The sequence below is a fragment of the Hirsutella rhossiliensis genome (assembly GCF_020360975.1).
Source record: "Hirsutella rhossiliensis strain HR02 chromosome Unknown scaffold00011, whole genome shotgun sequence".
Taxonomy (NCBI): Eukaryota; Fungi; Ascomycota; class Sordariomycetes; order Hypocreales; family Ophiocordycipitaceae; genus Hirsutella; species Hirsutella rhossiliensis.
This window is the reverse complement of record NW_025408677.1, coordinates 938,521-1,010,609: the sequence shown is the minus strand read 5'-3', so window position 1 is coordinate 1,010,609 and position 72,089 is coordinate 938,521. Positions and strand designations below refer to the sequence as shown.

General features: G+C 36.6%; 2 protein-coding genes across 2 annotated transcripts; both read left to right on the top strand.

Annotated features, from left to right (window-relative positions):
• Positions 1 to 7,396: 7,396 nt before the first annotated feature.
• Positions 7,397 to 9,613, top strand: HRG_08905 (uncharacterized protein; the record flags this gene model as incomplete). Its single annotated transcript, XM_044867376.1, has 1 exon — positions 7,397 to 9,613. The coding sequence occupies one exon, from the start codon at positions 7,397 to 7,399 to the stop codon at positions 9,611 to 9,613; it is 2,217 nt and encodes a 738-aa protein (XP_044717397.1).
• A 17,169-nt stretch (positions 9,614 to 26,782) lies between these two features.
• On the top strand, positions 26,783 to 27,076 carry HRG_08904 (uncharacterized protein; the record flags this gene model as incomplete). Its single annotated transcript, XM_044867375.1, has 1 exon — positions 26,783 to 27,076. One exon carries the CDS (start codon positions 26,783 to 26,785, stop codon positions 27,074 to 27,076), a length of 294 nt encoding a protein of 97 aa, XP_044717396.1.
• Positions 27,077 to 72,089: the final 45,013 nt, after the last annotated feature.

Here is a 72,089-nt window from a genome sequence, read left to right as displayed (position 1 = left end):
TAGTTATAGGTTACGGTATATTTATAGTACTACTTATAGCGTATTAAGGAAACCCCTAAGAAAATATAGCTAATTAAGAGTACCTTAATAAGCTTAGGCTTAGTCGTACTATACTTCTTAACGACCGTCCTAAAATAATATATATATTAAAGCTTATAAGAAATAACCCTATAGGCCCTAACTAAGCGGGCTTTAGCCTTAAATTAAGTATACTTCTTTATAAGAGCGCGACTGCCTTATACCGCTACTTAGGTACCTTTATTTCTAGCGCTACTATTCTTAGGTTTATTAATAGGAGGAGTTAGGTCGCGGCTATCTCTATTATTACTATTATTATTATCTTAGCCCTTATTTAGCTAGGTATCGAGATAGTCTTAGCCCTTATTTAGCTAGGCCTTATCGTTAATATTAGCTTACTTATTTTAAGGAGCGGCTTAGGTAATAATCTCCTATTAGCTACAGCCGCCCTATTAAGATAAAGTAGCTAGGTTATTAGTACTTACCTAAGAGCGCTTAAGTATAATCTCCTTACTAGTATTAATATCGCTAATAAGGGTAATAAACTTATAAGTTTCCTAGCTTATAAAGGTAAGCTTATTAGTAGTTAGAGTTAAGGTATTTAATAAGGTAATAAGGGCATAACCCTTATTAACGTTAGGTCCTAGACTAAAAGTCTCTTAAGACTAGGATTCCCTTATACCTTTCTTAGCTTTCTTCGCTAAAAGGGAACTAGCGTTACTATAAGACTTTTAAGCCGATCGCTTATACTTTAAAGGTAAACCCGCCGCTACCTACTCTTATATATAGTATAGGAAATCGGCGTTATAGTTCTTTATCTTCTTTAGTATAAAAGGTATTATCGTTAATAAATCGTCGATAAAAAGTAATATAAAAAGGTATAAGGGATTAATAAAAAAAGGGCATAAAACTCTATAATAATTATAAGTAAAAGAGTTAAAGAAGAAAAGAAAATAAAAGAAGTAAGAGATATATATATACGCTCTTTATATTATAGTTATATAGCTAATATATAAGCGATACTATAATAGTTACTTAGCGGTAACCGCTAGTATAATAACTATTAACGTTATAAAGCATAGACTAATATATACTTTTATAGGTATATACGCGCAATATATAACTAAAACTACCTCTCTTCTTAACTAAATATATATAGTATAGCGAAAGTAATATATATTAAAGATATAGCTAAGACGTTTATATAGGAGGGGAGATAATTATAAGAGCGCTACTAAGAGGTATAGGCTAATAAAGCACTTAGGTATATAGTACTAATATATTAATAGGGTATTAGTAGGGAATTATACCTACCCCGCTTATATATTATAGACTACTTATTACTTTAATAAAAGAGAAGAAAACCCTCTTTTTATAAGCTTTAGTCTTACGACGAGGAGAATATAATATATATAGCGTAGTACCTCTAGCTATATCTACTACTTAACTAATCGTACTATAATATATATTCCCTTATAAGGCGCGGCCCTTATTAATAATATAGTTTATTTAAAAGGCTCGCTTAAGAGGGTATTATATATTATTTACTAACGTTTTTTCTATAACTAAGCGTATATAGTCTATATAAAGGTTCTATCCCCTTAAGCGAGGTATTAAGTATTATTTAAAAGCGCGCCTCTTTAAAAGCTAGGTAAGGGTATAATATAAGGGCTTTTACCTTATATAGACCTAGATTAAGGTCTAGGCTAAGTCTATATATAAGCTACCTCCGCGCTTATATAAGCTAGGCCTATACTTTTCTTCTTTTTTCTTTTTATAGATTATTAACCTTCTCTTAATAGACCGTACCTAAGCCTATACCTTTACTTACTTTATAATACTAGCTTCTTAAATTAAAAGAAGGATTAATAGCCCTTCTTACTCTTATAATATTAGCTAATTTAAAAGATTTAAATCCCCCTTTCTTAATAGTCTTAAGAAGAGGTCTTAGAAAAGGAAATAGAAAAAGAAACTAATATTAAAGTAGTTAAAGATAACGCTAACTTTAAAGAAGAGGAAGCTATTAAATTAAATAATCTAAATAAAGATAGAGACTATAAGAAAGCGGTAAAGCTAGAATACGCCTACCTACCTATACTTCCTCTTATAAAATAAAAAGAAGATATAGAAGTAGCTTTTTTTATTAGTCTTTCTATCTTAACCCTTAAATAGGTAATAAAGGCACCTCTCTTAAAGGATTACCTAGCTGCCTTTTTATCTATACTTTAAAAAGTAAAGGAAGGTATAGGGCCTAATATAGTTATTAAAAAAGACTAACCTCTCCCTTATTTCGATCGTTTTTCTAACTTCTATCTAACGCTTATAAAAGATAGTTCCTACGGAGTATTTATAGTAGGCCGGCTTTTTAAGCCTTTATTAATAAGGAAGGTATATAAAAGAGACCTCTTAGACCTACTAGTAAACTAAAAGTAGCTAGAAAGATACCCTTATAAAAACTAGTTTTTCTAGGCCTAGAAAGACTATCTAGCTTTATATAAAGAAATAGGGTCTTTTAAAGAGGTCCTTAAGGAAAAGGTAAGAGGAAAATAAGTCCTTAGCTATAAGTAGGTCTTTATCTATAAGACTAATAGATATAGCTTCCTTTAAAAGTATAAGGCCTAGCTAGTTATCTATAGGAATTAATAGGAAAAGGGGGATCTACTTACTAAGGCGACTACCTTAGTAAGGATATCTTTTTAAACCCTTATAGCCATAGTAATAGAATTCGACCTTAAACTTAATTAAATAAATATAGTTAACGCTTTTATTAACTACTTACTTAAGGAAGAAGAAGTTATTTATATATACCTTCTACTTGGTTTCTAATAACTAAGAAAGGTTTTATAGCTTAGGAAAGCTCTATATAGACTATAAAGATTACCCTTTTTTTAGTAATAGTATTAATAGGTTCCCTTAAAGCCCTAGGCTTTAAGAAAGTCCTTTAGGAACTATATATAATATAAAAGGGTAAAATTATAGTCTTTTTTTATATCGATAATATTATCTAGGCCTACTTAAAAGAGGAAGAAGTAACTACTAAGAAGGCTATATAAGGCTTATAATAAAGGTATAAGATAACTAAGCTAAGGGAGCTAAAGTAGTTCCTAGGGATATAAATCCTTTAAAATAGATCCGAATAAACTATCTAGCTTACTTAGGACGCTTCTATTAATAAGGTCGCTTATAAATTCCTTCTTAATTCCCTTAATAATAAGCTTCCCTTTATGCCTATATTAAATAAAGAGCTTTTACTTAATCCGTCCTTTTAAGCTAGGGAGTAAGAGAAACACTAATATTAATAAAAGGTAGGCTCCTTATACTTTTTAGCTATTTTAACTAGACTAGATATCTCTTTTACGGTCTCCTAGCTAGCTAGGAATAACTAAAATCCTAGCCCTAGGCACTAAGAAGTAGTAGACCAAGCTATCCTTTATCTTTATTTAACGAGATTATATAGTCTACGCTTAGAAGGGTAGGGAAGGAAACTAGCTACTAAAATCTTCCTCTATTTAAGCGATTCGTCCTTTATAAATAATTCCTTAGATAGAAAGAGCTTATAAAGGTATATTATATCCCTTTAAAGAGGAACTATTACCTAAAAAGCTTTATAGTAAGCTACTATTATAACCTTTAGTATAAAGGTAGAGCTACTAACTCTTTTAAAAGCGTTAAAAGAAGCGATTTTCCCTAGCTAGCTACTAATATATCTATAACTATAAATTCCGACCCTATTATCTATAGAATACGATAATATATAAACTATATAAATTCTTATAGAAAATAGTAAGCTATTAACCTAGCTATAGTATATCGATATCTATTAGTATTAGTTACGCTAAGAAGCCTAAAAGGGACTTATTTCCGTTTATTAGGTTCTAATAGTAACGATAAAAGCTAACGGTCTTATAAAGCCCCTACTAAAGTAGAAGCTAGCTATCTTTTTATAGTAAATTAAGCTAGAAGACGTCCGTAAGAAGCTATCCTTAGAGGCCCGCCTTAAGAGTCTACGAGAGGAGCTAATAGCATATACGAGAAAGTAAAGTCTATAGCTAAAGAGAAGAACTAAGACTTATCTTAAAGGAGGGCCCCTAACTTAATTAGGACTTATTCTTCTTAAAGGCCCCCTTTTTAAGGACTTATCCTTAGAGAAGCCCCCCTTTCTTATAGGACTTAATTTCCTCCTTAGGCCCCTTTTCCTAAAGTAGGTCTAAAAGAGCCCGGGGCTAAAACCCGGATTTCTCGAGTAGGGGATAAGTATAGACTAAGACCTCCTCTATACGCTCACCGACCTAGTTATTTAGCTTTACCCTCTCTATAAGGGCAGGCTATAGCTAAGGGGGTGTATCGCGAAGCGTAGCCTGATTTCGTAGTTCTCGGAGATATCCCTTAGTAAGAGGGACCTAGGAAGCTAAAAAACCGGTTTAGAAGAAGGAGCTAAAAGGAGGTGTAGAGAGGAGGGTAGGGGCAAGAGGGGAAGCAAAAGTAGCGATAGCTTCCTATAGAGGTAGCGAGAGATAAGACAGATATGCCGGCAACGGCTAGAAAGGAGGGGAAAACCGGCAAAAAGCTCGGTAGTTAAGAGGACATTAGTGGCTTCTTTAAGCAGGATTTTTTATGTAAATTGAGATGCTAGACGGGTATAAAGAGGGGCGTTGGATAGAGGAAAGAAGGACAATTAAGGCAATACAACAATCACTCCCCTGCCGCAATTGCTGCCCCCGCAAGAATCAAACATCTCTGCTCTGCCTGTCCGACCCCTTACTTCTAATTTCACCTTCGTGCATTTTACATGCACTTCTCGCATCTCTCTTCGCGAGAACATCAGCCTGGTTGGCACTCTCGATAAGAAGTGTTGATGGCAGCTGATATAAGCTACTTGCAACTGAAAGTGCATGCGCGTGTACCTGAAAGTAACGTTGCTGAAGGGCGTTCCGAAGGACGCGGTTTGGCTATGCAAGTTTCGGCTCCTGGTCTTTCTCACAGACGACTCCGAGACCTCACGTCTCCCACTTCCTTTCGCCCTCTTCCTTTGTCTAGTATAGCTACGAATACTTCGACACTATCGTAACCACAACGCGCCCCGCACCCTCTGCCTAGCCATCCCCTAGGTATCCCAACCCGTTACACCTACCTTCGGCTCCTTTGTTTTTACCTACATTAAACACGACGATGACGCCCTGTATTCACCAACGTCAAACGCACCGAGGCCTCCGAGTTTTAAAATGCTACAAGCGGACGATGACCTAATTTACCTGGGTACGAGAAACTGCTCGCATAGGTTGATGACGCCTGTATCTATCCCCGCTACGATTACAGGCAAGAATGTTGGCCTAAGTGGGAATCGAGATTCGCTTCCTCGACGAATCGATGATTCTCTGCGCTAGGGAACAACGGCTTCGGGAACCCTGAGTGACGCAGACATCTACCGTTGCCGTCGACGACCGAAAACGAAAACGAATATAAAGCCACCCCATAGCTCGACGGTCCTATATAAGCTTAGAAAAAAAAATCGAATTGGGCTGGGCAAAGATCTCGGATGAAAGGGGGCGCTATTTAGCAGCTTTCGGGTTCTTTAATAGAGCAGGCCGGTTCCGTCGCCGGCTGGACCGCAGATACCTGACCCTTTAATGAACTCGCCGTCCTCTAACTATGCCAATTGCCCATAAAGAGGTTGTATACCGCCCGCTCTTTGAAGGATCGTCGCACAAATAAGCTCGGACAGAGGTGCTGCAACGCTTGATTAGAAAATTATAGATCTAATCTAGGGGCCGGCGAAATATGAAGAATGTCACTATCCCGATAGCGAACAGTTCTTTGCCCTGATAGCGGATTCTTGGACCCTTGATTGTCGTTTCTCTTGGCGTACTAGAGGTGCGCATCCCATCAACGCGCGCGACATCATCCTTCAGCGACACGCTATACCTGCTGCACCATCGACACGCCACAAGTTAAAGACCGGAACAGAGGCAGAGAACAGGTAAGAGAGAGAGACACGGCAAGCAGTTGAGGGCGAGATAAGGGCAAATGTAGGTCGTGAAGCGTGGAGGTGCGCGGCAGTCGTGAGAGAGGCACGGAACGCAGAGCTTGCCGAGATCATATACAGGGACGAAAACGAACTACAGAGGGGTCAAAGAAGCCGCGCAAGGAGCCGGGGCCGTGCTATAACTGTCAAGACTTGGCCACCAGGCGTTCTTATGCAAGAAGCCGGAGACCTGCGATAGATGCGCGAACCCAGGGCATCACCGTAGATAGGGGTGCAATGTGGTCGAGCCGAGCAAAAGGCCGCTCAGCCAGAACTAGCGAGTGCGCAGCCCACAGCCCAATGCATAGAAAGCTAGGTGTGTTCTAGCTTAACGTACGCAAGCGAGACACGGTCCAACTTAGAATAACGAGGACTTGAAGGGCTTTATGGCCCTAGCAATAGCTGAGCCCTACGATCGTACGAACCGGATGCTCGCGACGGCCTAGACTGCAAGCCAAATGCGGTTCACGTGGCAGGCCGCACGAGTCGTTCCGCTGGAAATGCAGGGTACTGATGGAGGCTGTCGCGGTACTGGTTCTCTACCGATCTCCATTGAGCTTGGTCAATTGAAGGACGCGATTCTTATTGCGACGCGCACCTAGCAAGGGGCAATTGACGGTTATCCTATTTGGGCTGTAGTCGAGGCGCGATGGCCTTTAACCCATGCTTAGCGCGATAATCTCTGTAATCTGTCTGTCCGAACCTGTCTGTCCGGAGCCATCCCGGGGCTTCTGCTAAGCAAGCAAATTTTGGCTAATATCACATTCCTTTTTAGCTAATATCACATTCCTTAATCCATGTCACCTTAGGTTAGGCTCCGCCTTTACCATTTTAGATAGCCCGCTAATTAAGATTCTTACTTCTATAGACGTTGTCCCTCCGTTACCTAGCAGCCTCCTCGCCTCGGCATTCCAAACTGTGCTAATCTTTTCTTTATTCGCTAACTAGTATGTTCGATATAGATAGACTACTCTTAAAACCCTCTAGCGTTATTACTAGCCTTTATTCTAGGTATTCTCCCTACTACTAACGCTGTTGCAAAAATTGTCGGAACTAGACGTCCGTTCTATGCCAAGTAAGACGCCTGCTTAAGCTAAGAGAGCGCATAGTTCTCCGAGTATAAAGAATGATCAACAGCAGGCTTCGGATGTATTTTGCCTGTCATCTACTTTCAATTAAGACAGCTTAAGTATTGGATTCGGACTTTAAGAAACCGCTTATCTAAAATTCTTTGAAATATAGGACCTTAAGCTCCTTAAATGGCACAAATATCACCTAGTTTTACCTCTTTTTCATAGGTTAGTAATTAAGGTGAACGCCTAAAGATTTACGGAAAAGCGACCAAGAAGCGACGAGATGACAATCGAGTCCTACCCGCGATCTGGTGAGAGGGTCGGCCAAGGGCCTACCTGTCGAGTGAAAACCCAGCACCGCGGTGGGGGGATTCCGGGGAGTGGGAACGATGTAGCGGTGCCACCCGGCGCTATACGAACTGGGGCGCGGTCTCCCGTGCAAGCCTGTAGGGGCGGTACCCCGGAAGCGAATGGGACTCCAGTTCGGTCTGGCGCCGACCGAACCCCGCCGGGTATCGCTTCGAGGGAGTTCGTTGTACACGGCGGTCCCGGGGCCACCTTCGGTGCGGCGACGGGTGACTGGAAGCGGCGTATCACGGGCGTAGTTGCCATGCTGGCGCTCGTGGGCTTGGCCAGGGGTGTTGCGCCCCCCGCCACTCCGGTGTACTCGTGGTGGAACGACGCAAAGGTGTGGGAGCACACGTGCAGTGCCGCGGGAGTCGCCTATGCCGTGTTGACATGTGCCATCCCCGGTGGCTGGGGGTACTTTTCGATCTGCACCGTGAATGGCTCAGTCATTATGGGTACTCCGAATGGGGCAATCTCGGACGGCCACGGAATTGGATACGGGTGCGGGATAGTGGACGTACTGGGACCTAACAGGGGCTACACGCCCGGAATTGTTGGGAAAGGAGTCGCGGGACCGGTCCGCCGTTGGTTGGTGCAACCGGAGACTCGAGCAACGCCTTACGGGTGGCCATCGGGCGACCGGGGCATGCACGGCCCGAAGGCTCACGTTCCATCCAAGGCCGATCGGGCCAGGCTGGCCGCGGAAGCTCTGGCGGGCGGCCATGAAGGTGTGCAGGAGCACGGGGGGCAGTCGTACTGTGATATGCGGGGGTTGCCTTCGATGGTATACTTGTGCAATCTGGACGGAGCGCCGAGTCTCGCGCACTATTGCAGAGATGCCGAACGGGGCTGGTGGTATGACTTGTTCGGCAACCAGCTGGCCGACTTCGGGGCCGCCGGATACTGTCACATGCTGGGGGTGCGCGTCCCAAGCGCCAGTTATGCTAAGGTCGGGTCCAGTGGCCGAGGACTGCCCGTGCTAGGAACAAGCGTCGGAGTGGACTACTCACACAAACATCAGGAGCCCCTTAACCTGACCTTCACGGTTGGGCGCCGCAACCTCTGGGCTCCATTTCCCTACGACACGCCCGAACCCCTCGAGTGTGTGGGGGGCAAGGTTGTGCTCGAGGCAGACACGGTGCCGGTGGGCCGCCGCAGCAGGGGAAGACCGGCACGGAAGCTGGAGGAGTGTGCCGACGGGCCGACATCAAGCGCAGACCGGATCCCCGACAGGGATATATCCGGATGGGAGACTACCTGCATGCCGGGCGGGAAGCCTTACGTAGTCCTGGCGTGTTGGACTGGCGGACACCTCACTTATGCCTCCTTCTGCGGTGGGACCTCAGGGGAACCGGGCATATCATGGCGTGAGGGGCTTGGGCTCTTCCACGACTGCCGCCCCACCAGCGTCAGGGCGCCGGGTCGCGGGTGGGGGAAAGGGAAAGGCGGACCCAAGCGTCACGATTGGGGGTGGTTCAGCTATACAGGCTCCAGGTGGCACGTGTACGGTCACCCTCGACCCGACCTGGCCGTCCAAGACGTCGGTGTAGGAGTGGGGAACTCCACCGCCGACCTAACGCTCACGGCTGCTCCGTGGGGCGTAGGGGCCGGCTCGAAGGGCGACCGCTGGGACGGGAGGTCGTACTGCGACCGGCAGGGGCTCCCATCCCTCGTGTACATGTGCCACGGGGACGGTGGGTTTGAGTTGTTGCACTTCTGTCGGGATGCGGAACGAGGCTGGTGGTACGATCTACACCACAACCAGATGTCCGACGACGGCGCGGCCAGGTTATGCCACCCGGTTGGGATACGCGTCCCCCCGGCCCCGTTCCAGCCGCGTTCGGGATCTGGGCGCCGACTGCCGAGCCGACGAATGGCTTATGGAGGGGACATGACACCTTGGGCGGCCGAGCACAGGGACTACTGGACGAACGCGAGCCCTGGAAATCCGTGGGTCGGGAAGGATACGCACCGACGCGCATGGGTTTGCGACGCCGATGGATCTGTAACCGACCCCGCCGGTGGTGGGCCGCCAAAGCGTGCCCCCGGTGTCTCCAACGAGAGCGTTGGGCCGAGGGGTGCAGGGCGCCGTTCTTGGGCGGACGGCCGTTCGCAGTGCGTAGTTACCACCTCGCGGGTGAGGTGGGGTTGAGTTCGCTGATGGGTCCCACGGTTCTGGGCGGCGATCGACGGAGGCAGACTTATAAATAGACAGTGCTAGAGTCTTTGACTATTATAGACTATAGGCTTGGGCTGCGGCCCAAGTCGTGTAGTCACGTGCGGAGGGCCGGATCCCGCATGTATATATACGGGCCAGCTATTACTAGTTACTAGGTCTTTATATTAAGGAAAGAGGGTAATTTTTTTTATATTATTACTTAGATCTAGGCTCCTATTAGTAGTCCTGGTATTACGACCACGGCCACTAGGCCGCTAACGGTCGACCGCGTTAAGCACGTGACACGGTCTAACGGATAAATAGTCGGCACGACCATCTAATAGGTACGGGATCGAGGGGATCGCAGAGATCTAAGCGATCTAGGATTAACGAGATCACTGCGCTCTATGCGATCTAACGTTAGGGATTATAGCTAGGCCTATAATCTAAGGATAATCTCCATAGGTATATATAGCCACCTACTTTTAATTTAAATGCAAGAAGCGCTGCTAGAGCCTCCCAATCCGGAGGTTTATGCCGCCATTTTAAGCAGCTCTAGCCACGAGGCACACCAGCTAGAAGCGGGGCCTTGCCAGGTACTGTGTACTTCTAAGCGCTGTGTGCCACGCCGGCCCACAATCCCCTCGCTAAGGAGCCACTAATCCTAGCTTAGTCCCTCGGCCTGCCTCGTTCGAGAAGTCTAACTATAGCCGCCTAGGCAGAATGCCGCGTTGCTAGCCAGCCAGTATGGCCGTTATCTACTATAAATAGCGGATACGCCCCTATTCGAACGCTTAATACTGGTAGTTGCACCTTCTCGCTAAACCTACTTATAATTATATCGACCGCCATCGCCCGACACCCCCTCGCGCACGCTCCCCTAGAGCATCACCTTGACTTCCTTTAGCGTTTTACCGCTAGAGAGCGCGAGAGAGTCGTAAAGCTAGCGCCGTTATTAGTAGAGGAGTATGCTAGAAACCGAAAGTAGCTATACGTCGTTCGTTTCGTTAAGCCGAAGTACTTAGATAAAATAAAGATTAATATTACTAGTATCTTTAGAAAATAGACGCGGTATATCGTGCTATCCCTATTAGGTATTTAGACTAAGGGCTAAACTTAACGATATAGGTACTATATTAATAATTAGATTAATAAATAGAAGGCGATAATTTAAAACCTAGCTTATAAAAGTATAATAGACTTCTTTTTTTTTATTTATAGAAATTATAAGGTTAAGTTATAAGGTATATTAAAAGAGTATATATATTAATTCTAGTAGCTTTATATAATTATTACTAAACGATATATAGACTAGAATAATAGTAAAGAGGTCTATAAGGTACCCTTAACGTGCTACCTTATATTATATTTAATTCCTAAGTTTACTAACGCGCTATTAGTATTACTATAATATCTTAGTTCCTTAGTTTAGCCTCTAAGCGCTTAATGTTAATAGTAAGCTAGTTATAAATATATATAGCTTCTAGGCTATCTTAACCTTTAATATAGCGTATAACGCTAGTACCTTTACCCTTAAGCGCTATTATATCTAGCTAGCGGGCTACTACTAAATTCTATACTATACTAGGGCACGGCCTACTAAGTTAATAGATAGTTAGAGGAAGAATCTAAAGGATAGTTCTATTAAGGCGCTTTTTAGCTTAAAAGTTATTTAGTTAACTAACGGCGAAAAAAAGTTAAATAAGGCGATAGATAAAGTATCTTATTAGCTAGCTAAGCTACTTATATAAGAGACGACTAAGTATAGTCGTCCTAAAGCTCTCTATTATAAGGATATCTTTATAATAATCGTCCGTTACCTTACTACTAGGAATTCTATCCTAGTTATAGCTATTAAGTTTATTAATTATAAGGGAGTAGATAATAAGCTTAAACTATATACCTTAAGCCGCTTAAGTCGATTAGTCTTATAGTATATATTAATTATTATAAGTTAGAACTATCTTTTTCTTTACCTTTACTAAGAAGCTAATATTTTACCTTATTATAGTTCTTATCGCATTAGCGCTATATAATTATACGTTTAATATATAAAGCTTAACGAATATATCCTATATATTTAAGGTAAAGGTCTAGGGCCTAACGTAATCTACGCTACTTTAGTAACAGGAGTTAATACTTAAGGTACCGGTTTTCTAGTAAGTTTATAATACTACCCTTTCCGCTAATAAAGCTATACTATACTCTAAGCTAAACTATAATATAGGTCGGTAGAGCCTTAATTTAGGATATAAGAAGCTCTAAACGCTAAGATTCGCTTAGAGAGGTGCTATAAACGCTATTAATAGTATATTAAGCCCTGCCTTATAGACTAGCTAATAAAGAGGGTATTTTAAGATAAGCGGTAATACTAACTAGTTTAGCTCTCTAAGCGACGTACTAAATATAGTCTATAACTAAATAATACGCTATAACCCTAGGTTTACTACTTTCTATAGTATATATTTAAATAAGATTGCTTAGTTTAGTATCTAAAATACTTTCTTAAAAGAGGAGAAGTAGAATAAACTACTTTAGATATTTATATATATTAGCCTTACTTATAACCCTTAAGCCGTTAAGGATATAGTGCCTAATAAGGTATAGGCTAATACGCCGCTAGACCTAGAGATAGTAGTATTAAAAGAGAAGCGAGCGACTCTTAAGTAGGGACGGTATCGAATCGACGGCTATAAGGATAAGGAGGATATCCGAAAACTTATAAATAAGATTAAGACTAAGCGGGTAGAGCGTAAGAAGAGGATCGTAAAAGGATATCGTAAGTATTACTTTTACTACCGTTTAACCTAGGATATCGAGATATAAGCTTAAGAAGAGGTAGAAGAGGAATATAAGGAGCTAGCTATTAATCTTATTATACCTAAGCGCGCTAGACTAGCCGAGATTTTCTACTATTAGCCTAGGAACTAAACTAAGGAGGAGATCTCTTAGTATAAAATCGAGGCTATTAACCTTATAGTAGCTCTATATAATAAGAAAGAGATAGGAAAGAGTAGCTAGACCCGGCTAAGAGCCTAAGTCAGATAGTTTATTAAGTAAGAGTTACCTAAGCTATACGCTAGTTCTAAGCTAAAGCCTAGACCCGATCCCTTCCCGCTTCTTATAGAAGCGACCTAGTATCTAGACTATATTAGCGATAAGTAATTACCTCTTAGAGAGCGGACGTTTTAATAGTATCGTTTAATAATAAGGAATAACTACTTTAATAACTAGCACTTAATAGAACGGGAATATACTAAGAAGCGCGATAATATAATTAGATATAACTATCTTAAATATAAGAAAGAGACCTTTAAGTATTTAGATTATTTTCGGAACTATATTTAGTTAGTTTATAGGGTCCCGCTTAGATTATTAAAGTAAGTTAAGTATAAATAATAATAAAAAGTTAAGCGCCGTTAAATAATATATAGGAGAAAGTAATAGATAGAATAGTTATAGCTTAATTCTTACCTTAATTTAAAAGGACTTTTAAGAAAGTTAGTTTAGGTTACTACTAAATTAATAAGGGAGGCTATTAACTATTATACTTTCGATAATATATAATCTTATCTTATATTTTATCTTTATTCCGCCTTAAGCGCTATATATTAATACTATATACTAGGTCTACTTTATATATACCCTATTTTTAATTCTTTAAGCTTCTTATTTAAAGCGTATTAGCTATAGTAAGGGATTTATTATATATCTTAGTTATTATAATAAGGTCGCGGCTAAGGGGAGTTAGTCCCTTTTATTAAAAGGAAATAAGAAATACTATATATATAATAGTTATAAAGAGTTTATTAGCCTTAACTACTACTAAAGTTAAGGGGACGAAGGTCTTAGTTATATATATAAGAATAGTACTTATATAGGTCGGGATACCTTCTTAACTAAGGCGGAATATTATTTAATACCCTTAACTAAGATTCGGTCTTAACCGATATATTTATCGCGATAAGTAAAGCGACGCGAATATTATTAATAATTCCTAGATAATAGTAGAACCTTAATAATATAAGCCTATACCGTCGTTATCTCCTTAAAGACCTAGCTCCCTACTAGGTCCCGCTCTTATACCTCCGACGTCGTCGAGCGTCGGGCACCGCGATAGCTATATATATAGGCTATATAGGTTATACGGCGACGGCACGGCCCTCCCCTCTACTATAGTCCCTCCCCGGCCCTTAAAACTCTAGCGCTACGCCCTCTAGTACTACGCCCTCTAGCTTCTAGCCCTATACCTTATAGTCGGTATAGGCAAAGGCCGCGGCGCACGGTAAGCCCTCGCGGCTAACGTCGTTGCGCTGCTATAGCCGCTTCCGCTACGCCTAGATCTTAACGTTAATCGGCGTTAGTAGGGTCGTCCTAGCCGGCATCCGATAAAGTAAAAGAAGTCCTTAGTTATCTCTAAGACTAGCACGATGCCCGCCGGCGGCCCGAAGTATATCGTAAGCTCCGCCGAGATTAGGTAGCTAGGGAATGCCCGGTTAAGGATAACGTTTATAAGATAAAAACGGCCGGGACCGGGGTCGCGCTATCGTTGCTATAGCCTAGTATTATATTCCCTTCCTTGTCTCTTACCCTATAATCTCTAGCTACTTTAGCTACGTTCTTACCTTTTTTCCCCTTAATTCCCTTTATAAGTCTACGATAAAAAAGAATAAGTAAATAGCTACTTTCTTTACTTACCTTTTAATATACTTTTAGTTTCTAACGCTACTACCTACCTACTATTTATTATTTTAACTTTTAGCTTTATCCCTTAGGGCTCTTTACGTAACCTATAAGCGGCTGCCTTACCTATAATTCCTACTACTATATACCGCTTTAATTCTACTAGTAGAAAATATTTAAACGTATATAAGAGTACTAAGTAATTCTACTAGTAGTAATTTCTACTATAATATACTGCTTTTAATCTATTAGTAGAAACGATATAAGCGTATATAGGAGTAATAGGTAAGGTAACCCCTTATAGGTTACGTAAAGAGCCTTAAGGAATAAAAGCTAAAGATTAAAGAAATAAATAAGATAAAGATAGGGCGAGAGAATAAATATAAGTAGGCGGTAGCGCTAGGAACTAAAATATATAAAAAGGTAGGTAAAGAAAGCGGCTATTTAAGTACTATCTTATAGTAAGGAAGAGGTAGAAAAAGTAATAAGAAAAGAAAAGCAGTAATAATAATTATAGGGTAAGTAAGAGGAAGGGAGTATAAAAGGAGTACTAAGGTAGGAATAAGAGAATAAAAGTAAAAGCGTTTACTATAGCTACCGATTAAGTAGTTAGGAAAATAACTATAATATAGCTACTTATAACGTTTTTATAAAGTTCTAGTATAAATTTAGGGCTATAAAGCTTAAGTGTAAGTATAGTATCTTAAAGACGCTTTTAACGTAGGTAGGCTAAGTAAGGCCGGACTATATAGCTAATATACTATTCCTATACTAGATAAGGCCGACCTTATAAGAGCTTAAGGTAGGAAATATAAGATATAATAGTAAAGGAAGGGTAGGTAAGAGGAAATAAAGGCGCGATATAAATATAAGGGTAGGATGCCTTAAGTATAAAAGGGAAGGTTTACTAGGTTTATAAAGAGATTAAGGGGGCGAGGAGGTATAGCTAATACTAGCCGTCGTATACTATAGTAAGTAATACTAAAAGGAGGACTAAAAGGTATATAAGAAGGGATATAAGCTAAAGGTAAGCTAGGGAGCTAGCGAGAAGAAGTAAGTAACGCTATAAAAGCGGGATTATAGCTAACCTTAAATACTATAATAGCCGTTATAGAACCTATTAAATTTAACGACCGTTATCTTTATAGCTTATATAACTAAGGAACGGTATATAATATTTAATAGTAGAAAACTATATTCTATTATAGAGGAGGTAAAGGTATAGGCTTAGGTATAGTCTATTAAAAGAAGGTTAATAATTTATAAAGGGGAAAAAGAAGAAAAGTATAGGCCTAGCTTATATAAGCGTAGAGGCCGCTTATATATAGACTTAGCCTAGACCTTAGTCTAGGCCTATATAGGGTAAAAGCCTTTATATTATACCCCTACCTAGCTTTTAGAGAGGCGCGCCTTTAAATAATACCTAATACCGCGCTTAGGGGGATAGAACCCTTACGCGGACTATATATACTTAGTCGCGGAAAAAACGTTAGTAAATAACGTATAATACCCTCCTAAGCGAGCTTCTTAGATAGACTATATTATTAATAAGGGCCGCGCCTTAAGAGTTAGGCTTTAGTACTTATAGCTAGGGAGTAAAGGCACGTAAAACGGCGTATAGCTAGCTTTAGTAAGCTTATAGTATCCCGCCCCCCTTATATTAGTATATAGTAGTAGCTCTTAGTACTATAATATAGGGGATAGTACTCTAGTATATAAGGCTCCGCTCCCTCCTATATAGGGCTATATAGGCACTCCCTTTTACTATAGTTATATTATATTAATAGCCTTCCTACCTCTTAACTACCCTTTTAGTCGCTATAGGTTTACGTTCCGTCTATATAGTAGCTGCTACTATATACGAGGGAACGCCGATAAAGCCTATAAAGGCGTTATTAAGATTACTCGTTACTAGAGTCGCTATCGTCGAACCTAACCTCCTTTCTATCCTAGCGTATACGCCCCTCTATTACTTAGAGTACGTTTACCTATGCCTCCCGGCGCGGGCACTTTAAAAACTAATAGGATTTACTATTATAGCCTATATAGCGACCCTCCTATCGCTACCTCTTTCTATCCTTGGTCCTTAAGGTAGAGATAAAGATATTTATAGTATTACTAGCGTTATCCTCTTCTTATACTATAAAAGAAGACGAAAAAAGAAACTTATTACTACTAAGCTTATAAAAAAGGTAGATAAGATCGGTATATATATTTAGTAGTATAGACCTTTCGCTTAAATAGGTACGCTAATCTATATTTAAGCTTATAATAAGGTAATTATACTTTACTACGTTAAGCTAGCTATATATATTTACTTAATAAAGTACCTCTTTAAACTATATAAAGTAAGCCGGAATAGCTTTACTTTACTTTTAATAGAGCGTTATAAGCTTTTAGCCTACTAACTTAGCTATATTAAGTTTACTATAATTAGTATAGAGCTTCGTAAGAAGGTTAGCTAGTTTATTTATACTAGTATACGTAAATAGTAAGAGATACCTTTATAGGTATAGGGATAGGCTCGCGTAAAGATAGTTAAATTAAGCGCGGATATCCCTTATTATAGCGCTATTAGTACGGAGCTTTACTTTTATATAAAGTTACTATAGCTCGAGCTCTATAAAGGAGCCGTCGAACTTACTAAGGTATAGTAGTACCGCTCTTAGTCGTACGGAGCCCTACTATTATAAGAGGCTCTTAATTACCTAGGCGAACTAAGTATTACGTTCGCTTTAATTTTATAACTATAGGAGTATAGATATTTCGCGTGCGTATATACTAGCGCGGGCGGTTTAACTAGACTAGGTAATTAAACGTTAGCTTTAAAGGCAGCTAAAAAAATAGCTATTCTATATATAGGGATATAGAGAGGGTAAAATAAAGGGTAGATTATACTATTATAAAGGAGGTAAAGGCATAAGCTTAGGTATAGTCCGTTAAAAGAAGGTTAATAATCTATAAGAGGGAAAAGGAAGAGAAGTATAGGCCTAGCCTATATAGGCGTAGAGGCCGCTTATATATAGACTTAGCCTAGACCTTAGTCTAGGCCTATATAGGGTAAAAGCCCTTATATATTCTTTATATAAAGTAATAACTAATAAGTAAGAAGCGGAGTTAGCTTTTATAATAAGACGCCTTTTACTAAGGTATAACTATAGGCCCCTTATCGCTACTAAATATAGCTAAAAGGTATAGTAGTAAGCTAGTAAAGAAAAAGGAAGGGGTAAAGTATAATATATAGGATATAAATAAGGTTATAAGAAACGTTTAAAGATAAGTACTTTTATAATAAATAGGTTTAAAAGCTAAAGCTATCCTTAAAAGGGATAAACGCTATAATATATAGAATACTAGTAATTCTATAATAATAATTTATATTAAGAGTAGTACCTTAAGAGGGAGAATAGTTCTTTTTAGTAAAGGTAAGAAGTATAAGAAAGTAATAAGTCTAGTACTTAAGGGGCGTTATAAGGGGGGAAGCTAAGGTAGCGGCGGCCGCTAAGGGCCTATCGATAAAGGTCTAGCTATCTAAGACGATAATAAAAATATAATTACGCTCTAAGCTTAAGGGATAAAGTATAACGTAGTAGTTAAGAAGGCTAATAACCTTTCTAGTATAAGTAAAGGGGACGCTAAGTAGGAAGAAAGAGTTAAGCTTTTTAGCGATTTTCTTATATAGTATAGCTTAAGGGTTAATAAAGATAGTAAAGATAATAAAGACCTTAAAAGGGTAATAGCCCTTAAAAGGAATCTTATTTAATAGGCTAAGGGCAATATAGGTTATAAGCTAAATAAAGCTATAGTAGTAAAGCTAGTTAGGCCTAAGACTAAGTAGGAAGTTTAAACGTAAGAGGTAGAGGCTAGGCCTAGCTACTATATTATAAAAGGAGATAATAAGAGGTATAGATAAGAACTAGCTATTAAAGGCTAAGAAGCGCGATAGGACGCTAAGGGGTAAGGTTAGTAGGGCGGTAAGTAAGGAAGTATATTAAAATAAAAAGAAAGGGGGGGCATAGCTAGTAACCTTAGTTAGGGATAATAAGGGTAAGCATAGTATAGATAATAGTATTATCTAGGCTAGCCTTAAGGCCGTCGCGGCGCTCTACCTCCTAAGAAGGGTATAAAGTAAACGCGGCTACTTATAAGAAACTACTATTATAAAGTAGGTAGAGGCGTATATATAAGTACTATTTATAGGATAATATTAATAAGCTATATAAAGCTCTTTTATATATAGCTAGCCTATATATATATATATATATAATCCGGCCCTTTATACGTAACTATATAGCTTAGGCTATAGCCTAAGCCTATAACTTATAATAGTTAAAGACTCTTATATAAGACCCTTCCTTAAGCGTAGCGCGGCGCTGCCTTATTAATAGCTTCTATACTATTAAGCCTATACCGCTAGCTTTACCCTACCCTTTCCTATTAATTATACTAGCCCTACTAGCCCTATTATCCCTATACCTATTAGCCTAGGTAGCCGAAACCTAGCTCTATACTTATTAGCTAGCTAGCCGTTTAAATAAAGGTATAACCTATTATATACGCCCCTAGGTAGCTAGCGGCCGGCCTAGACCTACGTAAGCCTTAGGTTGCTTATCCCCTTAGCCTTAAGTAGCCTCCTTTACTAAGGGGTATATAAAGCGGTATCCCCCTCTTCCTTCTTTCCTTCCTTCTCTTTCTTTTTTAACTATAGTAGTAGTAGTAATAGGTAAGTTCTACTTTACTTAAGGTATTAGTTTATTCCTAGCTATATAGGCCGCTCTATTAATATATACTTATAGTAATAGCTATTGTAGTAATAATAGCCTTAATAATAGTAGTAATAATAATAACTTTAACTAGTAAGTTCCTTACTTTATAGAGTAGGAGGCTATAATCTATAATACTAACTTTTATAATAGATATATCTACCTCCCCCTCCCTTACCTCCTCCTTCTTAGAGCGTACGGAGTCGTTTATCGACGCTATACTAGGCACGGCCGACGATAGCTCCGCCGCTACTACTACTCTTACCCGCGCCCCTACTACCGCGCTTACCGCCGCCGCTACTACCTCCGCTACGCTAGCTACCCTTACGTTGCCTTTTAAGGTAACGACGCCGTCCCTACCGCTACTTATAACGCCTAGCCCCTTAGCCCCTACCTCTATCTCCGCTACCCTTATAAGTCTATAGTTAAGCAAGTATAATAAACGTCTTCCGCTAACTTTTTAAAGTATAAGCGCTAGGTCTAAGCTAGAGCCGCTCGCGCGGCCCCCTATATATAGTATACGTTATAGGAGCTCCCTTACGCCGATTAGGTTAAGCGCCGCTATAGCGGTAGTTATTACTAGTATACGCGTGCTAGCCGCGCTTATAAGGCGGCGCCTCTTATCCTACTTACTATAGTATTAGCTTAGAAGGCTAGCGCGTATAGGTAGGCCTAGGGGGCTACTAAGAAGCGCCTTACCGCCGCTATAGCCGCTTACTATAACCTCCGCGCCCTAGAGCGCTAAAGGCTTATCCCTAAGTAGGTTCTTTCCCCTCCGCTCTCTTACCTTTACTATTAACTTTCTTAGTACTAAGGATACCGCCCCTATTGCTTTATCGGCGATCCTTATAGCTATGCCCGCCGCCGCCGCTACTATTACCCTTACCGCCGCCGCCGGAGCTAGCCGCCGCCCCTTTACCCTTAGAGCCGCTGCTGCCGCCGACTAGCTTATAGGCCTAGAGGGCCGACTTAGCGCGCTAGAGAGCGCCGCCGCCGCCGCTAAGGAGGAGGAGGAGGCTAATAAGGACAATAATAATAATAATAGTAAGGGTAAGGGTAATAATAAGGAATAAGCTTAGGAAGTCTAAGAGCTCCGCTTTAAAATAAACGCTATTTTTATCTCTACCTATACTATTATACCTATATTATTATAACTACCTACTTTACTTTACCTATTTTATAGTCTTAGCCTAGGCTACTACTAGTAGTCTACTAGTCTATTATTCTCGTTTACTAGCCTATATAAGGTCTCGAACTTATTAAGGGCTATAGCTCCTATAAACTTATATATAGGTTCCTATATAAGGTTAAGGTACCCGCGCTACTTAACGAGAACTTCTTAGTATATCCCTTAGCCTACCTTCCTTTAACGTATAGCCTATATCTCTTTAACCTTAAATTCGTCGTCCCTTTTTACCTTAATTATAAGCGGTTAAGTATCTACTATTTCTTATCTAAGTAATAGGTTAAAGGAGGCTTAGTAAAGGAAGTTAACGTTAATCTTATTATAGACCCTTATTAAGAGACTATCGAGCTTAACTACCTATAGGCTAACGACCCTCTATACTATAAACTTTATATATAGCTAGTTTAGTTTCTTCTTTAGTTATACTAACCTATAGTTATAAAGGTCGAGCTATACTTTATCTCTTACTATAAACCTATCCGCTAGCGCCTTAGTCTTATTAGCGTACTACTTTTAATCCTACGCCGCCGCGGCTATTATAGATTAGTAGTATTTTATAGTTTCTTATAGCTTCTATATAAACGTAGAAGCGCGGCTCTTTAGTAATATACTACTATACTACTCTACTACTATATTAGTAGTAAATAGGATTAAGGAAAGCGGCTTAAAGCTATATATTATAAAGAAAGGGGCTATCTAAATAAAAGATTACGGTCTACTATTTAGCGTAAGCTAGGTATCGGGGAGCTAGCGGTCTTAGTCTACTTAGTTATAGGCTATAACTACTTATAGGTATACCTACGCTTCCTAGTTAACCCTCTTAGGTCCCTTATCGGTCTATAAGTAATAAGCTATATTAAGTAGCTATATAATCTAAAGTAGCTAGTATAAGTATTACTAAAAGCGGCTAGTTTAGTTTAACCCTCTATTACTTATAATAAAGGCTAGCTAGCTATATAAGTAGGCCTAGTATTAAAGGAAGCGCTCCGCGTAAGCTTTTATATTTATAAATAGTATTAGCTTTAGTACTATTAATTTACTAAGTCGGTCCTTAATTACCTATATATAGCGGTTACCGCCTTTTATAAGTAAGAGGTCTATTATAAAGTCTATCTATATATATATATAAAACCGGTCTAGTACTAAAAGCTACTTAAGTAGCCCCTTAAGCTATACCCTTTAAATCTTTATATAGCTATAAATATTATAGTTATAAAAGAAGCAATAAATATAGTACTATAAGAGGGGCTAGTAAAAGTCCCTTATAAGGCCTACCGCTATACCCTACTTACCTAAGTAACCTATAACGCTAGAGTTATAGATAAGCTAGACTAGCCTCCCCTAAAGCTCGTTTTATTTATTTAGCTCCGGCGGTCTATCCTTCTCCTTAGCTTCTATAGTATACGGTGCGCCCGGTACCTATAGTCTCCCCCGCTAGCGTAGATACTCTTATAGGTCGATATAGTAGTTAGCTACCTATACTTTTAGCTTTAGCTTTAGATCTAAGCGTCGAGCGCTAGACTCTATAGCGCGGCGCACGCTCTTATAAGTATAGTCTAAAGCCGCTATCCTATCCTATAAGCGTTAAAGGGCTTTATCTTAGAATACTCTCGCCGCGCGCGCCCCTAGGCCGGTTTATCCCTCCTTACCGGACTAAGGTAAAGGCGCTAAGGGAAGCTCGTTCGGTAGTAAAGGTATCGGGGGAAGCTCGTCTACTAGCACCGCGCCTTCCTCTACTAAGGAAGCTCCTATATAAGTCTATAGCGCTTCCTATAAGATAAGCTATAGATCCTAGGCCTTAATATCCACTCTTATTAGCTGGTCTTAATCCCTTTAAGAAAGCGCGTCTAGGACTATAAAGTCCTACTTAGGGCGGTACTTAATTAAGAAGTTAAAGTATAAGAGATACTCCGCTTAGCGGGCTTACTACTCTAAGAGGTACTAGCGGGTTATAAAGTACTTAAGGTTCCTATAGTCCGTAAGAACCTTAAAGCTTTTATAGCTTTAGAGCTCCGCTTACTATCGCTTAAGGTAGCTAATAATCGCTAATATCTCCTTATCGTAAATAGCGTAATTCCGCTCTACTAAGGTTAGCTTATAGGAGTAGAACGCTACTAGTTACTTCTGCCTATCTACTTCTTAAGAAAGTATTCCTTTAAGTACCTAGCCGCTATAGTCTACTTTAACTAACGTAAACTAGTTAAAGTCCTATTAAAGTAGTACTAAGGCTTATAAGAATAGGTCCTTAAGTATATAGAACGCTCCTTCTTATATAGGCCCTTAATAAAAAGCGGTCCGCTTTCTAGTAATCTTATTTAAGGGCATTATAATATAGGAGAAGCCCTTAATAAATATCTTATAATAGTTCGCGAACCTAAGGAAGCTCTATACGCCTATCTATATAGTTAGGGCCGCTTAGTCCTAGATTACTTAGATCTTTATAGGATCTACCTATATACCTACGCTTATATAAATAATAAAGCCTAAGTACTTAACCCTCTTAACCCTAAATTTATACTTATTTAGGTTAAGGTAGAGCTTATAAAGTTAAAGGCGCTTTAAGACCCTTTTTACTTTCTATATATAGTCCTTCTAAGAGCTACTTATATAGATAAGGATATTATCTATATATATAAAGGCGAACCTATTAAGAAAGTCGCGAAGTATATTATTAATATAACGCTAAAAGGTAGCGGGCGCTCTTAAGAAGCTAAAAGGCGTTATAAGCTACTTAAATAAGCTATAGCGTATATAAAACGCTATCTTTTACTTATTACCTTTTAAGATCTATACCTTATAGAACGCTTATTTTATATCTAGCTTTATAAACTACTTTGCCTTTAAGAGGTTATAGAGTATATCTAAGATTAAGGGTAAGGGGTAGTAGTCCGGCCTCGTAATTACGTTTAGAGCTATATAGTCGTAATAAAACTATATCCCGCCCCTTAGTTTATATATAAATAGGACCGGCGCTCTTACTTAAGAGCTACTTACTTAAATAAAACCCTTATCTAAGAGGTCCCTTAGCGACTTCTTTAGTATTAGTAGCTCCGTATATAATATATTATATAGCGGTCTAAATAGTATAGGTAGTTCCTACCCTTTCTTATTAATATAGAGTATAATCCTATAGTCTACCCTAGGCTTATATAGGTTAAGCTTATTTACTTCCTAGGACTTAAATAGTAGTAGGAGGTTATAAAAGCGCTTTAGTATCTACTACTATAGCTTAGAGGGCGACTTTAGCTTCTTTATTTAGAGGGCCTTATCGATATCCGCTAAGCTAACTATATAGACCGCTATATTAGCCGCTACCTAGCCTTCCTCCTACTCTACCTATTATATAGTTCCTACGAAGATAGAGGCAAGGACTTCTTAGGCTAAGTATAAAGCTTATACGCTTAGTCCTATACTTATAGAACTATTATCGTAGCGGACCTACCGTTATATAGGCCTAAACTATAGCTTCTTTTAGTATAAAACCGAGTATAACTCTATATATAATAACTAGGGTTTCCCGAGGATTAAGGGAAACTCTAGTTAAGGGATTATATAGGCTACGATAAGCTTATAGTAACCGTCGACCTTTATAGCTAGCTATATAATGCCCTTAATTACTATACCCTCTATCGCGCTTAAGGCGCCCTTTACTTACCTTAAGGCGATCTTTTCTACTAGTACTTATATCTCTTACGTAAGCGCCTTATTAACTATAGTATAGTACTAGTAGCCCTTATTTATAAGGGCGGCGACGGGTAAGGAGTTATTAATTATAACCTATATTAAAGTAGGCTCCTCTTTTATATAGGCGGATAATTCCTCCTTCTCCTTTACTAGTACTAGTAATTAAGGCTCCGGAGCCTATCTTTACTTTAGAGCTACTCTTTTTCCTCTAAGCTTAAGGGCGCGGAGTCCTCTTTATTATTTAAGGTAAGGAGTAGTTCTATTTTCGCTACTTAAACTACTATAGGCCGCTTAGCTAAAAGGAAGGGGCATTTTAATATAAAGTATATAGACGCGCTATAATATAAGTAGCGGCCGTTAGCCTTCCTTTTCCTAATTTCCTCGCTCGTTACCTACTTCGCCCGCTACTTAAAGGGCGAAATAGTATAAGGGATATTCAATAACGACTTCCTACTACGTTTAGCTCGGTCTATATAGGTAGCCGATATTAAGGTATCCCCGTTAGTATCGATAGTTAGCTATTCCTCTTATAAAGGGGCGGTAATCCTATTACCGCTATATAGCGTACGCTTATAAAGCTTTTAAAAACGCGGCGTCTACTTATAGCCCTATACTACCTTTATTAACCGGCTTATATACTTACTATAGCTAGTAAGTATAATTATAAGGATAAGTAGCTCCTATAAGGCCGGCGTAATTAAGTTCTATAACTATATAAGCTTCGCGCTATCTTCCTATACCGTGGTTCCCGCTGCCTATAAGAGCGTCTCTTTAAAGTTAGGGAGGAATTCGCTAAAGGTCTACCTATCCCTTTACCTAAGGGTCTATAGCCTATCTTATGCCTTCTCCCGCTCCTATACGTTACTAAACGTATATATAAGGTATTAGAAGAAGTCCTATAGGTCGCGTTTACCCTTAAGGCCGCCCTTATCTTAGAATCTAGAGATCCTCTATATCTAGGGCTCTAGTAGCGTATAGAGGAGTAAATACTATACTATATTATAATAGCCGTTTAGGCCCTATTTCTTATCTATTATAAACTTTATCTATAGCTAGCTAAGGAAGAAGTAAAAGGACTTAGGCTTACTATCCTAAGTTAGCTAAAGAAGCGGCTTCTATATTAGTAGTACCGCTACTATAACCGGTATTATAGAGGTCGTAGGGGTTAACGCTAGTCTTATAGACGGCTCCTTTAGTATAGCGAGAACCTTATTCTTCTCGCTAGCTATCGCGCTTTTAATCGCTTTTAAGATAGCTACGATACTTCCTATCCGCTTAAGGGGTAGCGCGGTGCTCCCTTAAGGAAGTAGTACCCTTTCTAGGAAGATATCTATTAGATCTATTAGTTAATAGCTTATACTATTATAGAGTAAGTAGAGGTATATATATAGGTACCGTTTATAAGATAATATTAATAAGCTATATAGAGCTCTTTTATATATAGCTAGCCTATATATATATATATAGGATCCGGCCTTTTATATATAACTATATAGCTTAGGCTATAGCTTAAGCCTATAACCTATAATAGTTAAAGACTCTTATAACTACTACTTAAACTAGTCTATATTAACGACTAGCTAGCTATAGATAAAGAGGTTTAGGCTAAAAAGGATAAAGGGCCCTAGGTTATTATCCTTAGCCTAAAGGGGTATATACTCTAACTTTAATAGCTACGAGGGTATTAATAAGAGGGCGCGGGCGATAGCCTTAGCGTTAAGGCCCTTAATATAGTGCTTATCTTAATAGGTATAAGGAACGGTGTTCCTACTATAAATAAAGTAGCTATAGTATACTCTCCCGATTAAATAAGCTAATAAGTAGTATATTAATTATAAATAAAATCCTATATTATAAAGTAAGAATCGCTTATTATTTTATATATTATTATATATTAAATAGGTTGCTAGTTATTATATAATCGGGAATTAATAAAATAAAGGTAGCTTAGATAACTAGCTAAGACCTTTTAAGAATACTAGTATAACTAACCTCCTTTAAATATAAATATTAGTAGAACTAAGATACTTCTTAATATACTTAAAGTATTATTAAATTCCTTAGTTTTATAGCTATATAGTAGCTTAAATCTAGTCCTAAAAGGTTCTTTTATTTAGCTATAATTATCTATATAAGATAGTATATCTACTAGTAAATAAAGATATAATTATTAACTTTAATACCTCTTTTATATACTAATATTGTAGGAATGTATCTATCTAGTGGTGTGACCAACCATGGTTGGCACGTGACCCGTACGGTCACGTGTGCGGCTGAGGGCAGCGTGCCCCCTTTCTCCACGCTGGCCTCTGCCTCCTTAGATAGAGAATCAAGACGAATACAACATCAGGTTAACCCTAGTACCGTCTCATTGCAGCAGCTGCCGCAGGTGCCTACCCACACTGATCAGTGACCGGCCCACGCCCGTCACAGACAGCTAAGTAGAAGAGACAAATTCCTCAACCTTCGAAGGTGCTATAGTCCGCGTCACTTTACTGTGGCCCTGAGTAGCGCTCAGAAGAAGGTTATTTGTGCTAAGAACAAGGAATCTCCCGCTGGTTTGCCCAGCCGCGCGAGAGTCCTTCCAACTGTTGATTACGATCGCCCGCTAGTTTGCCTAGCCGTGAGCACCGGAATCGACAGGCGACCACATCGCAAACAACTAGTAAGAACGTTCGACCCTTGACGTTAAGTAGCAAGATCCCCGTCAGTTCAGTCTGGCCGCGAACGACCTACTTAGTACGCGACGCTCGACCTCCTATTAGCGACAACTCGTATACGAAGAGACCAATACGAACCCCACATCGTCTCATTCATTTGATCACGATAGCCCCGACCGCCCGAGCTATGTCCCCAGAAGCCCAGCTCGAAGAAATATGCGACCAGATGCAGGCACTAGACATCCAAGCATCCGCATTCCGACAAATTAATATCGACCTTTGGGACAACGATATCACACACGACGAAAAGGACAAGATCGCAGTAACGACATATGTGGCAAAGTTCATATTCATCGTTCAATCTGGCAGTGATCAAGGATACGACCTCCTTGGTTACTTCCAACAGCATTTTGAAGAATGGACCGAAGACACATGGGACCGCGCCCGAATGAATACAAGAGAGCCCTCAGGAAACTACTAAGGAAAAGAGGTATCTACACAGGTTCACAAGGGGAAATTCGCAACACAATTTCTCATATTACAAACTATCGAGAACCCACAAACCTGGCCAGAGCAGGAGTTTACGGAGATGGTGTTTGATGAGAGGACTGCTGCCTTCAGGAGGCAGACAGCATTACTAGGATCAAATGCTTCCACTAATCCCCATCCGTCTCAACCTCCTTCACCATCAGTTACGCCCTTAGCAGCACCTCATCAAGGTCTTAACGAACCACAACCTATTAAGACCCTAACGAGCCCTCCTAACGCACCTACTCCTGCTCCGACTATCCAAGATAAACCTGCTCCGACCTCTCTTACTATTCATCCGACTTCCTACCGCTTCCAGAACCCCGATCTCGTCCAACCCGTCACCAACCCCATCCCCGAACACTTATCCGGCCCTGCAACCTTTGGAGAATACATGAAACTCCCCCCGGATAACATCCCGAACGCTATCGTCGATAGCGACATCCAGCAGAAGTTTATGAAGACCTGGAACAAAGATCGGAACTACACAGGAGAGCCGTACGATCTCTTGATGATAAGCTCCGCCTCTTCTTAAGCAACTGCTCTCATATCCAAGTGAAACCGTCACAATTTCACGCACTCTTTCCCGGATCCTTGATGGAAGAGCCCAAAGATTCTATCTTGATAAGATCACATGGGCTACGACGTTCCGACAAGCGTATGATATCTTCAAACAACACTTTGACACGGAAGTCAACCATGTCCACTACCATACTGACTGGACAACAATAACCTTTAACTCCATCCGTGCCCAAGATGCTTCGAAGACCCCCCACGAAGTGCTTCAAACCGTCTTTGATAAGCTTCAGCTCTGCCAACGAGCCCTTGGCAGGGCATCAGTACTACCTCGACCGTCGATACAATAACAACCGCTCTCGAGGTAGATACGGATATTCAGGTCAACGACCCAGCCGCGGATACAGACAAAGCTACAACCGTGGAAACTACCGGCCTCAAAGCCGTAGTAACTACAATCATAGCTACAGTAACCGAAACTGGACGAAGAAGTGTTTTGTTTGTGGACAAGAAGGCTGTTGGTCAACTAAACACTCTACGGATGAACGGCAAAAGGCCAAGGACCAACATATCACTCAATGTCACTTCATAGGTGTACAACTCACGGACATCGGAGGCTATATTCTAGACTACGAAGGTCATGAGATGAGCAGCTTTGATGACACTGAAGATACATGGGAAGAACATGACAATAGCACCAACGATCACCCGGAACAATGGCAAGCAAGCCAAATGCTCTGTCAACAGGCATTCAATCATTTGATCACAGGAGAAGACGTCTATCAGACGGATCAAACCGTTGTTCCAGCCTCGCAATTTATTATTGAAGATCGCTATTCAAGGGATAGATTCCAAGGTATCATGATCGACACAGGTGCAGCAACATTTTCCACAGCAGGATACTCTCAGTACATCGCCCTACAACGAGAAGACCCTTCTGTAGCTCTCGACAGCTCCACATCCGGCCAGGCCTCCATCAAATTCGGCAACAGCGACGCCATCCACTCCTCGGCACAGTCGCCCTTAACACACCCTCGGAAGGATCACGTTCCACGTCCTTCAAACCCCAACTCCCTTTTGCTCTGCCTTGCTGATATGGACCGGCTTGGTATCTATTTCAACAACATCACAGATACCATCAATTGTACTAATCATTGTACTAATCGCCCTACAAGCATTCCAGTCGTACGCAAATGGGGACATCCCTGGTTCTTCCTTACGAAAGATGAAGAGTCCATCTCGTTTCTTACGGAAACAGAGATTCGTACACTTCACCGACGCTTTGGACACCCAGCAGTCCCTAGGCTCCATCACCTCTTGAAGCAAGCCGGGCACAGTGACGTCTCGATAGACACATTAGAGACTATCTCTAAGTTCTGTCACCACTGTCAAATGCACTCACAAGCCCCACGCCGCTTCAAGTTCACCCTTAACGATGATCAAGAGTTCAACTACGAAATCATCGTTGATGTGATGCACCTAGGAACACCACAACGCCCTGTTCTACACGTTGTGGACTCAGCTACTGCTTTCCAAGGAGCCAGATTTTTACCGTCAATGTCAGCTAAAGATACATGGAGACCCTCCGGACCCTCTGGATCGACACGTATCTTGGACCTCCTGATACCCTCCGTCATGATGCAGGAACTAACTTTGCTTCTCTCGAATTCCGGAACGAAGCAAAGATTATGGGAATCAAATGCTCTCAAGTACCTGTTGAGACGCATTGGTCCATTGGAAAGATTGAACGCTATCACGCACCCTCCGACGCGCCTTTAACATCCTCCATGCTGAGATTGGCCACACCACTTCCGCCGAAACAGTCCTTCAAATGGCTGTTAAAGCAATCAATGATACGGCAGGACCTGACGGTCTTGTGCCTACGTTGCTTGTTTTCGGCGCATACCCTCGCGTATCTACAGACTCGCCCCTTCCGCTTCTACCCTCAAAAGATCGGAAGCTATGCAGAAAGCGATGAAAATGCTCCGCCAACTCTCGGCAGAAAGACGAGTTAAGGATGCCCTCCATGCACGCAACGGCCCGAGCACGACAGAAGTGCTATCCTCCCGCTGCAAAGTGAAGTTCGCGTTTGGAGAGAAAGACGGTTGGCAAGGACCCTTCAAGATTGCATCGATTGATAGCCATAACATCACCATTGACACAGTCAACGGCCCCAAGTCTTTCGATCGACCCTTGTACAACCGTATCTGCGTGATGATACCACTCTTTCCGACCCTACACACGACACAGACCCTCAGGCATTCGTTCAGATCTTAATGAACAACCGGCTCAAGACCCCGTTAAGACCCTAACGGACCTGCCTGCCCGACCCGAACCCCCGCCCCCGCAAGAGGACGCCCACCAGGATCAAAGAACAAGCCAAAGGATTTGATCATGATGGCCCGCCGTAGACCAGAGCTTCTTGACCCAAAAGGAGGAAGATGCACAAGCTCTTTCCTCAAGCTACGGTCTGATGGCATAATCACCTCTCCTGGTGACCCTTCGAAGAATCCGATAACAAAGAGATTACTGACCTCGTTGGCCGCGGTGTATTCCAATTTGAACGATACGATCAAATGACTCATGGAAACTATAGAATCTTTCGCTCTCGAATGGTTCGTGAAGTCAAAGGAATCAACACTAAGCCCTACGAAAAGTCTCGACTTGTTATTCAAGGACATAACGACTTTGAGAAGACCACCCTCCTGACGCAATCTCCGACAATTCAACGCGTTAGCCAGAGACTCATCCTCGCTATTGCCCCCGGACTTCTTCAAAACTACGGCATAACCCTCTCCCTCCGTGATATCACTCAGGCATACCCGCAATCCCAGACCAAGCTTTCCCGGACCATTCTTACGTATTTGCCCACGGAACTACAAGGCAAATACCCTAACGGAACAATTATTCGTGTTATTAAGCCCTGTACGGTATCGCAGAAGCCGGAGTCCATTGGTTCCGCACATATCAGCAGCATCACCTCGAAAAGCTGGATATGTCTACCTCCACCTATGACTCCTGCCTACTGATTTCGAATACTGGCCCTGACACGCTCGGTATTGTTGGAATGCAAACTGATGACACCCTCATCCTTGGAACGAACAACTTTTCTACCCGTGAAGAAGAAGAGCTACAAAGGCAGAATTTCGTTCCAAGCCCAAGACTGACATCACATACGGAACAACGGTTGACTTTAATGGTGCAAGACTGACGTTGCTGAATAATAACCCCTTAAGAAAGGATCCCTTTACTTCAACAGAAGGGACAAGCAGCAAAAATGACCACCATTGACCCTAAAGCAATTGATCGTCACCAGCGCTACGTTGAGGAACGAGCGCGAGCCTCATACATTGCTTCAATTGCTCAACCGGAAGCTTCTTTCGATGTTTCAGTCGCCGCCCAAGTACAGACCCTCAGGATAAAGATTACGCAATTTTGAACAAGCGACTGCAATGGCAAATGGATCACCAACTACGTGGCCTCACGTACAAACCAATTGATCTAGCTACTGCAAAGCTGATGGTTTTCACCGATGGTTCTTTCGCAAACAACAAGGACTTATCCTCCCAACTAGGATTCGTCATTACCCTCGTTAACGAGACAAACCACAAAGAAAAACAGTTCGAGATTAGTGGTAACATCGTACACTGGAGTTCAACAAAGTGCAAACGTGTTACCCGTAGCGTCCTAGCATCAGAGATCTACGGTATGGCCAACGGATTCGACATAGGCATCTCCTTGCGATGACTATGAAGATAATTACGGAACGACTCAACCTTCCTCCTATCCCTCTCATCGTCTGTACGGATTCGTACTCTCTACGAATGCCTAGTCAAGCTCGGTACGACGAAGGAAAAACGATTGATGATTGATATCATGGCCCTTCGCCAGTCATACGAGAAGAGAGAGATAACAGATATTCGTTGGATCAACGGCGCAGACAACCCAGCAGATGCAATGACGAAAGCATCACCAAACCGAGCCCTGGAACGCTTCATCGATACCAATAGTCTGACAATTCGAGTCGAAGGATACGTACAACGTTCCTAACCGCTCCTTATACCTATGATCAAATGATTGCTCCTATCAGGAAGACCCTTCACTTCTTCCCAGATATCTACAGCTAAGAACAAGACGTCGGACCCACTTTTGGCAATAATGACACACGCCCTCACGGCACATTCCTTCACGGCCTTAACGCTACTATCCTTTAGACCCGTTCAAGGTGTTGCTGTGCTTCTCACAGCAAAAGAAGAGTTGCCTGTGTAGGAATGTATCTATCTAGTGGTGTGACCAACCATGGTTGGCACGTGACCCGTACGGTCACGTGTGCGGCTGAGGGCAGCGTGCCCCCTTTCTCCACGCTGGCCTCTGCCTCCTTAGATAGAGAATCAAGACGAATACAACATCACAGGTTAACCCTAGTACCGTCTCATTGCAGCAGCTGCCGCAGGTGCCTACCCACAAATATACTACTAATAAATTCCGTTGAAAATCTCTTAAGGTATATAAGTAAAAGCGGAGTTTTAGGAAATTAAGGAATTATATAAGACTACGTAATAGAGGGGAAGAAGGAGTATAAGGTAGGAATTTTAATAGAATTTATTAGTAGCATATTAGTATATAAAAGAGGTATTAAAGTTAATAATCCTTACTCTATATACTAGTAGACATACTATCTTATATAGATAATTATAGCTAAATAGAAAATCCTTTTAGGACTAAATTTAGGCTACTATATAGCCTTAAGGCTAAGGAATTTAGTAATACCTCGAGTATATTAAGAAGTATTTTAGTTCTACTAATATTTATATTTAAAGGAGGTTAGTCGTACCGGTATTCTGAAGAGGTCTTAGCTAGTATTCTAAGCTAGCTCTATTTCTTCGATTCCCGATTATATAATAACCGGTAACTAGTTTAATGCATAATAATATATAGAATAACGAGCGATTCTTACTCTATAATATAGGATTTTATTTATAATTAATATACTACTTATTAGCTTATATAATTAGGAGAGTATATAAGGAACGGTATTCTTACTATAAATAAAGTAGTTATAATATACTCTTTTAATTATATAAACTAATAAGTAGTATATTAATTATAGATAAAATCTTATATTAAAGAGTAGGAATCGCTCGTTATTTTATATATTATTATATATTAAACTAGTTACCGGTTATTATATAATTAGGAATCGAAGAAATAGAGCTAGCTTAGAATACTAGCTAAGACCTCTTTAGAATACTAGCAGGACTAACCTCCTTTAAATATAAATATTAATAGAACTAAGATACTTCTTAATATACTTAAGGTATTACTAAATTCCTTAGTCTTAGGGCTATACGGCAGCCTAAATCTAGTCCTAAAAGGTTCTTCCGTTTAACTATAATTATCTATATAAGATAGTATATCCGCTAGTAGATAGAGATAAGATTATTATCTTTAACACCTCTTTTATATACTAATATACTACTAATAAATTCTATTAAAAATCCTACCTTATACTCCTTCTTTCCCTTTATTACGTAGTTTTATATAATTCCTTAATTTCCTAAAATTCCGCTATTACTTATATACCTTAAGAGGTTATAAGCCTAGCTTACTCCTTTTAAGCTAGGAAATTAACTACTTATACCTTTAAAATTCCTCGTCGAAATATTCAACTAAAATTCCTCTCGAAAATCCCCCTAACGACTTCTTCTACCTTCCTATACTCTTAAACTCCCGTCTAGACTTCTTAATCCCTACGAACGAAATAATATAAATTTATATAAAATAAGTAGATAAAAAGAATATAAATTCTCTAGACTTAAGGGGAATTTAAATTATACTCTTTAGACTACGAGGATAAGAGCTATCCTTACTAAGGAAAAGCTTATTACTACCTTAGAGTAAGAAAATTATATAAAGACTATAGAAGCTTTATCCTAGATTTTTCTTTAAGTTAAAGATAGCCCTTTAATATAAATTAAGCATTTAATAAATACTAAAGCTACTTAGGATAAGCTTATAAAGCTATATAATCCGTCGAATTTCTCGTTAAATTATTTACTTATAAAGCAGCTCTTTAATCTTAGTCCCTTAAGCTCTAATTTAGAGAAATACCTTTATAAGGTAGAGGAAATCTATAAGGATTTAAAATTCCGTAATATAGAAATTTTAGAAGTAATCCTTATAGTATAGATTCTTAATTGCCTTAATAAGGAATTTAGAAGCTATATTATAAATATTACGTAGAGCCTTAGGTATAATTCTACGGCGTTTACCCTTAAATCCCTTATAGCTAGTCTTTTAGACGAAGCTAGAAGAATAAAGGATATAGATAAATCTTCGGAGAAAGCCTTCTTAATATAAAGGAAGCCTTAGAAATCCTATAGAAATTCTATAGATACTCCGTATTATAAGGAATATAAAAAACCAGGGCATTTTATAGTAAATTACTATAAATTATACCTAAATAAGGCTCCCGCTTATTAGGTATTAAATAAAGGAAAAAAGGACGATAGGACTTAAATTTCTAAGAAAAGAAAATCTTCTTCTTCTTCTTCTTCTAGGAAGAAATCCCCTTTTAATAGTATTTCTACTACTAATAAAAGAAGGAAGGCTCGAATTACTAAGCTAGAGTCCGATTCGGAAGATAGTAATAAGGTCTTAAATATAGCTTTATAAGAAGAAAATATAGACCTAGATATCGACCTTATAGACCTCTTTAGGGCTCCGACCCCTATATATATATCTAAGGATTTAGAGGTAATTTTAACCTCTATAATTACCCCTATAGTAGAAGCTAATAAAGACTCTCCTTTAAGACCTCTAAAAGCCTCGATTCCTAAAATAAAGGAATTAGTCTTAAAGGTAAGAGAAAGAGGATTTCCTAGTTATAAGAATAAAAGGATCTTTAATTTTATATATAATACTAAAGCTACTAGGTATATAGTATCTAATAAGAATTTCCTTATTAACTATAAAGAAATTAAGTCTAAAGTTTACTAGGGAAAAGCTTCCTTTATATTAGTAAAAGGAAAGGGGGACTTAGTATTTAAGTTCCTATATAATAGAAAAGGTATATCCTTCGAGACTGCTTTTATATACCTAAATTAGGGGTAAATATACTATCCTAATCTTATTTTAATAATACCTATGCCTTAATAGGAGGAAATAAAGTCCTTTTATTAGATAATAAGGCTAAGGTCCTTACGAAAGGATTTCTTAGAAATAAATTATATTATATTCCTATAGAACCTTTATTAGAAAGCTAATCGATCCTTATTACGTCTTTAAAAGTAAACGATATAGATTTTTATACTTAGCACTTACGCTTAGGGTATATAAATAGTAGGGCTATTTAAGAAATATTAAAAAGATATAATAAGGATATAAAAATGCTTTTAGAAGAGGAAAGTAAAATAAGGCAGTGCGAAATATATATTAGAGCTAAAGTAACGAATAAGGTTAATAAATAACCCTTGTATAAGTCTTATTCCTATTTAGAAAAAATAGTATTAGATATTTAGGGGCTAATTAAAATGCCTACTTATAATAAATATTACTATTATTTTTCTTTCCTAGACGTAGGAACCTAATATCTAGAAATATACCTTCTTCGAAGAAAAGGGGAAGCTTTAGATAGGTTCCTAGAATTTAAAAATAAGGTAGAAAATAACCCTAAAAATACTAGGATTAGAGAAGTATTTTCTAATAATACTAAAGAATTTATATATAAAATAAAGCATTACTACGAAAAAGAAGGAATTACCTTTAATTCTAGTCCTCCTAGGACGCCTAAATCTAATAGTAGAATAAAAAGAATAAATCGTATAATATTAGAAAAAGTATATGCTCTTTTATTTACTACTAAGCTTCTTAAATACCTATAGGGAGAAGCTATTTTAATAGCTACCTATTTATATAATAGATTACTATATTCTACGATAGGATTTAAAAGTCTTATAGAAAAGAGGGATAATATAATACTACCCTTCGAGACCTTAAATAAAATTAAGACCTTTAGAAGCCTTATATATTATAAAAATAAAGACCCTAAAGATAAGCTAGATAATAGAGCTTTTAAGGGTATAATAGTAGGCTATTTAGAAAATATTTATAAAATCTAGGATCTTTCTAAGAGAAAGATTACTATCTTTAAAGATATTACTATACTAGAAAATAAATTTATAAAAAGTTTAGAAACCTCTAGTAGTAATAATACCTTTGATTTTAATTCTATTTTAAATAAAGATAAGCTAGAAAGCTATATCCTTATAAAGGAAGCTATTAAAGAACCTAGAGATAAAAGTCCCTCGCCCTTTATAAAAGAAGAGTCTTTAAATAACGATCCTATTCTTACTACTAGTAAAATAGTAGTAGAATTACCTAAGAAGCTAGAAGGGTTCGATTTTAACTATATCGAATACCCTAACGTTAATTTATTTCTAAACTACGATTTTATATAGTTAGTTTTAGCTAGTATAGAAAATTAGGATCTAAAAATTCTAAAGACCTATAAATAGGCAATAAATAGCCCTAAAATAGCTTTTTAGAAAGAAGCTATAATTAAGGAAATTATCTAGCTAATTAAATATAAAACCTAGGAATTTTCCTGCCTCCCTAGGGATAGGGAGGCTATAGGAGGTCGCTAGGTCTATACTATTAAGAAGGATAGTTAAAATAATATAATAAAATATAAAGCCCGTTTCGTAATATAGGGATTTAAGTAGATCTATAGCTTAGATTTCCTAGATACCTTCTTAACTATAGCTAGACCTAAATCTATTAGAATTCTACTTATTTTAGCTATTATCTATAAATTCGAAGCTTTATAAATAGATATAGTAAATGCCTTCGTATATACCGATATAGATACCGAAGTATATATTGATCTTCCTATAAGCTACGAAGAATACGCTCTTAAAGAATATTATTTAAAATATAGATTAGCTTATAGAGCTAAAGGAATTAAATTAACTAAATTCCTAGACCTATATAAAACCGGTTAAATTAAAGCAAAGCTAAAGAAAGCATTATATAGCCTAAAATAAAGTCCTAAGCTTTAGTATAATTATTTAAAAATATACTAAATAAACTCGGATTTCTTCCTCTTTTAATAGACGAAGGAGTATTTATAAATAAGGACTATAGTATAGCCTTAGCAATTTACGTCGACGACTTTCTTATAGTAGGGCCCTCTAAATCTATAATAAAAGAAAGATTATTTAAAGAATTATCTAAATTCCTAGATTTTACTATCTTAGGAGATATAAAAGACTTCTTAGGTCTAAATATTATATTAAACCGAGAAAGTAAAGAGCTATATATATCCTGAGAAAATTATACCTTAAATAAATTAAAGGAATTTAATAAAGAAGGTTTAGGAACTTTAAATTTACCCGCTATAGTAGGCTTTAAGCTTATAAAAGTAAAGGAATTACCTTCTAAGGAAGATATATTGCAATTTTAGAAAGAAATAGGATCTCTATTATACTTAGCCTTATTTACTAGGCTAGATATCTTATATTCTATAATTTCCTACGCTAGATTCGCGGCTAAGCCCGATTAAACGTATTTTAAGGCTTTAAATATAATTTAGAAATATTTAAATAAATTTCCTAGCCTAAAGATTAAATATAATTATAATATCCCTTTTACCTATCTATATATAAAGGGTTTTACCGACTCTAGCTAAGCGTCGGATTTAACGGACGGAAAATCCTTTTCCGGTTACTGTTTTTATATATATAATAATATAATAAGCTAGGCTTACTCTAAGTAGAAAGCCGTTGCCCTTTCTACCTACGAAGCAAAGTATATTAGCCTTAGGGAGGCAAATAAAAAAGCTATTTATTTAAATATGCTTTTTAAATATATTACTAGGGATCTATCTATTAAGATTCCTAATACTATACCTTATATTTTAACGGATAATACTACTACTATTAAATTAGTAGAAAATCTAGAATTTTATAAAAGGTCTAAATATATAAGATTAGCCTATTACTATACTAAAACTAGTATAAGAGAAGGGAAAATTAGAGTTTTTTATATCAAATTAAAAGATAATATAGCTAATATTTTTATAAAGGAATTAAGACCTATATTACTCTATAAATTTAGAGACGGTCTATCCTTAGTATAAGTTCCTAAGCAATTAAAAAGGGTTTTTAGATATTTCTTATACTTTCTATATCTTTCCCTTACTAGGTTTTTCCTTTTTAGGTTTCCTAGAGAAATATTTACTAGGTTTTTATCTATTAAGATTTTCCTAGTAATAATAGGGTTTACCTTATATAAGGTTATCCTATAAATAATTATTATAACTATAGATATTTCCTACTATATATTTTTCTATTAGTATATACCTAAGGATTTTATTTTCCTAAGAAAGAATAGGTTCTTATATATCCTATTAAGGTATAAGAATAGTTTTCTTAAATAAGGTTTTTACCCTATATATATACTACTATAAATAAATTAGTAAAGAGTATATAAATCTACTCTATAAGGGAGGCTATAAGGAACGGTATTCCTACTATAAATAAAGTAGCTATAATATACTCTCCCGATTATATAAGCTAATAAGTAGTATATTAGTTATAGATAAAATCCTATATTATAGAGAAAGAATCGCTCGTTATTTTATATATTATTATATATTAAACGGGTTGCCGGTTATTGTATAATCGGGAATCGAAGAAATAGAGCTAGCTTAGAATACTAAGTAAGACCTCTTAAGAATACTAGTACGACCAACCTCCTTTAAACACGGATATTAGTAGAACTAAGACACTTCCTAATATATTTAAGGTATTACTAAATCCGTTAGTCTTAGGGCTATACGGCAGCCTAAATCTAATCCCGAAAGGTTCTTCCGTTTAGCTATAATTATCTATATAAGATAGTATATCCGCTAGTAAATAGATAAAAAAAATCAACTTTAATACCTCTTCTATATACTAATATACTACTAATAAATTCTATTAAACATCCTACCTTATACTCCTTCTTCCTCTCTATTACGTAGTCTTACGTAATTCCTTAATTTCCTAAAATTCCGCTTTTACTTATATACCTTAAGATAAAGTAAGCGCTACTAATTAAAATAAAAGAAATAATAGAAAAAGTAGCTAAATAGCTAAATTTAGTTTATACTATATAGTACTAGCCGCTAAGTACTCCTATACTCTTAATAATACCCCTTCCTTATAATACCTATTCCTTATAGTACCTCTTCCTTATAGTACCTCTTCTTTAAAGTACCCCTTTTTTATAATACTCCTTCTTTACTATACCCCCTTTTCTATAGCCCTACTTCCCTATAGTACCTCTTCTTTATAGTACCTCTTCCTTATAGCTACCCCTTTATAGCTACTTTATTAAACTAACCTTTAAGTATCTATAAGTAGACCTAGTACTATAGTTTAGCTTTATAGTTAATTAAGGTTTAGTCTAAGGATAAATATTATACCTTTTTACCGTTAGTAGAGATTAAGTACTATCGTTTAATTATACTTTATTTTTCCTATATACTTAATCCTTAGATTATTTAGTATAAGCGTAATATAGGATACTAAATAAGTTTATCTAAGAATATTAGCTTAGGTAAAACTTTAATATTAATAACCTTTAAAATATACCTAGTCCCTAAGAACTAAAACTTAAAATAGATAATAGTACTTTAAGATATAAAACTATAAACCTACTATTTATATAGAGGGCCTTTTTAAAGGATTTAACTAGGTATAGTTATTTAGAGGGGGCTTATAAGGAAACCTATATCTAGCGCGCCCTATAATAGCTCTTAAATACTAATTTATATATATAGAGCTATAGTATTAGGCTATAATAAGGTATAGGCTTATAGGGAAACTTATTAGGTTATAACTTTTAAATTACTCCTTAATAAAGGGTTAGATTTATTATTAAAGATATCGTATAATAAGATTAATAAACTAGCTATAGCTCTAGCCGAACTAGCGTTATTTAATAGTAATATTAAAACTATAAGTAAGTATTTAACTTAAATTATATAACTATAAGTTAGCGCACTATTAGCTAATCGACTAATATATACCGCCTTATATATAACCTATAACGATATATTTAACTTTATAACCTTACTTATACTTAATAGATGTAAATATACTATAAGATATAACTAAGAGGGTAATATTATAATATATAATTATCTACTAAGTATATCTAGCGCGCCTTATAATAGCTCTTAAATACTAATTTATATATATAGAGCTATAGTATTAGGCTATAATAAGGTATTAATATCTATAAACTTATTAAGTCTATTACTATAGAAAGTATAAATAAGGACCTTATAAGATATAAGTAAGAACAAAAATACTATTATTATAAAAAGGGCTAAAAGAAAGAAAATATTAAGCTAAGTACTTATTTTCTATTATAAATTTATTAAGGACGACTTAATTTAATTCTTTTTTTAAACTTAGGAGCTAATACTCGATATATAGATATCCTTCCTTTATATAATAATAATTCCGCCTAAGGTCTCTATTATAAACCTTAATATAAATAAAGTAATTATAGCTCTTAACTATATAATTATAGGTAAAGATATAGTTTTACTATCTTAGTTTAGTCTTATATAGCTATTAAGTTTCCTTAATACTCTAGAGTATTAAATAAAGTAAGGCCGAGTTAGTAAACTAGTTACCGCGAATTCTAGCTAAAGTAATAATACTAGAGCTATTAATATATATAGATATAGTACTAATAGGTCTTTAAGGACTAAAACGTTAAGATAGTAGATATTAAAACTTAAGTAATTTAGATATTAATAGGAAAATCTTATAGGCTTATAAGAACTCTTACTTATAGTTTATTTTATTAAAGTAGAATTATTTATATAAGTTCCTACTATTATCCTTAATTATTTAAACCTAACGCTTCTTTAAAAAGGATATTAATAAAGTAAATAACCTTACTTTCGAAAAGCTTACTATAAAGGCTCGTAATAGGGCCCTATATAAGCTAATAAAGGTATATTTTGCTTTTTCTAAATAAGTAAAGGATATAATAGAATCTAGGAAGCTATATAATTAAGCTATAGAGGATAATATATAGAACTAGGTCTTAGGAATAATATAAAGAGATTAAAGAGAATTTAAAAAAAGCACGCGTATTTACGTAAGAGTACTTATTAAGACTATTACCCTAGGATCTTTAAGCGATTATATAATTCTAGGGATAGCTTAGATCCTTAGATATACTTAGTCCGTTAACTTTAAAAGGGAATAGCTAGTTTCTTATAACCTACGCTCCTATAACTACTATCTCTTATATAGCTTCTTTAACTATCTATTTCTCCGCTACTTATATAAAGCTAAAAACCCCCTAAAAACGTAAGTAATACGCTAAGCGATCGTATATTAGCCTTCTTAAATATCCTAATACCTTAAGGCTATATCTAGCCTCCTTATTTAAACTATACCTAACTAAGAGTAATAAAGAGGAGGATAAGGCCGCGTAAGCTATATAGTATAATAATATCGTTATCTTTAATAAAGCTACTTATAAGTCGATGCCTAGCCGCTAGTTCTCTATACCTACGTAGATCTATATTATAGGGCTAGAAGCTACGCTTACTTTAATATATCTCTTTACGCTATATTATTATTAGATTACTATTATTATTAAGAACCTAGATTTAGTTTTATATATCTTATATTCCTATACCGCGCCGTCTTATACTATAAATAACTCGCTATAGCTATATTTCTCCTCTATACTTAGTAGTAGTTCTACGATATATAATAGCGCGCTGCTTAACTATTAGCTCCTTTAACTTAACTTTAGTTTTATTACCGCTTATAACTTCTAAAGTAATATAGCGATAGCCCTCCTCTTAATCGATAAACGTATCTAGGCCGATCGAACTATTACTTATAGTAGCGTATTTAATAAGAGCTCGCTTAAACTTATATAGCTCGCTATAGATTTTAAATAAACCTAAGCTATATAGCCTAAACTAATTAAAGACCTTAAACTCTATCTTAAAAGAAAAGAGGGTAAGAAATTAGATTTATACTTATAGTAACCTAGAGAATTACTAGTAAAGAATAAGATTAGAAATAACTACCTACTAAGCTAGATCCTAGAAGTATAGAGCGTAAGGTAGAGAGACTTAGCGTAAGGAGTAGAGAAGGTATAAGGCGGAGAGAGTATATATTATAGTAAGTATAACGCGGCGAGAGTATAACGCGGAGAGGGAGTATAAGATAAAGATAAAGCGTAAGATATAAAGGGAACGTAAGGTAGAGAGGGAGTATAAAGTAAAGGGACGTACTAGTACCTTAAGGTAAGCTTATATAATAGTAATAAAAGGCGTCTACCTTAACCTTATAAGTATATAAGGGTTTTATATTAAGATTAAGCTAAGTAATATTCTCTAAGGTAAGGTTTTATTAAAAAATTAAAATACATTGGTTTTAAATATAAGATATAGCGTTAAGAAGTAAGAGAAAAATATAATATAGCTTTATTACGCGAAAGATAAAAATAGCGATATTATATAATAATATATATAATACCCTTAGCGCTTAGGTCTATAATTTTAGCCTTACTCTTAGTTAGGCTTTATTTTAAGGGGGATTTTAAAGCGGATAAACCTTTATTAATATTCGCGAGATTATAAAACCCCTACCCGCGATTTTCTACTAAGAATAAGGCTATAAGATATCTTTATCTATTTATAATATTATATAACCTATTAACGCTTAGGTAGTAGTATATATATTTCGTTAACGGTAAGCTTAAGTTTTTTAATTTAGGATATCGTTTTTTAACTAATACTACTTTTAAGAGCCTTATAACTTTTACCCCGCGACCTTTAACCTTATAATTATACTTATAGCTATAGGTTTTTATCGCCGCTTATAGAACGCTAGGTTATTGCCTTTATATCTTTTAAATACTTTACTAAAGGCGTATCTAAGTATACCTTTTAAGTAAGTACCGTCTTATAATATCGACCTTAAAAAAGATAAGGAGGGGGGAAAGACTTAGCTAGGAATAACCTCTATAAAGGGCCTATAAGTAATATAAGCTAAAAAAAAAAGATCTTATAATAACGCTACGCTTAAAATTATAGTAAAGTAAAAGGTAAATTAAGTTTAATTCCTATTTATAATTCTCTACTAATTATAATATAGCTAGGCTATAAAGTAAAGCTTAACTAAGAGTCAATAGTATATAAAGATTTAAATAAAGTAAACCCCTTAATATATATAATTCTTATAAGATAAGACTATAAATAAAAGGCTATTAAAGTTAATATTAATCCTATTTTTAACGTTATAACTAAATAAAGGAATAAGTCTTATATTATCTATATTAAACTAGGTTAAAGCTATTGCTTTTATTAAAGGCTATTAATATAGTTCTTTAACCGCCTTTAATATATAGATATACTTAATTAGTACCTTACTTCCCTTAAGAGAAAATTAAACTAGTACTTACTTTCTAATATTAGTATCTAGGCCTAGGTTAATAAAAGGAATAGGTTACTTAAATAAAGGATAAATTATTTATAGATTACTAGATTTAGTATATTATTAAAGGAATCTAAAGAGTTATATATATATTAGGTTTATAATAGTTAGATATACCTAGCTTAAGGGATTAAAAATTTAAGAATTATTAACTATAAATATATATTAATATACTACTTTATAATAAATAAGAGTACTATTAAGAAATATAAACTATTACTTTATATAGACTCTATTAGAATATCCTTAAGCTAAATAAAGCTACTACCTTACTTAAAGGTAGTATTTATTTCTACTTTATATTAATATAGACTACTCCTTAATATAGTATTTAACTAACGCTTATTTAAACTAAAAAAGAAACTTTATAAAGTAAGATACTTTAACTTTGCCTTTATTAGTCTTAAGGGTAGTTACTACCTATAGGTGCGTTTTATTTTAATAATAGCTATTTTTCTAAGCTTAGTAATATATAAAGCGGTCCCTTTTAGCTTATAGACTATTTAAGCGTAGCTTAAAAATAAGGCTCTTAATAGTATAAGTAATATATATAAATACCTTAAACGGCCCCTTTAATATATATAACGCTACTAGACTAAACTATTAGTATACTTAGCCTAGGCGCACTAAACTAGTAGTACTAGCTTATATAGTTAAACTAAAATATTAGTTTAAATTAAATAGCTAAACTAAACTATTTATTTATTTATTAGTAATAAACTATACTATATTATAAACTATAGTTTATACTATTAGTGCGATATATAAAATATAGGCTTAGTATATATAATTAAAGTTAAGATATTATTTCCGCTTTAAGCTATCTATATACCTATAAATCCCTTATTACTTTAATATATTATATTTTACTAAGCCGATATTAACTTTTATCCTTAAGACTTAAACCTTAGGCTTTAAAGCTAATACGTTTAATAGTATTATAATTACTATCTATATATTAATACTTAAAATATACTTATAAGAAGCTAGTCTCTATTTTATTAGTTAGGAACTTACTTCTATTAAAAATATTAGTAAGCTATTATCCTAAGACCTAAGGGATTTTAGAAGATTAAGTATTTTAATATTAATAAAACCTTACTAATTAGTTACTAATAACTTAGCTTTAAAGAAGAGTTACTTTATTTTTACTAATATCGGCGTAATTAATAGAATATTTATAGCTATTAAAGATAGGCTAGGAAATCGTCGCCGCTATACTAGATCTAGCTATTATTTAAGCGGATCTAATACTATAATTATAGGTTCGCGATAGTATATATTATACTTATTATTATCTTTACTAAAAATTATAGCTTTCTAATTTTTTATCTATATTTTATATCTATTTAGCCGTTTTATATCTAGCCTTTATTTAGGAATTAGTCTAGTAATATAGTACTATAAGGCCGGTTTATATTTATCTCTTTATAACTACTTAATATAAGCCTTTACTCTTTTAATCTACTCTTACTTATCTTCTTAGGTCTTTTTTATATATATTTACTTAAAAGAAAGATTTAAAACTATCGCGGCTAAATAAATAAGTAAATCTTCTTTAAGCTTATAATAGTTAGCTAACTTTCCTTATACTATCTCTATTATTATAGCTAGGTAAGGTATATTAGTCGTAATTTTAGCGGCTTTAATATAGTATAAATCTCGTAAAGAGAGATATAAAAAGTATATATAAAATATATAAAGGTAAAATTAAAAGTAAAGGGTTAGATAGGTAGGGCAGAGAGATTTAATTCTTATAGGGGTAGTAATAAGGGTAGGAGAGTAATTATTATATTGCCTTAATTATCCTTCTTTCCTCTATTTAACGCCCCTCTTTATACCTATTTACTATCTTAATTAATAAAGAAGATCCTACTTAAAGAAGCTACTAATATCCTTTTAACTACTAAGCTTTTTACCGGTTTTCCCTTCTTTTCTAGCTATTACTAGTATATCTATCTTATCTCTCGCTACCTCTATAAGATGCTATCGCTACTTTTACTTCCCCTCTTACCCTTACCCTCCTCTTTATACCTCCTTTTAGCTCCTTCCTTAAAACCTATTTTATAGCTTCCTTAGTCCCTTTTACTAAGGGATATCTCTAAGAACTATAAAATTAAGCTACGATTCGCGATATACTCCCTTAGCTATAGCCTACCCTTATAGTAAGGGCATAGCTAATATAGCTTTAAGCTAGTAAGCGTATAGAGGAGGTTCTTAGCTTTATACTTATCCCTTTACTTAAGGAAAGTAAGGGCCCTTTTAGGTCCCTAGGCTCTTTTAGACCTACGTTAAGAATAAGGGCCTAAAGAGGGGAAAGTCCTATAAGAAAGGGGGCCTTCTTTAAAGGGAGAAACCTAATTAAAATAGGGGGCCCTTTAAAGTAAAAACCTCTTCCTTCTTCTTTAGCTATAAACGTTACCTTTTTATATAGGCTATTAGCTCCTCTTATAAACTCTTAAGGTAGGCCTCTAAGGATAGCTTCTCTTAAACGTCTTCTAGCCTAATTTACTATAAAAAGACAGCTAGCTTTTACTTTAGTAAAGGCTTTATAAGACTATTAGCTTTTATTAATACTATAGGAACCTAATAAATAGAAATAAGTCCCCTTTAAACCTCTTAGCGTAACTAATACTAATAGATATCGATATATTATAGCTAAGTTAATAGCTTACTATTTTCTATAAGAATTTATATAGTCTATATATTATTATATTTTATAGCTAATAAGGTTAAAATTTATAGTTATAAAGATATTAATAGCTAGCTAAGGAAAATCGCTTCTTTTAATGCTTTTAAAAGAGCTAGTAGCTTTACCTTTATACTAAAAGTCGTAACGGTAGCTTACTTTAAAGCTCTCTAAGTAATAGTTCCTTTAAAAATAAATATAATATACCCCTATAAGCTCTTTCTATTTAAAAGACTATCTATAAAGGACGAATCGCTTAAATAAAGGAAGATTTTAATAGCTAATTTCTTTCTTTCCTACCCTCTTAAGTATAGACTATATAATCTCGTTAAATAAAGATAAAGTATAGCTTAGTCTATTACTTCTTAGTACCTAGGGCTAGGATTCTAGTTATACCTAGCTAGCTAAGAGATTATAAAAGAGATATCTAGTTTAGTAGAAATAGCTAAAAAAAGTAAGGAGCCTACCTTTTATTAATATTAGTATTTCTCTTACTCCTTAGCTTAAAAGGACGGATTAAGTAAAAGCTCTTTATTTAATATATATATATAGAGGGAAGCTTCTTATCGAGCGAATTAAGGAGGAATTTATAAGCGACCTTATCGATATAGGCGTCTTAAGTAAGCTAGATAGTTTATTAAAACCTATTTTAAAGGATTTATATCCCTAGGAACTACTTTAGCTCCCTTAGTATAATTATCCTATACCTTTATTATAGGCCTTATATAGCCTCCTTAGCTATTACTTCCTCTTTTAGGTAGGCTTAAATAATATCGTCGACGTAAAAAAAGACTATAATTTTACCCTTCTATATTATATATAGTTCCTAAGGGACTTTCTTAAAGCCTAGGGCTTTAAGGGAACCTATTAAATACTATCGCTAAAGAAAGGGTAATCTTTATAGTCTATATAGAGCTTTCTTAATCTATAAAACCTTCCCTAGCTATTAAAAGCTTAGTAAAAGGCGTATATAAATAACTTCTTTTACTTTAAGTAGGTAGTTAATAAAGGCGTTAACTATATCTATTTAATTAAGTTTAAGGTCGAATTCTACTACTATAGCTATAAGGGTCTAAAGAGACATCCTTACTAAGGTAGTAACCTTAGTAGGTAGATCCCCCTTTTCCTATTAATTCCTATAAATAACTAGCTAGGCCTTATACTTTTAAAGAAAGCTATATTTATTAGTCTTATAGATAAAGACCTACTTATAGCTAAGGACCTATTTTCCACTTACTTTATCTTTAAGGACCTCTTTAAAAGACCCTATCTCTTTATATAAGGCTAGGTAGTCTTTTTAAGCCTAGAAAAACTAGTCTTTAAAGGGGTGTTTTTCTAGCTACTTCTAGTCTACTAATAGGTCCGGGAGGTCTCTTTTCTATACCTTCCTTACTAATAAAGGCTTAAAAGGCCGGCCTACTATAAATGCTCTATAGGAACTGTCTTTTATAAGCGTTAGATAGAAGTTAGAAAAACGATCGAAATAAGGGAGTAGTTAGTTTTCTTTAGTAACTATATTAAGCCCTATACCTTCCTTTACTTCTTAAATTAAGGATAAAAAGGCAGCTAGGTAATCCTTTAAGAGAGGTGCCTTTCTTACTACTTTAGGGGTTAAGATAGAAAGACTAACTAAAAAAGCTATTTTTAGATCTTCTTTTTATTTTATAAGAGGAGGTATAGAGAGGTAGGTATATTTTAGCTCTACTACTTTCCTATAGTCTCCTTCTTTATTTAGTTTATTTAATCTAGTAGCTTCCTCTTTTTCTTTTTCTTTAAAGTTAGCGTTATCTTTAACTACTTTAACGTTAGTTTCTTCTTTTATTTCCTTATCTAAGACCTCTTTTTAAGACTATTAAAAAGGGGGGACTTAGATCTTTTAAATTAGCTAACGTTATAAGAGTAAGAGGAGTTATTAATCCCTCTTTCTATTAAAGAAGCTAGATTTATCGAAAATTATATCCTTAGTCGAAATAACCTTTTATAAAAGAAGAATCTAGATCTAAAAGATATTTATAGAATTATAATTAATACGGTAACTAATAAAGGCTTTAAGATTAAGCTTTCTTTTCTTCTTCCTTTTTAGCTATATATTAATAGTTTTAGCGTATACCTTATAGCTATAGGCATAATAGTAAGCTAGCGAGGCCCTCCTCTTTATATAGAGCTTAATAAGGGATTTTTAGTCTATTCCTTAGTTTAGTTCCCTAAGGTCCTTAGGGTCCTTAAGGGTCCGGTTCTAAAGGTAATAGGCGGTCTTAACGACTTCCTTTTAAAGGTTATAAGGAAGCTTTATAGTAAGTCTTATTATATAGGCCCTTTTTATTATAGCACCCCCTAATCTTTCTACCCCTCCGTTTTAGGCCGAGGTATTTAGAGCTAATAGGAAGGGTAAAATACCCCTTTTATAAAGCTAATTTAAGATATCCTTTATAAATAGCTCTCTATTAAACTATATCTTCTTTACCTTATAGCTAAAGTAGGATTTTATCTAGTTAATAAAGTCCTAGAGGGTAGACTAATTATACTTACTTAGGTAGGTCTATAAGAAATAAAGGAAAACTATCCTTAAAAAAGCGTTTATAAAAAACATTACTTTAACGAAGCTTTCTTAGTCCCTAGAAACGTTAGTTTAATCGACTTAAATTTCCTTATATAGCTAGTCTAGCTATAAAGGGGTCCGTCTAGAAATTTATCTCTTAAGCTTTCCTTAGCTATAATATTTATATTTAACGGTCTATAGGCCCCTTATTTATACGCCCTATTATTAGCCTAGCTTATATAAAGCTAAGGGGCCTAGGTAACTAAGTTATATATACTAAAGAAGACCGTCTCCTTAGGCTACTAAAAGAGGGTCCTTTAGAGTAGACCTATTCTTCTTAGTAAGGAAACCTAACTTCTTAAGTAGTTCTTTCCTAAGGATAGGTTAGAATTTAAGAATAAATTAACTAAATTTTTCCTCGATAAGCTTAATAGTCTAATTCTTTTAGACTAGCCTTATAGGCTTAGACGTTATATCCTAAAAGATTCCTTCCTCTTAAAAAAGGTAAAAGGAAATTAAGCTCGTTAAAAATTAAGGGTAACGTTAGCTACCTAGCTTATAGTATACCCCCCTTTTAGTACCCTTTTCCTACTAAAAGTTAGGTTTTTTATAAATCTATAACTAATTTATTAAAATATATAGAAAGACTAAAACTTTATAGCTAAAGAGCTAAGTTATAATAGATTTATAAAGTACTATAAGCTTTTCTTTTTTTTCTAAAAATAAATAAGTTATATTACTTTTTAGTTTTCCTATAGTAAAAATAAAATACCAAATAAATAGTTTAAAAAAATTTATATAGTACTATTTATCTTTATATAGCTTTTAGTACTTAAAAGTACTTTCTATTTACTATTTAATCTATTTAATAAAAAGATAATAGGATATTCTTAAAATACCTCTTTTTTTAATAAGGAGAAAAGTTTATTACTTAATAACTTAAAAGAAAAAGCTAGTTATAAGTCTTTAACTACTTTATTAATAGTATATACTATAAAAAAGCTTATTTACTACTTAGCTTACTTTATTAGAAATTTCTTTAATATTAATTTAATACTATTTAAAGTATTAAGGCTTACTAAGTAAAGTAATAGAAAGTACTAATAAAATACTTAAGTTAGCTTTAAGCTTTTATATAAGTATAATTAAATATAATATATATAAATAGTAAATTTTAATACTAACTTAAGCTATTTTACTAATAGTATTTTAAGAGCTACTAAGTATAACTATTTTTCTTATATTTATTATTTAGTATTTTAAAGCTTGCGTTTTAGTAAGAAAGGGTACTAAAAGGGGGGTATACTATAAGCTAGGTAGCTAACGTTAAAAAGCTACCCTTTCTCGTCGAAGAATTTATATAAAACTATTAAGTAATTTTATCGGAAAATTTACCCTTTTATATCCCTTTATCTATCCGGTTAATTCCCTAGTAATAAGATATTCCCTTTATACCTTCTTAAAGGACTAGAATTATAAGAGTATATTATAGATATTAAGGGAAGTACTAAAGTTAAGGATAGCTAATTTTCGTAGGGGATAATTAAAGGGTCCTAATAGTTAGTCTTAGCCTTATTAATCTATAAGGAAGATAAAGGCCGGATTTACTATACTAACGATTTTTCCTTAAATTTATAGCCTAAATAAAGGGAGCGGCGTTAGTTACTATTTCTTAGTAACCTAGATCTTATCTATCTTCTTCTATAATAAGGGGTCCTCCTTAAGAGACTATTATACTATTTCTTATAGCCTCTTTAAAGGGTTAATTCCTTTAAGTTAGTTTTCCTCGAAGACCTACTAGTAGTCTTCTAGCTAATAAGGCCTTTTATATACTTAGTAGGTAGGTCGATTCCTCCTTATTTATTATCTCTTTAAGGAGTCCTCGTCCCTTTTTAGAAGGTCTACTTAAAATCTCCCCTTTTTACCCCTTATTACTAATTTTAATAAAGAGGTTCGATTTCGATTAGTTCCTTAATTCTTCGACTAATAGACTAAAAGATCTATTAAGGGACTAGTCGGGCTAGTCTAACTAACGGGACCGGGCCTAGAGTAGAAGGCGGAGCTAGGGCCGGGACTAAAGCAGCCGTTAAAGATAGTATTAATACTCTTAAGGGAGGAGGAGCTAAAGGAGCAATAGCTATAGTAGTAATAGCGGGGGCCGTAGTAATAAGGGCTATAGTAGCTATAGGGGCAGTAGGTTAAAGCGTCTAGGTTAAGTACTAGCTATAAAGGAATAAGACTACTTACTATTATACTTTAGTAGCCTCTTTATTTAGTTCTTAGCTAGCTTCTTAAAAGATAGTCGAGTAACCCTTACTAATAGGCTTTATAAATAGAGATATATCCTATAGCTACTAGCTAGAAAGAGCTTTTATTAGGAAGTATTAATTAGCTTCCTTAAGGATTTCTTCTTACTTAACTAGCTATAAAGAAGCTAGTAGGTTCCTAGTAAAAAAGGCTCCTAGGTAGGCTATATAGGTCTTCTTAATACGGTTAGTTATATAGCCCCTTAAGGGAGCTATTAAGGTCTTAAGCTTTAAAAGCTACTACCTAAGAGTTTCTTCTTCTTAAAGAGAAATTAGCTTTATAGTACTAACGGATTCCGTTATTACTATATAAGTAGTAGTTAGTAGCTTTATTTTATAGAGGTATTCCTTTTAGTAACTCTTATAGTTACCTAAGGTAGTAGAAAAAGCTCTTTATTATATAGAGGTTAGCTTAAAAAAGAGGGAAGCTCGTTCTATAAATTCTATTATCTTAGGATAAAGAAGGGGCTTAAGAAGGTCCTATATATTAAAAAAGATTAAATTATAGATAGTTCTATCTATATATACCTATAGCTCCTTTACCTACTTATCTTAATCTTAGGGCTTTATAAGAATTATCTTATAGACTATAGGTGTAGGAATGTATCTATCTAGTGGTGTGACCAACCATGGTTGGCACGTGACCCGTACGGTCACGTGTGCGGCTGAGGGCAGCGTGCCCCCTTTCTCCACGCTGGCCTCTGCCTCCTTAGATAGAGAACAAGACGAATACAACATCACAGGTTAACCCTAGTACCGTCTCATTGCAGCAGCTGCCGCAGGTGCCTACCCACACTGATCAGTGACCGGCCCACGCCCGTCACAGACAGCTAAGTAGAAGAGACAAATTCCTCAACCTTCGAAGGTGCTATAGTCCGCGTCACTTTACTGTGGCCCTGAGTAGCGCTCAGAAGAAGGTTATTTGTGCTAAGAACAAGGAATCTCCCGCTGGTTTGCCCAGCCGCGCGAGAGTCCTTCCAACTGTTGATTACGATCGCCCGCTAGTTTGCCTAGCCGTGAGCACCGGAATCGACAGGCGACCACATCGCAAACAACTAGTAAGAACGTTCGACCCTTGACGTTAAGTAGCAAGATCCCCGTCAGTTCAGTCTGGCCGCGAACGACCTACTTAGTACGCGACGCTCGACCTCCTATTAGCGACAACTCGTATACGAAGAGACCAATACGAACCCCACATCGTCTCATTCATTTGATCACGATCGCCCGACCGCCCGAGCTATGTCCCCAGAAGCCCAGCTCGAAGAAATATGCGACCAGATGCAGGCACTAGACATCCAAGCATCCGCATTCCGACAAATTAATATCGACCTTTGGGACAACGATATCACACACGACGAAAAGGACAAGATCGCAGTAACGACATATGTGGCAAAGTTCATATTCATCGTTCAATCTGGCAGTGATCAAGGATACGACCTCCTTGGTTACTTCCAACAGCATTTTGAAGAATGGACCGAAGACACATGGGACCGCGCCCCGAATGAATACAAGAGAGCCCTCAGGAAACTACTAAGGAAAAGAGGTATCTACACAGGTTCACAAAGGGGAAATTCGCAACACAATTTCTCATATTACAAACTATCGAGAACCCACAAACCTGGCCAGAGCAGGAGTTTACGGAGATGGTGTTTGATGAGAGGACTGCTGCCTTCAGGAGGCAGACAGCATTACTAGGATCAAATGCTTCCACTAATCCCCATCCGTCTCAACCTCCTTCACCATCAGTTACGCCCTTAGCAGCACCTCATCAAGGTCTTAACGAACCACAACCTATTAAGACCCTAACGAGCCCTCCTAACGCACCTACTCCTGCTCCGACTATCCAAGATAAACCTGCTCCGACCTCTCTTACTATTCATCCGACTTCCTACCGCTTCCAGAACCCCGATCTCGTCCAACCCGTCACCAACTCCATCCCCGAACACTTATCCGGCCCTGCAACCTTTGGAGAATACATGAAACTCCCCCCGGATAACATCCCGAACGCTATCGTCGATAGCGACATCCAGCAGAAGTTTATGAAGACCTGGAACAAAGATCGGAACTACACAGGAGAGCCGTACGATCTCCTTGATGATAAGCTCCGCCTCTTCTTAAGCAACTGCTCTCATATCCCAGTGAAACCATCACAATTTCACGCACTCTTTCCCGGATCCTTGATGGAAGAGCCCAAAGATTCTATCTTGATAAGATCACATGGGCTACGACGTTCCGACAAGCGTATGATATCTTCAAACAACACTTTGACACGGAAGTCAACCATGTCCACTACCATACTGACTGGACAACAATAACCTTCAACTCCATCCGTGCCCAAGATGCTTCGAAGACCCCCCACGAAGTGCTTCAAATCCTCTTTGATAAGCTTCAGCTCTGCCAACGAGCCCTTGGCAGGGAGTACGCAGGAGACCTCCAACTGCGTACAACGCTTATGAAAGCATGCCGTGGAGTACCCGAACTCCAATACGCTCTTTCAAACCCGCCGATAACGTCGAGCACCTTCTTGCAGATCTTCGTGCATCCGTTGAAACCCATCTTGCCCTCATAACAACTTCTCAATTTCCCTTGACTTTGCTGGATCATTTGATCATAACGATCCACACCATCAGTACTACCTCGACCGTCGATACAATAACAACCGCTCGAGGTAGATACGGATATTCAGGTCAACGACCCAGCCGCGGATACAGACAAAGCTACAACCGTGGAAACTACCGGCCTCAAAGCCGTAGTAACTACAATCATAGCTACAGTAACCGAAACTGGACGAAGAAGTGTTTTGTTTGTGGACAAGAAGGCTGTTGGTCAACTAAACACTCTACGGATGAACGGCAAAGGCCAAGGACCAACATATCACTCAATGTCACTTCATAGGTGTACAACTCACGGACATCGGAGGCTATATTCTAGACTACGAAGGTCATGAGATGAGCAGCTTTGATGACACTGAAGATACATGGGAAGAACATGACAATAGCACCAACGATCACCCGGAACAATGGCAAGCAAGCCAAATGCTCTGTCAACAGGCATTCAATCATTTGATCACAGGAGAAGACGTCTATCAGACGGATCAAACCGTTGTTCCAGCCTCGCAATTTATTATTGAAGATCGCTATTCAAGGGATAGATTCCAAGGTATCATGATCGACACAGGTGCAGCAACATTTTCCACAGCAGGATACTCTCAGTACATCGCCCTACAACGAGAAGACCCTTCTGTAGCTCTCGACAGCTCCACATCCGGCCAGGCCTCCATCAAATTCGGCAACAGCGACGCCATCCACTCCTCGGCACAGTCGCCCTTAACACACCCCTCGGAAGGATCACGTTCCACGTCCTTCAAACCCCAACTCCCTTTTTGCTCTGCCTTGCTGATATGGACCGGCTTGGTATCTATTTCAACAACATCACAGATACCATCAATTGTACTAATCATTGTACTAATCGCCCTACAAGCATTCCAGTCGTACGCAAATGGGGACATCCCTGGTTCTTCCTTACGAAAGATGAAGAGTCCATCTCGTTTCTTACGGAAACAGAGATTCGTACACTTCACCGACGCTTTGGACACCCAGCAGTCCCTAGGCTCCATCACCTCTTGAAGCAAGCCGGGCACAGTGACGTCTCGATAGACACATTAGAGACTATCTCTAAGTTCTGTCACCACTGTCAAATGCACTCACAAGCCCCACGCCGCTTCAAGTTCACCCTTAACGATGATCAAGAGTTCAACTACGAAATCATCGTTGATGTGATGCACCTAGGAACACCACAACGCCCTGTTCTACACGTTGTGGACTCAGCTACTGCTTTCCAAGGAGCCAGATTTTTACCGTCAATGTCAGCTAAAGATACATGGGAGACCCTCCGGACCCTCTGGATCGACACGTATCTTGGACCTCCTGATACCCTCCGTCATGATGCAGGAACTAACTTTGCTTCTCTCGAATTCCGGAACGAAGCAAAGATTATGGGAATCAAATGCTCTCAAGTACCTGTTGAGACGCATTGGTCCATTGGAAAGATTGAACGCTATCACGCACCCTCCGACGCGCCTTTAACATCCTCCATGCTGAGATTGGCCACACCACTTCCGCCGAAACAGTCCTTCAAATGGCTGTTAAAGCAATCAATGATACGGCAGGACCTGACGGTCTTGTGCCTACGTTGCTTGTTTTCGGCGCATACCCTCGCGTATCTACAGACTCGCCCCTTCCGCTTCTACCCTCAAAAGATCGGAAGCTATGCAGAAAGCGATGAAAATGCTCCGCCAACTCTCGGCAGAAAGACGAGTTAAGGATGCCCTCCATGCACGCAACGGCCCGAGCACGACAGAAGTGCTATCCTCCCGCTGCAAAGTGAAGTTCGCGTTTGGAGAGAGAAAGACGGTTGGCAAGGACCCTTCAAGATTGCATCGATTGATAGCCATAACATCACCATTGACACAGTCAACGGCCCCCAAGTCTTTCGATCGACCCTTGTACAACCGTATCTGCGTGATGATACCACTCTTTCCGACCCTACACACGACACAGACCCCTCAGGCATTCGTTCAGATCTTAATGAACAACCGGCTCAAGACCCCGTTAAGACCCTAACGGACCTGCCTGCCCGACCCGAACCCCGCCCCGCAAGAGGACGCCCACCAGGATCAAAGAACAAGCCAAAGGATTTGATCATGATGGCCTGCCGTAGACCAGAGCTTGACCCAAAAGGAGGAAGATGCACAAGCTCTTTCCCTCAAGCTACGGTCTGATGGCATAATCACCTCTCCTGGTGACCCCTTCGAAGAATCCGATAACAAAGAGATTACTGACCTCGTTGGCCGCGGTGTATTCCAATTTGAACGATACGATCAAATGACTCATGGAAACTATAGAATCTTTCGCTCTCGAATGGTTCGTGAAGTCAAAGGAATCAACACTAAGCCCTACGAAAAGTCTCGACTTGTTATTCAAGGACATAACGACTTTGAGAAGACCACCCTCCTGACGCAATCTCCGACAATTCAACGCGTTAGCCAGAGACTCATCCTCGCTATTGCCCCGGACTTCTTCAAAACTACGGCATAACCCTCTCCTCCGTGATATCACTCAGGCATACCCGCAATCCCAGACCAAGCTTTCCGGACCATTCTTACGTATTTGCCCACGGAACTACAAGGCAAATACCCTAACGGAACAATTATTCGTGTTATTAAGCCCCTGTACGGTATCGCAGAAGCCGGAGTCCATTGGTTCCGCACATATCAGCAGCATCACCTCGAAAAGCTGGATATGTCTACCTCCACCTATGACTCCTGCCTACTGATTTCGAATACTGGCCCTGACACGCTCGGTATTGTTGGAATGCAAACTGATGACACCCTCATCCTTGGAACGAACAACTTTTCTACCCGTGAAGAAGAAGAGCTACAAAAGGCAGAATTTCGTTCCAAGCCCAAGACTGACATCACATACGGAACAACGGTTGACTTTAATGGTGCAAGACTGACGTTGCTGAATAATAACCCCCTTAAGAAAGGATCCCTTTTACTTCAACAGAAGGGACAAGCAGCAAAATGACCACCATTGACCCTAAAGCAATTGATCGTCACCAGCGCTACGTTGAGGAACGAGCGCGAGCCTCATACATTGCTTCAATTGCTCAACCGGAAGCTTCTTTCGATGTTTCAGTCGCCGCCCAAGTACAGACCCTGAGGATAAAGATTACGCAATTTTGAACAAGCGACTGCAATGGCAAATGGATCACCAACTACGTGGCCTCACGTACAAACCAATTGATCTAGCTACTGCAAAGCTGATGGTTTTCACCGATGGTTCTTTCGCAAACAACAAGGACTTATCCTCCCAACTAGGATTCGTCATTGCCCTCGTTAACGAGACAAACCACAAAGAAAAACAGTTCGAGATTAGTGGTAACATCGTACACTGGAGTTCAACAAAGTGCAAACGTGTTACCCGTAGCGTCCTAGCATCAGAGATCTACGGTATGGCCAACGGATTCGACATAGGCATCTCCTTGCGATGACTATGAAGATAATTACGGAACGACTCAACCTTCCTCCTATCCTCTCATCGTCTGTACGGATTCGTACTCTCTACGAATGCCTAGTCAAGCTCGGTACGACGAAGGAAAAACGATTGATGATTGATATCATGGCCCTTCGCCAGTCATACGAGAAGAGAGAGATAACAGATATTCGTTGGATCAACGGCGCAGACAACCCAGCAGATGCAATGACGAAAGCATCACCAAACCGAGCCCTGGAACGCTTCATCGATACCAATAGTCTGACAATTCGAGTCGAAGGATACGTACAACGTTCCTAACCGCTCCTTATCCCTATGATCAAATGATTGCTCCTATCAGGAAGACCCTTCACTTCTTCCCCGATATCTACAGCTAAGAACAAGACGTCGGACCCACTTTTTCGCAATAATGACACACGCCCTCACGGCACATTCCTTCACGGCCTTAACGCTACTATCCTTTAGACCTGTTCAAGGTGTTGCTGTGCTTCTCACAGCAAAAGAAGAGTTGCCTGTGTAGGAATGTATCTATCTAGTGGTGTGACCAACCATGGTTGGCACGTGACCCGTACGGTCACGTGTGCGGCTGAGCAGCGTGCCCCCTTTCTCCACGCTGGCCTCTGCCTCCTTAGATAGAGAACAAGACGAATACAACATCACAGGTTAACCCTAGTACCGTCTCATTGCAGCAGCTGCCGCAGGTGCCTACCCACAATAGGGGTATTAAAGGAGTTATTTTTCAATATTATTATAAAAGAGGGGGTAGAAAAGTTAGTTAAAAATCGGCTTTACTAGTAAGAGAGGTAAAAGGATACTATAAGGGATATAAGAAAGGTGCCTTTTATAGTAGCTAGAAGGTATAAGAATTTTATTCCTCTTAAGCTTATAACTCTTATAAAGAGAGATATATAAAGTATATATAAAATATATAAAGGTAAAATTAAAAGTAAGGGGTCGGATAGGTAGGGTAGAGAGATTTAATTCTTATAAGGGTAGTAATAAAAGTAAGGGAGTAATTATTATATTGCCTTAATTATCCTTCTTTCCTCTATCTAACGCCCCTCTTTATACCTATCTAGTATCTTAATTAATAAAGAAGATCCTACTTAAAGAATCTATTAATATCCTTTTAACTACTAAGCTTTTTATTAGTTTTTCCTTCTTTTTTAGCTATTACTAGTATATCTATCTTATCTCTTACTACCTCTATAGGAAGCTATTACTACTTTTACTTCCCCTCTTACCCTTACCTTTATTTTTATACTTCTTTTTAGCTCCTTTCTTAAAACCTATTTTATAGCTTCCTTAGTCCCTTTTATTAAGGGATATCTCTAAGAACTATAAAATTAAGCTATACTTCGCGATAATAAAAGGTAGTCTATAGTAAGTAGGATATAGGAAATAACCTTTTTCTAGCTTTTATTAGTAATAGTAATATTATAAAAGGGCTTAAGAAATTTATAGATCTTAGCTAAAATAATTTAATCGTATAAGTATAAGGTATCTTTTTATAGTATAGGCTCCTTAAAGTAGAATATAGTAATAGCTTAATAAACTTTTAGTTTAAGAACTTATTTAACTATATTATACTATAAGTTCTAATAAGTATTATTATCCTACTAAAGCTATAGACTATTACTAAGACCTATAAACCTTTAGAGCTATTAAGGGGTCTATATAATAAAGATAATAATATTATATACTTTTCCTATTACCCTTTATATTCGCTATTATTTAATCTTATCTTTAAATAGGCTATAATAAGACTTAATTATATATAAACGCTACTTATAAGGAATTCTATTACTATTAGATTAATAATATAGCCGAAATAGTAAAGTTAATACTAAAGGGGGTTATAGAAAATATTAAATATACGTTTTAAGTTATTACTAACTTTATTAATTATTATATTAATATTAAATATATTATTTATTATAAAATAACTAACCTTAAAAGCTATTTTATACTCTTATATAAACTTTATAATAGCTTCTACTATATTCCTATTACTATACTATCTTTAAAGTTCTTTAATCTTAACTACTAAGGATAATAAACTATAATCCTTAGTAATAAACTAAACTATTAATCCTATTACGCTTAAATAATTCGGCGATATTTAGTTATCTAAGATAATATATATTAATAAGAGAGCATTTTATAGTAAACGTTTAATAAATTTCTATTTACTATTATAGCCTCTTTATAAATCGCTTTTAATAGTATCCTTAGATATTAAAAGAAGATTATTTATAGCTATATAAATATACTATATTAAGTCGCGAAAGGCTAGCTACTTAATATAAGTAAATAATAAACTATAAGCTATAATATAGCGATAGTAAAGCTCGCGAAATATAAGCTAGTTAAGGATATTTTTAGCTATTATCGCCTTATATTTCTTAGAAACCTAGGCCTTATTAACTAAGAATATAGTAATATTACTAAGTTAAGTTTATATTACTTCTTACTTATTTTCCTATCTTTTAAGAAGTATAATTTAGTGCTCCTTATATAAGTAGTTAATAATAGTAAATAAACTACTAAAATAATTATACTTTTTAACTCTTTTCTTATTTTAATAGGGTTAGTAGTACTATTATTTCGTTTTATTTACGTTAGTCTAAGCTACTATATAATTTTTCGCTTTCTTTCTTTAGTAAAATTACTAAATAAGTAAAGTATACTAGCGGTAACTATTTAATAGGGATAAAGTAAATAGTATTAGCGATAATAAAGCAGTAGTATTACTTATATAGTTAGCTATATCCGCTTAAGTAAAGTTATTTATAGCGTCGCGAACTTAGAGGCGATTAGATATTAAAGAAACGTCTTAGGCGTATTAAAGTTAGTAATCTTAGTATAAGAATAACTATAATAATAAAATAAAGCATTATTACTATAGAAATTAAGATACTATAAAGCGTAATAAGGACTTAATAAAATAGTCTAGTATATTATAGCGCGATTTATATATATATAAGCGTAAATTTAGTTTAGTAAAGTACTTAAGAGACTATAGCTCTTTATTTTAGCTTACTATTAGTTAAGTTAGTTAGATTATAGCTAAAATTAAGCGTCTTAAAATAAGCTTAACGCTTAATTATATCCCTTAAGGTTAGAAAATTAAAAGCTAGTAGCTTACTTTATTAAGTCTAGTTAAGCGGTAAAGTTTTATAATTATAAAGCGGTCTAGTAATTAAAAAGTATAATAAATATTATATATTTAATTTACTTTTACCTTATCGCGTTTATTTTATATTTATTAGTAGGAGGTAATATTATAGCTATAGTTAGCGGGCTATAGGAGAGCCGGCTATATTTATATAATAAGGCGGCTCGGAATAATAGTTAGGATAAGAAGTTACTTAGGCTTAGCTTACCTAGAATATATATAAGCTAAGTAAGCTTTATATAGATAGATTACTACTTAGGAGTATAGCTTATAAGTAAGCTATAGTAAGCTACGAAGGGGATTATAGCTAGGACCGTAATCTAAGGATAGTCTCTATAGGTATATATAGCTACCTACTTTTACTCCTTTAGATAGATAGCTCCCTAGCTTTTAATATAAATCTTTATTACGATTCTATCTTTAATTTTAATTACTTAGTTATAGTCTATAATCTATAACCTTTAACTTATTACTAACGTAATATACTTATTATTACTAAACTACGCCCTATTATATCTATTAATATAAACCCCTCGATAGGTTTATCCCTTAGGAATAATACTAATCGTTATATATTAAAAGCTCTTATTTAGTATAATACCGCGTTACTTTAAGTAATATTATAACTATTAATATACTTATATAGTAAACTAGATTAACTAACTTTAGAGCTATTATATTGCCTTAGGATATAATACGCGAGATTATTACCCTTTAATAAAAGGTATAGTTACTTAGGAATAGAGGAGGCAATAGATAAGTTAGGGACCTTAGAGAAGTAGTTAAACTAAAGCAGCTAGGACTATTTAATAGTACTTATAGTACTCTTTAAGACTTTCTTACTTAACTTAAGGCCTACTACTAGTTTTACCTAACGAAACTTTCGAACTTAGTTAAAAAGGTACTTTATATAGGAAATTATTTATTTAAAATAGCACTCGCTTAGTTTAGACCTATTATAAGGGACTATCTCGATAACTAACTAGTATAATAAAATAGCGAAATAGATAAAGTCTTTACTAGTTTCTAAGGATTTAAAGAAGCTATTACTAAGGTATTTAAAATAACTAATAAAGAACGAGAAGCTAAATAGAAATTTTAAGAACTTAGATAAAAGACCTTAGTATTAGACTATACTACTAAATTCCGTTAAGTTACCTTAAAACTTAAATAAGATAACGAACCTATTATATCGCGATTCTACGATAGACTTAGGGAAGAAGTTAAGGACGAACTCTATAAGAAAGATCGACCTAACGGCCTCTTAAACTATATCGCTATAGTAGTATAAATCGACGATAGATAGTATACGCGACGCTAAGAAAAGATATAAGGAAGAGGAAACTAGAACCCTTCTTATAAGAGTAACTTTAACTAACGCGCTAACTATAAAAAGAAGCGCGAAACTCTTATTACCTATGCCTATATAACTAACCTAGGTAAGATAGATCTAGATATAATATAAAAAAGTAAAGGAAAGTATTTTAACTATAGGAAACTTAGATATTACTCTAGAGAATATAAATAACCTTATAAGGAGAAGAAGACCTACTAGGCACTAGCCCTAGAAGGTAAGAAACACCTAAACGCTACTAATAAATAGGAACTAAAGTATAAACTCCTTAGTTAGACTATATACTATAACGATAAATATATAGTATACTTAAGCGATAAGAATAGTACTAGATAGTTCTTAAAGCTATTAAAGAAGACCCTTATAATAATATAATAAAGGGATCCTAAAATATAGAAATAAGTTAAATTTATAGAACTAAAACACCCTTATCTTAAAAGAGTCTCTTAAGACTAGATTAAGAAGAATAGTAAACGATTCTAAGAAGATATACGAAATAAAAATTAATAATAATAATAGGCAGTCTATAAATAATATAATAAAGAAGATATAAATATAGCCCTTATACTTACGAAACTTAGATAGTAACCTAAAGAGGAATAATAAAGTATCGACGATATAAGCTCTAAAGAATAAGAAATACCTAGAGAAATAAAAGATAAGAACGAACTTATACTACTACCCTTACTACTAAGGGAAAATATTACGATTAGAAAACACGCTCTATACTTTAAAGAATTTAAAGAAATACTTAAAATTAGAACTTAATAAACACCTTAAATTCTTATAGAAAACTAATAAGCTATATTAACTTAATATTAACCGGTACTACACGGAAGAGACTATACTATAGCTATTACTATAGTCGATACCTTTATAGCTCTATAATAAGAATAGTAACTATAAGGAGAATTTAAAGACGATCTATAAATACTACTTACTTATAAGTAATATAAGTATATTTTATAGATATTATATATCTACCTAGACTATATAATATACTTTTAGATAAAGGTATAATATAACGCTTTCTTAGTTAGGTTTAAAGGATAAGTACTTTTAAAACCCTACCTAAGTATAGAATTAAACTACTAGAAAATCGATTAACGCTACCTAAACGACTAAGTTATATTATTAGAACCTAATTATAGTACGCTACTTAAATACCGCGATAATTACGGTTTATTAATAAGATATCTTTTAGAGATATATAAAATCTATAAATATACTAAAATAAAGGAATAGTATAACGCTTCTCGCTTTAAGGTATCCGAACTATTAATCTTTTAAAGACTTATATAATAAATTAAATATAATAAAGAAGATTATAATAAATATATATACCTAAACTATAGAGTTTATAAATATAAAAAGGTATAAGTATAGTATAAATAATATAACGGTATACTAAAAGATTATTAGTAATATATATAAAGGCTATAAGCTATATTCGACTAAGGAAAAATTAATATAAAAATACTACGTAAAAAATAAAAAGATATAGAACGAAAACTTAACCTTTAGTATAAAATTAAATAGAATTATAAAGTATAGTACGTAATTAACTATAAAGTAGTATAATATAAACGATATAGCGTCGAGAAATAAGAAATCTTCGATTAGCTATAAGAAATTAGTCTCTTAAGCCCTAATATAATACTATACGACGAAAATATAAAGAAATAATATTAATAATAAATCGAAGAAGAATACCTAAATAAAATAAATAAGGACTAAGTAAAAAATAAGGTACGCTATCTATAAAAGGGCTATAGACTAGCACGATATAATAAGATCTAAGGACCCTATATATAGTAATAGTAAGCTATAGTAACTAAATAGTATTAGATATTTAAATCGCGGGATATAATATATATATACTTTTAAACTATAGCGTAATAGGCAATTACGTTTTACCTAGAGTTATTAATTATTACCGACTTATATAGAGATATAAGAAAGATCTATATAAACTTATAAATATTAAAGGAGAGGCCTTTAACTATAATAATAGAATTATTAATATAAAGATTAATTACCTCGATATTAATATCTAGGGTTATAATAAATAAGTTAACTTTAATATTATAAATATTAAAAAATATAACCTTATATTAAGGCTTCTATAGCTATAGGAGAGCAACCTACTAATTAACTAGAAAACTAGCTAGCTATATTAGAACGAAGATATAAGTTTCTAGGACTAGTAGATTTAAGAGAAAGTAAAACTTTACGATAATTTAGCTATTAAATAGGATAAAAGGGATAACTATTTAAGTAAATTATTATAGGCTTTAGCAATATAAACGAAAATAGTAACCGAACTAGCGGATATAATAAAATCGACTAATAAGACCTACGTACTAATTAATACGGCTATATAACCTAGTATTTAATATAAATAGAATAAAGGATATAATATAAAGATCTAAAGAGTTATTACTACTCTAAGGAAAGACCTTAAATAAATTAATAAAGAGCTTAAGTTAAGAGAAACTAGCTGTTAAGAGAAAGAATAAAGCCTATAAGATAAAATAAAGAATATCCCTTAGGAATACTAAAAATATAATAAACTCTTTAAGGAAGAACTTAAGATAGGGTTACCTAAATATAGCTAATAGGACTATAAAATTTATCTTAAGGATAGAATAACGCCGACGTTTTATAAGATCTATAACTTAAACGAAAGGTAACTATAAACGCTATACGACTACCTTACTAAGAATCTACAAAAGGGATATATATAAACGTTAATATCTAAAGTAGGCTATTAAGTTATATTTATTCTAAAGAAAAACGGTAAGCTATAACTAGTTATCGACTATAGATAATTAAATAATATTATAATAAAGGACTAAATACTATTACCGCTTATATTAAAACTATAAGATTAACTATATAGTAAAAAATAGTTTATAGCCCTTAATCTTAAAGGCGCCTATAACTTAATATATATAAAAAAGGGATATAAATAGATAATAGCCTTTAAAACGAAATTCGGACTATTTAAATATCTAGTAATACTATTTAGACTTATAAATATACTAGCTACCTTTTAATAGATAATTAATAATATCCTACGCGAATACTTAGATATCTTTATAATAGTATACCTAGATAATATCCTAATCTTCTTAGATACCTTAAAAGAATATAAGGAATATATCTAAAAGGTACTCCGCGTACTTTAGAATATAAAGTTACTAGTTAAACTAAAGAAAAGTAAGTTCTATATATAAAAAGTAGACTTCCTTAAATATATAATCTTACTAAGAGAGATATAAATATAATAAGATAAAATTAACTTAGTTAAAGAATAGCTAATACTAAAGAACGTTAAGAACGTATAAAGTTTCCTAGGATTTATAAATTACTACTAAAGATTTATTAGAGATTTCGGAAAGATTATAGTACTACTATATAACTTAATAAAGAAGGAAAAAGAATTTATATAGGACGATAAAGCTAACGAAGCTTTCGAATATATTAAGACTATAATTATATAAGAACTAGTCTTAACTACCTTTAATCTAGAACGATAAATCGAACTTAAAACCGATATATTAAACTTTACTCTAAGAGTATAAATCGGATAGAAGGACGATAAAGGAAGACTATAACTAATTATATTCTACTTAAAAAAGCTATATAGCGTAGAACTTAATTACCTTATCTACGATAAAGAATTCCTTATAATTATTTAAGCTTTTAAGGAATTTCGATACTACCTTCTTAAAAGTAAGTATAAAGTTAAGGTCTATATAGATTATAAGAATATCTTATACTTTATAATAATATAATAGTTAAACGGACGATAGATTTAATAAGCTGAATATTTATTAGAATTCGACTATAAAATAATCTATAGAAAAGGAATAGAAAACGGTCGAGCTAATACCCTTAGTCGACGAAGTAACTATAACGTAGGAGCACCTATAGCGAAAGAATAGCTCCTAGAAATTAACGAAAACGGAAACTACTAGTAATAATAGCTAAATATAATATTTAAAGTATAACCTAACGACTCGATATACTAAAAGATCCTAAAATAAATAAAAGAATATAAAGCACTAAACGGATATAATATAGAATATTTAGAAGTTTTAATATATAAAAATAGAATCTAGATACTACTAGAATTATAAGATAAAGTTATATAAGATATATATAAATATCTAATATAAAGATACTAAGGAATCTAAAGAATAATAAAACGGATTAAATAATAATATAACTTCTTATAGCTTAAAGAAGTAGTATAATAAGTTATTAAAGAATATAAACTTTATATATAAAGTAAAGCTAAACGATATAAACTATATAAAGAATTATAACCGCTACTAGTACTAAAGAAACTATAGGATTTAATAGCTTTCGACTATATTATAAAGCTACTACTATTAAAAGTATCGCGAAGCGTGGCCTGATTTCGCAGTTCTCGGAGATATCCCTTAGTAAGAGGGACCTAGGAAGCTAAAAAACAGGTTTTAAAGAAGGAGCTAAAAAGAGATGCAGAGAGGAGGGTAGGGGCATAAGGGGAAGCAGAAGTAGCGATAGCTTCCTATAGAGGTAGCGAGAGATAAGACGGATATGCCGGCAACGGCTAGATAGGAGGGGAAAAACCGGCAAAAAGCTCGGTAGTTAAAAGGATATTAGTAGCTTCTTTAAGCAGGATCTTCTTTGTTAATTAAGATGCTAGACGGGTATAAAGAGGGGCGTTAGATAAAGGAAAGAAGGACAATAAAGGCAATATAACATTTACTCCCCTACCTTTATTACTGCCCCCGCAAGAATCATATCTCTCTGCCCTGCCTATCCGACCCCTTACTTCTAATTTCACCTTCGTGCATTTTTATATACTTCTTATATCTCTCTTCGCGAGAAAAAGAACCTATAACTAATGTTAAGTATAATAGTATATTTATTATTACCGATAGATTAATAAATTATAAATACTTTTTACTATATAAAGAAGTAAGTAATATAGAAGAGCTAGTATATATATTCCTATAAATAATTATTAGTAATTATAGACTATTAAATAAGATTATCTCTAATATAGGAAGTATATTTATAGCTAAATCTTAATAAGCTCTTATAGTATAATTAAGGATAAAATATAAGCTTAGTATAGCTTATTACCTATAAATTAATAGATAAACGGAACGACTTAACTAAATACTTAAATAATATTTACGATACTATATTAGCTATAAATAAAACGATTAAGTTAAATAGCTATTAATAGCGTAACTAGCTTATAATAGCTTAGTTATAGAAATAACTAAGCTCTTACTAGTATATACTAATTACGGATATAACCTAGAAGTATTTAAGGTTACTCGATAAGGACTATAAGTAAAACGAGCGATACTATAAGTAGATTTATCGCGAAGCGTGGCCTGATTTCGTAGTTCTCGGAGATATCCCTTAGCACGAGGGACCTAGGAAGCTGAAAAACAGGTTTTAAGGAAGGAGCTAAAAGGAGGTACAGAGAGGAGGGTAGGGGCAAGAGGGGAAGCAGAAGTAGCGATGGCTTCCTATAGAGGTAGCGAGAGATAAGACGGATATGCCGGCAACGGCTAGAAAGGAGGGGAAAAACCGGCAAAAAGCTCGGTAGTCGAGAGGACATTAGTGGCTTCTTTAAGCAGGATCTTCTTTGTTAATTGAGATACTAGACGGGTATAAAGAAGGGCGTTAGATAGAGGAAAGAAGGAGAATTAAGGCAATATAACAATCACTCCCCTGCCGCAATTGCTGCTCCCGTAAGAATTAAATCTCTCTGCCCTGCCTATCCGACCCCTTACTTCTAATTTTACCTTCGTGCATTTTTATGCACTTCTTGCATCTCTCTTCGCGAGAGTTATAAGCCCGGGAGGAATAGAATTCCTATACCTTCCGGCTACTATAAAAGGCACCTTTCTTATATCCCTCGTAGCTTCCTTTTACCCCTCTTATTAGAAAAGCCGATTTATACCCGACTTTTCTACCCCCCCTCTTCCGCAACGATAACGAAAACCGACTCCTCTGCCGTCCCTACGGTCCGTAGGACGATTCTAGCAGAGCCCTAAGATTAGGATAAGTGGGTAAAGGAGCTACGGGCTCGTGTAGATAGAACTATCTATAATTTGGTCTTCTCTAATAAGCAGGACCCTCTCGAGCCCCTCTTCGTCCTAGGGCAACGGACTTTATAGAGGGAGCTACCCTCTTCTCCGAGCTAACCTCTGCATAATAGAGAGCCTTTTCTGCTGCCTTAGGCGACTACGAGAGTCACCGAAAGGAATACCTCTACGAAACGAAGCTACTAACTACTGCACGTATAGCGATAACGGAATCCGTTAGTGCCGCAAAGCTAATCACTCTTCGAGAGGAAGAGACTCCTAAGCAGTGGCTTTTAAAGCTCGAGACCTCGATAGCTCCCTCGAGGGGCTATATAACTAACCGTATTAAGAAGACCTATACGGCACACCTAGGAGCCTTTTCTGCTAGGAACCTGCTAGCTTCTTCGTGGCTAGCTAAGTAGGAAGAGATCCTCGAGGAAGCTAACTAATACTTCCTTATAGAAGCTCTTTCCGGCTAGTGGCTACGGGATATATTACTACTAATAAAGCCTATTAGTAACGGTTACTCGACTATCTTTCGAGAAGCTAGCCGGGAACTAGACGAAGAGGCTGCTAGAGTATAATAGCAAGCAGTCTTATTCCTTCGTGGCTAGCTCTCGACCTAGACGGCTCGACCTGCTGCCCCTGCAGCTGCTGTAGCCCCTATTGCTGCGGTTCCCGCTGCTGCTGCTGCGGCTGTTGCCCCTCCGGCTCCTCCTCCCTCGAGAGCCTTAACGCCGTCGTTAACTGCAGCTGCGGCCCTAGGCCCGGCCCCGGCTCCGCATCTTACTCCGGGCCCGGCCCCGGTCCCGTTAGTCAGACCGGCCCGACTAGTCCCCTAATAGACCTTTTAGTCCGTTAGTCGAAAAATCAGGGAACTAGTCGAAATCGAACCTCTTCGTTAAAATCAGTAACAAGGGGTAAAAAGGGGGGGTTTTTAAGCAGACCTTCCGGAAAGGGACGAGGATTCCTCGAAGAGACAACGTACGAGGAGGAATCGACCTACCTACTAAGCATGCAAAAAGCCCTATTAGCTAGAAGACTACTAGCAGGTCTTCGAGGAAAACCGACCTAAAGGAGTTAACCCTTTAAAGAGGCTATAAGAAACAGTATAACAGTCTCTTAAGGAGGACCCCTCGTTGTAGAAGAAGATAGACGAGATTCGGGTTGCTAAGAAATAGCAACTAATACCGCTGCCCCTATTCGAGCCGCAAATTCGAGGAAAAATCGTTAGTATAGTAAATCCGGCATTCGTCTTCCCTACGGATTAGCAAAACCAACTATTAGCGCCCTTTAATTATCCCCTATAAAAATCAGCTATCCTTGACTCTAGTGCTTCCCTCGACATCTGCAATACACTCTTACGTTTCCGGTCCTTTAAGAAGGCACGAAGGGAATATCTTATTGCCGGGGAATCGACTATATAGATAGAGGGATACGGAAGGGTAAATTTCACGATAAAATTACCTAACGGGTCTTTACGAATTCTTCGACGGAAAAGGGTAGCTTTTTGCCCTCGATTTTCAACGAGCCTGATTTCCTTCTGCCTTCTTCGAGAGGAAGGAATCTTCTAGGATACGACGTCTAAGCCTACGAGGCTAGTCTAGAAGAATCAGACTATTAGGCTCATCGAGGAAAAATTCGGTTAATTTATTCTCGAATTCCGACCTATCCTTAGGAAGGAACCACTCGAGAAGTCAGCTTTCCCTACTAAGAGGAATAGGTCTACTACAAAGGACCCTCTTCCGGCAGCCTAAGGAGACGGCATTCTTTAGCACGCACGACTTAGTCACCCGGGCCCCTTAGCTTTACATAAGCTAGGACAATAACAGGGCGTACGAATAAGGGGCCTAAAGACCGTCGAATGCGAACACTACGGCCAAGGAAAGACCAGGAGACGAATTTCTAGACGAACGCCTTTACGGCCGGACTAGCCGTGTAAGGAAATTTAGGTCGACTAGACCGACGTCTCTAGGGATTAGGAAAGCTTCGTTAGGGTAATGTTTTTCATAGACGCTTTTTTAGGGATGGTTTTCCCCTATTTCTTACGGACCTACCTAAGTAAGTATAACTAGTCTGCCCTTAGGGACTTCGTTAACTAGATAAAATCCTACTTTAGCTACGAGGTAAAGAAGATACGGTCTAACGGAGAGCTATTTACGAAGGATATCTTAAATTAGCTTCGAAAAAGGGGCATTTTACCCCTACCGTTAGCACCGAATACCTAGGCCTAGAACGGAGGGGCAGAAAGATCAGGGGGTGCTATAACAGAAAGGGCCCGTACGATAAGACTTGCTGCTAGGCTTCCCTACGACCTTTAGAGGGAAGTCGTTGAGACCGCCTATTACCTTCGGAACCGGACCCTAAGGACCTAAGGAACAGACTAGAAATCCCCCCTTAAGCTCTTTACGAAGAAGAGGGCCTCGCTAGCCCACCTTCGTGCCTATGGCTATAAGGCATACGCTATGACTGCCGATGCATAGCTAAAAAGGAAGAAGAAAAGAAAGCTTAATCCTAGAGCCTTTATTAGTTACCTCGTTGGTTATAATTCTACGAATATCTTCCGGATCTAGATTCCTCTTTTACGGAAGGTTATTTCGACTAGGGATGTGATTTTCGACGAATCTAGCTTCTTCGACGGAAAGAGGGATCAACAGCCCCTCTTACTCTCTCAACGTTAGCTAATTTAGAAGATTTAAATCCCCCCTTCCTAATAGTCTTAAGAAGAGGTCCTAGACGAGGAAACGGAAGAAGAAACCGACGTCGAAGCAGTCGAGGATAACGCCGACTTCGAAGAAGAGGAAGCTGCTAGATTAGATGATCTAGACGAAGAAGGAGACTATAGAAAAGCGGTAGAGCTAGAATACGCCTACCTCCCTACGCCTCCTCTTATAGAATAAGAAGAAGATCTAGAAGCAGCTTTTTCAGTTAGTCTTCCCGTCTCGAACCCTAAGGGGGTGGGAAAGGCACCTCTCTCGAAGGATTACCCGGCTGCCTTTTTATCCCTGCTTCGAGAAGCAAAGGAAGGTATAGGGCCCGATACGAAAGAAGACTAGTTTCTCCCCTATTTCGATCGTTTTTCCGACTTCTACCTAACGCTAATAGAAGACGGTTCCTACGGAGCGTTTATAGCAGGCCGGCTTTTCAAGCCAGTATCAGCAAGGAAGGTACATAAAAGAGACCTCCCGGACCCACCAGCAAACCAGAAGCAGCTAGAAAGACACCCCTTTAGAGACCAGTTTTTCTAGGCCTAGAAAGACCACCTAGCCTAACACGAAGAGATAGGGTCTTTCGAAGAGGTCCTTAAGGAAAAGGCAAGAGGAAAACAGGTCCTTAGCTATAAGTAGGTCTTTATCTATAAGACTAATAAACACGGCTTCCTTTAAAAGTGCAAAGCCCGGCTAGTTGTCTATAGGAATTAATAGGAAAAAGGGGATCTTCCTACTAGGGCAACTACCCTAGCAGGGATGTCTTTTCGGACCCTTATAGCTATAGCAGCAGAATTCGACCTCGAGCTCGAACAGATAGATGCAGTCAACGCCTTTGTTAACTGTCTACTCGAGGAAGAAGAAGAAGTTGTCTATATGCGCCTTCTACTAGGCTTCTAATAGCAAGGAAAGGTTCTACGGCTTAGGAAAGCTCTATACGGACTAAGAAGATCACCCCTTCTATAGCAATAGCATTTAATAGGTTCCCTCGAAGCCCTAGGCTTTAAGAAAGTCCCTTAGGAACCGTGTATAATATAGAAGGGTAAAATCACGGTCTTCTTCTACGTCGACGACATTATCTAGGCCTACCTAAAAGAGGAAGAAGCAACTGCTAGGGAGGCTATAAAAGGCCTATAATAAAGGTATAAGATAACTAGGCTAGGGGAGCTAAAGTGGTTCCTAGGGATACGAATCCTTAGGAATAGGTCCTAACGGACTATCTAGCTTACCTAGGACGCCTATATTAATAAGGTCGCTTATAAATTCCTCCCTAATTCCCTCGATAAGAAGCTTCCCTCTACGCCTATATTAGACGAAGAGCTTTTGCCTGATCTGTCCTTTTAAGCTAGGGAGCAAGAGAAACACTAATACTAATAAAAGGTAGGCTCCCTGCTTTTTTTAGCTATTTCTACTAGACCGGATATCTCTTTTACGGTCTCCCGGCTAGCTAGGCATAACTAGAATCCTAGCCCTAGGCATTAAGAAGCAGCAGATAGAGCTATCCTTTATCTCTATTTAACGAGATTATATGGTCTACGCCTAGGAGGGCAGGGAAGGAAATCAGCTACCGAAATCTTCCTCTATTCGAGCGATTCGTCCTTTACGGACAATTTATTAAATAGAAAGAGCTCATAGGGGTATATTATATCCCTTTTTAGAGGAACTATTGCTTAGAGAGCTTCGAAGCAAGCTACCGTCACTATATTAAGCACGGAGGCAGAGCTACTAGCTCTTTTAGAAGCGTTAAAAGAAGCGATTTTCCTTAGCCGGCTACTAATATCGTTACGACTGCAAATTCCGTCCCCGTTAGCTATAGAATGCGATAACACGCAGACAATACGAATTCTTACGGAGGAAAATAGCAAGCTATCGACCCGGCTACGGCATATCGATATCTACCAGCATTAGTTACGCTAAGAGGTCTAAAGGGGACTAATTTCCGTCCGTTGGGTTCTAACGGCATCAATAAAAGCCGACGGTCTTACGAAGCCCCTG